This window comes from Balaenoptera borealis, assembly GCF_965194805.1.
Source record: "Balaenoptera borealis genome assembly, chromosome: 2".
In the NCBI taxonomy this organism is placed as follows: Eukaryota; Metazoa; Chordata; class Mammalia; order Artiodactyla; family Balaenopteridae; genus Balaenoptera; species Balaenoptera borealis.
Window position 1 is genome coordinate 102,320,442 of NC_138867.1, and position 72,089 is coordinate 102,392,530.

General features: G+C 37.3%; 1 protein-coding gene and 1 long non-coding RNA gene across 3 annotated transcripts; both read right to left on the bottom strand.

Moving 5' to 3' along the window:
- Positions 1–1,558: 1,558 nt before the first annotated feature.
- Positions 1,559–17,247, bottom strand: LOC309623453. Its single transcript, XR_014241393.1, has 2 exons — positions 5,438–17,247; positions 1,559–5,390 (listed from the first exon to the last, which is right to left on the bottom strand). It is a non-coding gene; the product is annotated as an uncharacterized lncRNA (long non-coding RNA).
- A 1,818-nt stretch (positions 17,248–19,065) lies between these two features.
- Positions 19,066–37,559, bottom strand: LOX (lysyl oxidase; the record flags this gene model as incomplete). 2 transcript variants are annotated; one of them, XM_082380393.1, is made up of 7 exons in its annotated part: positions 36,533–37,556; positions 36,072–36,180; positions 34,776–34,913; positions 32,963–33,119; positions 29,482–29,577; positions 29,008–29,123; positions 19,066–25,852 (listed from the first exon to the last, which is right to left on the bottom strand). In XM_082380393.1, exons 1-7 carry the CDS (start codon positions 37,152–37,154, stop codon positions 25,846–25,848), a joined length of 1,245 nt encoding a protein of 414 aa, XP_082236519.1. In that variant the 5' UTR covers positions 37,155–37,556. The 2 variants fall into 2 exon arrangements, with proteins under 2 accessions (XP_082236519.1, XP_082236520.1); XM_082380394.1 differs by lacking the exon at positions 19,066–25,852 and having other exon boundaries at positions 29,004–29,123; positions 36,533–37,559.
- Positions 37,560–72,089: the final 34,530 nt, after the last annotated feature.

A 72,089-nucleotide genomic window follows, 5' to 3' on the forward strand; every position in this document is an offset into this window, starting at 1 on the left:
AGTTAAAAATTGCCAGATTTTTTTTCCATGAGGGTTGTAACAATTTGTATTTTCACCAGCAGCATATAAGACAGACTTGTTTCCAACACCTCTCCAGTAGAGTATGGTGTTTTACATTTTTAATTTTGCTAATTGGATAGGTGAGAAATGTCACTTCAGTGTAGTTTTCCTATACATTTCTCTGATTATGGGCATAGTTGAGTACTTTTTTAAATTTTGGGGGACAATTTTATATGAATTTTTGTGAATATTTTCTGTCTTGCCCATTTTCCCATTGGTGAGGAGTTGGTTTTTCTTTTTGTCCTTTTCCCCAAATTTTTAAGATTTATTTATGTTTTAGGGATATTAGCCCTTTATCTGTTATATGTATTGCAAATATTTTTTCCTGTTTTGTCAATTGTCTTTTTATTTGCTTATAAGCTATTTTTGTTTTGTCTGCCTTTTTCTAATTGATTTTTTTAATTTTTATTTTATATTGGAGTATAGTTGATTTACAATGTTGTGTTAGTTTCAGGTGTACAGCTAAGTGATTCAGCTATACATATACATATATCTCTTCTTTTTCAAATTCCTTTCCCATTTAGGTTATTACAGAATATTGAGTAGAGTTCCCTGTGCTAAAACAGTAGGTCCTTGTTGGTTATCTATTTTATATATAGAAGTTTGTATCTGCTAATTGCAAACTTTTAATTTATCCCTCTCTCACCCCTTTTCTCCTTTGGTAGCCATAAGTTTGTTTCCAAAGTCTGTGAGTTTGTTTCTGTTTTGTAAATAAATTCATTTGTATCATTTTTTTAGATTCCACATATAAGTGATATCATATGATATTTGTCTTTTTCTCTCTGATTTACTTCACTTCGTATGATAATCTCTAGGTCCATCCATTGTCAGTTGTCTTTTGATTTTATTTATGTCATTTACATTTCTATCATGTTGTTTGTCTGCCACTTATATGTAATCAGATGTACTGGTTTCTCTTTTTATTTCCTATTATTTCATTTTTGCATATAGATTTGGGATCATAGTTAGAAAATCTTACCCTACTATTTGTTTTCTACTTGGATACAAATATTGCTGTCCCTGCTTTCTTTGTGTTTCCATTTGTCCGGAATACCTTTGACTATCCTTTCATTTTTAGTCTTTCTGAATCATTCTGTTTCAGATGTGTCTCTTGAATAGAGCATTTTGTTGGGTCTTTATGAGCCAGGTTGAAAATCTTTCCATATAATAAACCTTTTCACATTTGTTGATAAGATGATTATGATTGCTTTCAATTCTGTCAGATTATCTTATACTGTAATTATTATATTTATTTTGTTCCTCTTCATAATGTTTGCTGCGTTCTCTTTTTAAAAAAGAAATTCCTAAATTTGGCACTTAGGAAGGTTAGTATTTCTGGTGGTTATCTTTGTGCTTATACCTTTATTTAATGGCTTTAGTCCCTTATTCTTTTATTGACAATCTGTATTGTCCATTTTTAATGACATCCCTTAAGTATCACTTGTTGCCTAAATCACAGCTAATGGGTTTATTCTACTTTCCTTCTTCCATCTGCATTCCCTTCCAATTTTTAATTGCATTAATATAATGTCATTGGAACATACAACACATAACATTGAACATTATTATATAACATATTATTCTGCCCTTATCCCCACCTTAGTTTTAGCCTTAGATTTGCAGTTAAGTATATTAAAGCTAAATTGCTGAAGTTTTCCCAGTTATGTTTTGTTTGGATGAAGTTCATTTTCTAGTACATTCCTCAAAAAAGGACTCATGGAAGGAATTATTTGAGCTCTTGATATTTAAATATTTTTTCTGTAGTTTTCATACTTTAAAAATTTTTCTGTGGTTTTCATTATTAAACATTATGACTGGATCTTGGTATTGTGGCTTTCTGAACAAAGATCCTGCCCCTCTTCCTTGTGGCAGCTACACTTTCATTGCATCCGTGGTGAATCTTGTTTGGAAGAGTTTCTTGCTCCTTCCCAAGTTAGGAGATCTGGATGAAGGATGGCTTCGTGACCTTTCCCAGGGATACAGAGTTGTTTTTGTTTTTTGTTTTCCCTTGTACACTTCCAAACCACAGTGAGTCTTTGTACCTGTGTCCTGGCTAATTGTTTGATGACCTTACCGTGGCTTAAGGCTTTTTTCTTAGTAGGGAAGAAGGATCCTGGTGGGTATTTGTGTCCTTCCTGTAACAGTAACCTCTCCTCTTTCAGGTCTGCACCATCAAGGAAAGTTTTCTCTTATCTTTGCTCTGTCCCCCATCTTTCTCCTGAGTGCCCAGTGAAGGCCCATGGAACTCCCATACCCTTTTGAGTACTTGACAGCCCTAAATAATTCTACTATATTTTCCTCTAGTACTTGTATAGGTTTATGTTTACCTTTAGGCCTTAATCTTTCTGGAATTTACCCCAATTGGCAAACTGCTTAAACCAATTAGTTACAATGAATCTGCATTTCTCAGCCTCTCCTGAAGTTAGGTTGGTGTCATGTGACAAGAATTACTTATTGGAATATGGGTGAAAAGTATGTAAACCACTTCCAGGTCTGGCCCATGAAATCCTCTTCTCTCCTCCACCCTTCTTTTGTCCCTCAGCTGGGTGTCAGTTCCCAGGGAGACAGTAGAGGACCCCGTTTTTAAGATGAAGAAAGAACCATCAATGTGGGAACGTCAATCACTGTGAAAACCATAGTTATCCACCTTTTCCTCCACTTAAGCCAACTGGACTTAAGTTATCATCAAACAAGCATCTATTGTGTAAAACCACTGAGAATTTGGGCTTTTTGTTTGTTTGTTTGTTTTTTGATAGTACAAGGTATTACTCTGATGCAGAAATTGTTGCTAGAAGAAGGATGCTACTGTAACAAAAATCCAAAATTCTTGGCATTGGTCCACCATACAGTCAAGATGGAAACTAATATCCAGGGCTATAAAACTGGAGATTTCTGCATGCAGTAACAAAACAATATTTTAAATGGTCATTTACAATTACTTGGAAGGTGGACCACATGCTTACTGACATCATAGTACGGAGAGAGGCTGGAGAATGGAATGTTGGTAGTGAATGTTGATTGTTACTACCTGCATTTATCAAAGTGATACAAAAAACAAGAAGTGGGATGTAGCAAAAACTTGTTAGTTTGAAAGCAGAAAAAAAGAAAAAAAAGTAAAAGGATGAGAAAGCCATGGCTTCTAGCCCCAAATAATAAGAGATTATGGACAAATGCCCACTAAGACTTCTGGCTCCACACAGTTCTAAGTAAGGGTGTGGCATTTCCTCCTAAACATGATGACTTTAAGCCATGTTGGCAAATGAGGGAAAAAATAAGGCAGGCTTGAGAATTATATTTAGGAAAGACCTTTGGGGGTGCTATCAGCATATGTGACTGAATAGATACCTTTCCCTCAAAAACAGTAATCTGCTTTTTTTGTAATACCAAAGAAATTGCAAGACTGGATTTCAATAGCCTTCAAATGTTCTATCATTACTAGTATTTTGGGGCTCCCAAACTTGCTCAGGAAAGAAATGGGTTGCAAAAACTGTAAAGGCCCCCAGTGAGGGCAAGATCCCCATCATTTGTATCAAATGTAATAATGGACCAAAAAACCTCCAAAAAGGTAGATCCAGAGCTTTGAAGAACATTGAATAAGTAGTTTCTTCCAGATAGAAAAACTGAAATCAGGAAAATGTCCCACTGCCAGATAAGAGGGACCTCAAAACACCTGCCAGAAGGATGTCATAACTACTATAGACCATCGCCTTCTGTGTGTCTCCCATGTTCCCTTTACCAGATGGCAGTTTTTATTACAACTGTCCTGTCCTTGCTTCACCACGATAAATTGGGCCTGCTGGCAGTAGAGAGATTTCTATAACATCTGTTGCTGGTGCAAGTGTCACTGGAACCTCAAGTGGCCATATCCGGAACTGGTGGAAAGAACCATGCATTATTCAGAGATCCTGGGCATTGAGCTGGTTGCAATAACTGGATGGAATTTTGGCTTGTCTCACTTAGGGAAGGAGGGAATGTGCTCTATGTGGTAGGGCACCTGGTAACCAGAAGGACATACTATGTTAGAAATTGGCTATAAGGTGTTCACTTAATCTATTTCTTCTTTTACTTAGGTAACCAAATATGGCTAAAAGTGATTACATGATTTTCACATGCCCCACAGAACTTTCCAGGCAATCTCCACGTTTCTTTCTTTGTTTCCCAGCTAGATGTTGACATCTTGGGCAACCTTGCAAGATAGATTTTGAAGATGGTGAAATTTCTATCAGCCAGGGTTCCTGCATGGTGGCATGGAACAGATCCCCACAACCCTACCCAGCCACCTGTTGAACTTCACATGAGTAAGAAATAAGTATTTGGTTATGTCACTGAGATTTAGAGTGTTATCTGTTACTGCAGCTAATAAGTATATGATATGTTGTTGGGATCTAACTATTCTAGTTTTTCTGAAATTAATATGGTTTTAGTGCTATTTTTGAGTAGTTGGGTCATCCCTTCTCTACTGATTTGAAATGTCACCATATAAGCACAGCATTGTTCCTAGGCTCTCTCTCTTTTCTGCTTATCTGTTTCTCTGATCAGATATTACATTTTAAATTATTATAGCTTTGTATTTTCCTTAGATACCCAGTAGCCCTGTTTACGCATAATTTTTTTTCTCAGAATTTTCTTGGCAAGTCTTTTGTCTTTTCTTTAGAAACAAATTTTAAAATCAGCTTCTAAGTTTTATTTTAAAAAATTGTCTTGGGATATTAATTCTGATTATTCTTAGAATTTTTTTGTAACCTGGGAGGTATTTGTGTTTCAAACATGTTCTTATTGTTGTTCTCTAGTTGTATAAAATGATGGGTCTGCTTCCATGGATGGGCCTAAAATATAGAACTGTAGAAGAAATGATATGAACAGGAGCAAGTTCAGTAGTCTAAGTATGACATCATCATGCAGAAATTAAGTAGCCTTAAGTTGAATACTGGAATGTTGTTTGTACTTTGAACATGTGTTTCTCCTCAAGGGAAAACTTGTTTTGAAAGAAAGTCATTCTCCATGCTGTCTTCAGGATATAATTGAAAGGATGTTTTTCAGTAAAGACAGCCAAAACTTAGAGAGTCAATGAATGGCGGAGGATTATTTGTGTTTATTTTTAAACTAAACATGGTATGAATATTCAGTGTTTAACGTAGCTCTCTCTGTAATGGACGGGAGTTCGTAGTCTTCACATATACCAACAACAACCAGTTTAACTTAGGTCTAAAATAGGTGTGAACTAGTTCTGATTTTGTTTTTGGTTTTTTTTGAATCATAGGTACCACCTGTGATAAAGGAGAGGTTTGCAAGCCCTATCAAATTTTTAAGGCCTGTAATGCTATAATTGCCTTATCAATGCTTAGAATTTTTTTACTTTAGTGAGTTCTATAATTACATTACTAATGCTTAGAATTTTCTTACTTTAGTGCTTGAATTTATATTCTCCGCTTTGATATCTGCAAGGCTCCCTCCCTCAGTTTTGCAGGTCTCTGTTCAAATGTCAGCTTATTAGGGAGAGCTTCTCTGATTTCCCTTAGAAACCAACGATTATTCCTTCCTCTTTGCTTGGTTTTTCTTCTGTGACATTCATAGAAGTGCATGGTAGTGCTCAGTTAAATATTTGCTTTTAAAATACATATTCTATAAATATTTGAATAAATATTATTATTGAATAACTAATCATGGATATATACAAGTTTTTTCAGCATATCAATGACTCATATAGTTGAATACCTGAAGCTGCTAGTTAGGAGGCTATTAGAATAATCCAGGTAAGAGATAGAATGGCTTGGGCTTGGATGGTAGCAGTGGAGATGAGAATGGGAGAGAAGGTAATGTTTGATTATAGAGGAGAAAGTATGAATTAATGCTGGAGAAAAAGTATGAAAATAATTGAAATAAGAAACAGTATGATTACTAGGCAGCATTAGAAGCCCATTTGAAGTTTACTGTAATTAATTTAAAATGAAAACAATTAGCACAGCCATTTGTATTTTCATTTTCTATGACCTATTTTTTGACCATATTTATTTGGGGTTCTTAGTCTTTTTGCTACTGGTTTGTAGGAGTTCTTCGTATGTTAGTGAAATAAGCCCTGTGCCTACCATGATTTGCAAAGAATTTCCATTTTGTCATTTGTCTTTTGACTTTGATTTTTTTTTCCAAATAAGGTATTTGATTTTGTTCATGTGATAAATGATATCTAATTTTTAACCTCCTAACTGGTTATTGTTGGTATATATGAAGGCTAAAACTTTCTCAGCTACCTTACAAAACTCTCACTGTTTTTTTAATAGTTACTCCACTGTTTCTCCTCCATCTTCCCAGGTTCAGAATTATACCTTCTTCAGATAATGATCATTTTACTTGCTCCTAATTTTTGTAACTCTATTTCTCTTACCTAAGTAGAATGGCTAGTACCTCCAATACAACATAAAATAATAACACTGAAAGTGGACCTCTTTGTCTATTCCTGACATTAATGGAAATGCTTTTAGTGCTTTCACTTAAGCATGAAGTTGACTTTTAGATTTAGAAAGATATGTTTTATGAAGTTATGATCTATTCCTCTTATTAAAACATATTTTTTTTTAAATCAAGAATGGATGTTGAGTTTTAACACATGCCTTTTAAGCATTTTTGAAAGTTACTATGTGATTTTTCTCTTTTGTTCTTTAAAGATTTAGTGGAATAATTCTAAAAAAACCATTTCTGCCTGGTGTATTTCTCTATTTTTTCTATATTAATTTATCTATTTAGATTTTCACCTGAACTCAATTTTATATTTTTCTTAAAAAGTAACCTTTTCAGGAATTACCTGGCGGTCCAGTGGTTAGGACTCAGTGCTGTCACTGCAGGGCCCTGGCTTCCATCTCTGGCTGGGGAACTAAGATCTGCAAGCCACACAGTGTGGCACCCACAAAAAAAAAAAAGTAACCATTTCATCCATGATATATATTTTATTTGCAGAGCTAAACAATGTAATCTCTTGATTTTTAAAATTACCTCTACAAATTTGGGTGAGTTCAGTCTTTTATTTTGTGTATTTATGTTTTATACTTTTTTCTAGATTAGTTAATGGTTTACCTAAGTAAGGTATTCAGTTTTTTCTTTGTGTGGTCTTTTAGCCGTATACCAAAGATTCTGATACATTGTGATTTCTAGGCTACTTGTTTTCTCTTTTCCTACCTTTTTCCAATTGCATTTCAGATGTTTTTCCTATTTTCCTTCTCTGCTATTTTGGAATTTCTTTTGGTAATTACCCTTTAAAATTTAAAGTGAATATTTTTAAAAATTAAAATTAACCTCAGTAACTCTACCAGCCTACTAAACAATACATAAGCTTCCTAACTCTTCGATCACTTTTTTATCTTGCATGCATTTGTGTCAAAAATTTCAGTTCTGCCTTTTAACTTTATCTCCAAATTAGATATTATCATTATTGTTTTATACAGTTAATGTTTATATAGATTTACTCACATGTTTACCAATTTCTTTGTTGACCAATTTTTTTTTTTTTGTCTTTGACCTTCTTTCTGGTATCATTTTCCTGCTTTCCTAGGTACACGTTTTTCAACATTGTATAGTGAAGATCGGTTAGTGGTAAGCCCTCTTAGTTTTTGTCTATTAGAATAATGTCTTTATTTCAGTCTCATTCTCAACTGACATTCTAGCAGGGTAACTAATCTTGGTTAATAATTATTTTCTTCATTAGTATGAAAATATCTCATTGTTTTCTGACTTTGTTTCTATTGAGAAGTCAGCTGTCAGTTACATTGTCATTCTTTCTAGGCAACTTTCGTGTGTGTCAATGATTCTTGTATAATATGAAATATTTGAATTTTTTTAATAGAGGCTATCTTTATCATTGTAATCGTATATATACACAGACATACTTAATACTCTATTGCTTTAGAACATGGGTCATTAAACACTTTCTGTAACAAGTGAGAGAGTAAATATTCTAGGCCTTGCAGCCCATAAAGTCTCTGGTGGCCACTTGACTCTGGTGTTGTAGCACAAAAGCAGCCATAGATAATATGTGAACAAGTGGGTGTGGCTGTATTTCACTAAACTGTATCTACAAAAACAGGTGGTGTATTTGATTTAGCCAATTGTCCATATTTGTTGACTTGCTTTAGACAGTATATTCTGAATAATGATTAAATTAAATTGTTCTTCTTCCTTTCAGCATTCTTTCCTCCATTACTGACTATTAGTCAGTGATATTATCTTTCTTAGGGTTTATCTTTATACTAATAAATCTAAGAATAGGCAGATGGATATATTTATCTGATTTCAATTACATATTTTGACCCAGCTATAAAAATATGAAAAACTAGCAAATTTTTCTTTGCTTTTTCTTCCCTTCTCACTGTTTGTTATTTATACCATTTCTACCTTATGAAGGTTTATAGAATTTACATTCTGTTCTATCACCCTAATCTTTGTTGGTTACTTGACTTGTTGAAGGTCACACAGCCAGTAAGTGGTGAAGCTAAGATGTGAACTGAATAGCCTGTGTTGTTAACGACTACATCATGCTGCCATATTTTTTGGAAGATTGGATAATCTTGGTAATAAAATTAACAAAGATTATATTATGGGGAGTGGGAGGAGCTGAATCATCTATAAATGTGAATGGGAAAATGTCAAATAATACTACAAACCAACTTCTCTATATTTTTTAGTGTTGTTCAGTATTACCATGGTTAATTAAATGATAGGAACTGAATTTGACTAAATGCATCATTCCAGTAAGACCAATAAAAAATCTTTTTTCATCCCATGAAAACCCCAAGAGATTCATTAATCTGTCCATTTCTAAACAAAGCACTTAAAAAATCTAGAAATAGAAGTTTAATTTCTTAATGTGAAAATGGGTATCTTAGACTAATAGCCAATATTACATTTAATGGAGAAATATTGGAAGTTAGAAACGTAACAAGGATGGCTGTCATAATACTATTATTACATTTTCACTTCACATTGTTTTAGAAAGTTGAAGCCAGTGTAGTTAGAAATAAAAGAAATACAATAGGTATAGCTAACAGGAAAGGAAGAAATAAAATTAACATTGTTTCTGCCTCTGCCTCATTTATAGTGGAATTTCCCATTCATTTTATTCCAATTTTATTGTGGTTACAGTAAGGGTGTTTTTTGTTTGTTTTTTCTCCTCATCTTCATGTAAGGTATCCAAGGTCCCTCACCCCTTTCTCCAGGAGGACCCACAAGTATTCAGGACTGTTGAATGACAGGTTACCTGTAGGTAAAAAATCAGAGAAACTTTCATTCTGCTCCCCGAAACTCTGAAAGTTCTAATCCTTCCTCTTTCTAACCATCTTCCTCATCAGGTTGAATTCCCACTCTACCTTTCTTTTTCTTTTTCCAGTTCCAGTTTTATTTGTTCTTTTGAAGCCAGAGAAAACAGTCCTACAAGTACGCCTATAAGAACGATCTGGAGATTGGTTCAAGATGGAGTAGAAGGACATGCGCTCACTCCCTCTTGCGAGAACACTGGAATCAGAACTAACTGCTGAACAATCATTGACAGGAAGACACTGGAACTCACCAAAAAAGATACCCCACATCCAAAGACAAAGGAAAAGCCACGATGAGCTGGTAGGTGGGGTGCAATCACAATAAAATTAAATCCCATAATCGCTGGGTGGGTGACTCACAAACAGGAGAACAGTTATACCACAGAAGTCCACCAACTGGAGTGAAGGTTCTGAGCCCCACCTCAGGCTTCCCAACCTGGGAGTCCAGCAACAGGAGGAGGAATTCCCAGAGAATCAGACTTTGAAGGCTAGTGGGAATTGACTGCAGGACTTTGACAGGACTGGGGGAAACAGAGACTCCACTCTTGGAGGGCACACACAAAGTAGTGTGCGCGTCAGGACCCAGGGGGAAGGAGCAGTGACCCCATAGGAGACTGAACCAGACCTACCTGCTAGTGTTGGAGGGTCTCCTGCAGAGACGGGGGGTGTCTTTGGCTCACTGCGGGGACAAAGACACTGGCAGCGGAAGTTCTGGGAAGTACTCCTTGGTGTGAGCCCTCCCAAAGACCACCATTAGCCCCACCAAAGAGCTGGGTAGTCTCCATTGCTGGGTCGCCTCAGGCCACACAACCAACAAGGAGGGAACTCAGCCCCAACCATCAGCAGATAAGTGGATTAAAGTCTGACTGAACTCTGCCCACCAGAGCAACACCCAGCTCTACCTACCACCAGTCCCTCCCATCAGGAAGCTCGCACAAGCCTCTTAGATAGCCTCATCCACCAGAGGGCAGACAGCAGAAGAAAGAAGAATGACAATCCTGCAGCCTATGGAACAAAAACCACATTCACAGAAAGATAGACAAAATAAAAAGACAGAGAACTATGTACCAGATGAAGGAACAAGATAAAACCCCAGAAAAACAACTAAATGAAGTGGAAATAGGCAACCTCTAGAAAAAGAATTCAGAATAATAGTGAAGATGATCCAGGACCTCGGAAAAAGAATGGAGCCAAAGATCGAGATGATGCAAGAAATGTTTAACAAAGATCTAGAAGAATTAAAGAACAAACGCCTAGAAATAAAGAACAAACAAACAGAGATGAGCAATACAATAACTGAAATGAAAAATACACTAGAAGGAATCAATAGCAGAATATATGAGGCAGAAGAATGGATAAGTGACCTGGAAGACAGAATGGTGGAATTCACTGCCATGGAACAGAATAAAGAAAAAAGAATAAAAAGAAACGAAGACAGCCTAAGAGATCTCTGAGACAACATTAAACGCACCAACATTCGCATTATAGGGGTCCCAGAAGGAGAAGAGAGAAAGAAAAGATGTGAGAAAATATTTGAAGAGATTATAGTCAAAAACTTCCCTAACATGGGAAAGGAAATAGCCACCCAAGTCCAGGAAGTTCAGATAGTCCCAGGCAGGACAAACCCAAGGAGAAACATGCCAAGACACATAGTAATCAAATTGACAAAAATTAAAGACAAAGAAAAATTATTAAAAGCAACAAAGGAAAAATGACAAATAACATACAACGGAATTCCCATAAGGTTAACAGCTGATTTCTCAGCAGAAACTCTGCAAGCCAGAAGGGAGTGGCACGATATATTTAAAGTGATGAAAGGGAAGAAACTACAGCCAAGATTACTCTACCCAGTAAGGATCTCATTCAGATTCGACAGAGAAATCAAAAGCTTTACAGAGAAGCAAAAGCTAAGAGAATTCAGCACCACCAAATCAGCTCCACAACAAATGCTAAACGAACTTCTCTAAGTGGGAAACACAAGAGAAGAAAAGGACCTACAAAAACAAACCCAAAACAATTAAGAAAATGGTAATACGAACATACATATTGATAATTACCTTAAATGTGAATGGATTAAATGCTCCAACCAAAAGACACAGGCTTGCTGAATGGATACAAAAACAATATCCACATATATGCTGTCTACAAGAGAACCACTTCAGACCTAGGGACACATACAGACTGAAAATGAGGGGATGGAAAAAGATATTCCATGCAAATGGAAATCAAAAGAAAGCTGGAGTAGCAATACTCATATCAGATAAAATAGACTTTAAAATAAAGAATGCTATAAGAGACAAAGAAGGACACTACATAATGATCAAGGGATCAATTCAAGAAGAAGATATAACAATTATAAACATACATGCACCCAACATAGGAGCACCTCAATACATAAGGCAACTGCTAACAGCTAGAAAAGAGGAAATCAACAGTACCACAGTAATAGTGGGGGACTTTAACACCTCACTTACACCAATGGATAGATCATCCAGATAGAAAATTAATAAGGAAACACAAGCTTTAAATGACACAATAGACCAGATAGATTTAATTGATATTTATGGGACATTCCATCTGCAAACAGCAGATTACACTTTCTTCTCAAGTGCACACAGAACATTCTGCAAGATAGATCACATCTTGGGTCACAAATCAAGCCCCGGTAAATTTAAGAAAATTGAAATTGTATCAAGCATCTTTTCTGACCACAACGCTGTGAGATGAGAAATCAATTGCAGGAAAAAAAATAGTAAAAAACACAAACACATGGAGGCTAAACAATATGCTACAAAATAACCAAGAGATCACTGAAGAAATCAAAGAGGAAATCAAAAAATACATAGAGACAAATAACAAAGAAAACACAGCAAACCAAAACCTATGGGATGTAGCAAAAGCAGTTCTAAGAGGGAAGTTTATAGCAGTACAGTCCTACCTCAAGAAACAAGAAAAATCTCAAGTAAACAATCTAACCTTACAGCTAAAGGAACTAGAGAAAGAAGAACAAAGAAAACCCAAAGTTAGTAGCAGGAAAGAAATCATACAGATCAGAGCAGAAATAAATGAAATACAAACAAAGAAAATAATAGTAAAGATCAATAAAACTAAAAGCTGGCTCTTTAAGAAGGTAAACAAAATTGGTAAACCTTAAGCCAGATTCATCAAGAAAAAGAGGGAGAGGACTCAAATCAATAAAATTAGAAACGAAAAAGGAGAAGTTACAATGGCAACTGCAGAAATACAAAGCATCATAAGAGACTACTACGAGCAACTCTATGCCAATAAAATGGACAACCTGGAAGAAATGGACAAATTCTTAGACAGGTATAACCTTCCAAGACTGAACCAGGAAGAAATAGAAAATATGAACAGACCACTCACAGGCACTGAAATTGAAACTGTGATTAAAAATCTTCCAACAAACAAAAGTCCAGGACCAGATGGTTTCACAGGTGAATTCTATCAAACATTTAGAGAAGAGCTAACACCTATCCTTCTCAAACTCTTCCAAAAAATTGCAGAGGAAGGAACACTCCCAAACTCGTTCTATGAGGCCACCATCACCCTGATACCAAAACCAGACAGAGATGCTACTAAAAAAGAAAATTACAGACCAATATCACTGATGAATATAGATGCAAAAATCCTCAACAAAATACTAGCAAACAGAATCCAACGAAACATTAAAAGGATCATACACTATAATAAAGTGGGATTTATCCCAGTGATGTAAGAATTCTTCAGTATATGTAAATCAATCAATGTGGTACATCATATTAGCAAATTGAAGAATAAAAACCATATGATCATCTCAATAGATGCAGAAAAAGCTTTTGACAAAATTCAACATCCATTTATGATAAAAACTCTCCAGAAAGTGGGTATAGAGGGAATCTACCTCAATATAATAAAGGCCATATATGGCAAACCCACAGCAAACATAATTCTCAATGGTGGAAAACTGAAACCATTTCCTCTAAGATCAGGAACAAGAAAAGGTTGCCCAATCTCACCACTATTATTCAACATAGCTTTGGAAGTCCTAGCCATGGCAATCAGAGAAGAAAAAGAAATAAAAGGAATACAAACTGGAAAAGAAGAAGTAAAACTGTCACTGTTTGCAGATGATATGATACTATACGTAGAGAATCCTAAAGATGCTACCAGAAGACTACTAGAGCTAATCAATGAATTTGGTAAAGTTGCAGGATACAAAATTAATGCACAGAAATCTCTTGCATTCCTATACACTAACAACAACAGATCAGAAAGAGAAATTAAGGAAACAATCCCATTCACCACTGCAACAAAAAGAATAAAATACCTAGGAATAAACCTACCTAAGGAGGTACCTGTACTCAGAAAACTATGAGACACTGATGAAAGAAATCAAAGATGACACAAACAGATGGAGAGATATACTATGTTTTTGGCTTGGAAGAATCAATATTGTGAAAATGACTATACTACCCAAAGCAATCTACAGATTCAATGCAATCCCTCTCAAATTACCAATGGCATTTTTTACAGAACCAGAACAAAAAATCTTAAAATTTGTATGGAGACACAAAAGACCCCAAATAGCCAAAGCAATCTTGAGGGAAAAAAATAGAGCTGGAAGAATCAGACTCCCTGACTTTAGACTATACTACAAAGCTACAGTAAACAAGACAATATGGTACTGGCACAGAAACAGAAATATAGATCAATGGAACAGGATAGAAAACCCAGAGATAAACTCATGCACCTATGGTCAACTAATCTATGACAAAGCAGACAAGGATATACAATCCAGAAGACAGTCTCTTCAATAAGCAATGCTGGGAAAACTGGACAGCTATATGTAAAAGAATGAAATTAGAACACTCCCTAACACCATACACAAAAATAAACTCAAAATGGATTAAAGACCTAAATGTAAGGCCAGACGCTGTTAAACTCTTAGAGGGAAACATAGGAAGAACACTCTTTGATGTAAATCACAGCAAGATCTTTTTTGACCCATCTCCTACAGTAATAGAAATAAAAACAAAAATAAACAAATGGGACCTAATGAAATTTAAAAGCTTTTGCACAGCAAAGGAAACTATAAAGACGAAAAGACAACTCTCAGAATGGGAGAAAATATTTGCAAATGAATCAACAGACAAAGGATTAATCTCCAAATTATATAAACAGCTCATGCAGCTCAATATTAAAAAAGCAAACAACCTAATCAAAAAATGGGCAGAATATCTAAATAGACATTTCTCCAAGGAAGACATACAGATGGCCAAGAGGCACATGAAGAGCTGCTCAATGAGCAGCTAATTATTAGAGAAATGCAAATCAAAACTACAATGAGGTATCACCTCACACCAGTTAGAATGGGCATCATTAGAAAATCTACAAACAACAAATGCTGGAGAGGGTGTGTAGAAAAGGGAACCCTCTTGCACTGTTGGTGGGAATGTAAATTGATACAGCCACTATGGAGAACAGTATGGAGGTTCCTTAAAAAACTAAAAATAGAATTACCATATGACCTAGCAATCCCACTACTGGGCATATACCCAGAGAAAACCTTAATTCAAAAAGACACTTGCACCCCACTGTTCATTGCAGCACTATTTACAATAGCCAGGTCATGGAAGCAGCCTAAATGCCCATCAACAAACGAATGGATAAAGAAGAAGTGATACATATATGCAATGGAATATTACTCAGCCGTTAAAATGAACGAAATTGGGTCATTTGTAGAGACATGGATGGACCTAGAGACTGTCATGCAGAGTGAAGTAAGTCAGAAAGAGAAAAACAAATATCATATATTAGCGCATATATGTGGAATCTAGAAAAATGGTACTGATGAACTGGTTTGCAAGGCAGAAATAGAGACACAGATGTAGAGAACAAACGTATAGGCACCATGGGGGGAAAACAGGGGGAGGTGGGTGGTGTGATGAACTGGGAGATTGGGATTGACATATATACACTAATATGTATAAAATAGATAATCAGAACCTGCTGTATAAAAAAATAAATAAAATTCAGAAAAAGAAAAACCTTTGAGTGACTGATTGTTTGCTGATTTTCAGAAGTGTTTTGTGTGTGTTTTATGGGGGAAAGAGAAGGAACTCTTACATAAATCTCTGTAATTCATTAAAAAAAAATAAAAAAGAAAGAAAAGAAAAGAACTCATCTGGCACTTCAGGGGTAAGTTTTTTTGGAATCTTTGTTCCTGAGTGAATATGAACTGGGAGTAGAGAAATGACAAATTGAGGATAAGTGAGAAAGAAAAGAGAGTAAGAAATACCCTGAAAACAACAAAATAAACACTAAGACCTAGCCCTGCTATATTTGCAAATAGGAGTCTATACATAGTATATAGGGTTCTTTGGCAAGCACTCAGTAAATAATAGCTATTAGTTCTTGAGAAACTCATCTGGCTGCCAGTTAATCCTTTATAACCATTATCAGTCTTTTAGTCACTTTGCTGATAATTAAAATTTTAGGGAGAAAGTCTCCTTTAATTCATCGAGCTTGGGACCTGGAGCTGTGTCCTGCTTGGTGTAGGATACCGTCATTAACAATGCAGTATGGGAGAAGTATTCCCCCAAAAGGAAATCAGGGTGCTAATTTCTTTTAAATAGTAGGAAGACATGGTGTTAGCCAAGAAAGAGTAGCTGTCCACTACAAGTCTAGTAAGAGAGCAAGAATATATGTGAATCTATAAAAAAAAACAAACACCTTAATAGAGAAGTGAAGTCCCTGTGTGTACCCCAGGAAGTACTTAACTCCTGGAGAGACAAGAGGGGTAAGGAGAATAGTCAATTGTCTAGTTTGGCCAGAGAAGACAATGCACAAAAGTAGTAGATATGAAACCAATAAAGTGGAGAATTAGGGTGAGATAAAGGTAGGCCTTGAATGTCATTTAAAGTTCTTGAAATTTAGTTTACAGGAAATTGAGAAACCAAATTTAAAATTGAAAAATTTGAGGAAGGAGAAAGCTATGTACTTGTGTAGAGATTTGAAGCAAGTAATATAACCTCCTTGCCAAGTGTCCTTAGCTTTTCTGTATTTCCAGTAACTATCCTCTTTGAAAATGTTCTAAGTCAAAGTTTTCCCATGATATTTCAAGTCAACAGATCACTTGTGTAAGGTTAAAATTACCTTTGACATTAAGGGGAGAAAAATATACACGCACATGAGAAAAACAGCTCCAAAAACAACATTTTGGCCTTTCTTGTGAAAGAGCACAGCACCTTGAATGTCTTTTATAAGGTTCCAAAACTATCTCAAATTACTAAAAGAAAAAGAAAAAAAAGATCAGTTATCAAGTTTCATGTTAAATGTTATTTAATAAAGTGCATTAATGAAAGAAACAAACAGTTCAATTCAAATGAAAAAGCAGGGCTTCCTTGGTGGCGCAGTGGTTGAGAATCTGCCTGCCAATGCAGGGTACATGGGTTCGAGCCCTGGTCTGGGAAGATGCCGCATGCCGTGGAGCGACTGGGCCCGTGAGCCACAATTACTGAGCCTGCGCGTCTGGAGCCTGTGCTCCGCAACAAGAGAGGCCGCGATAATGAGAGGCCCGCGCACCGCGATGAAGAGTGGCCCCCACTTGCCGCAGCTAGAGAGAGGCCTCGCACAGGGGCGAAGACCCAACACAGCCGTGGATAAATAAATAAATTAATTAAAAAAAAAAAAAGCATATATACCATTATGGAATACTCACTGTTCTTTTTTTAAGAAAATCACTTATTTTGACCTAAATGAGAAGGAAATCCAAAAAAGAGGGGATATATGTGTGTGTGTATATATATATATATATATATATATATATATATATATATATATATATATATATATATATATATTTTATATATATATATAATATATATATATACATACATATATATATATATATAGCTCATTCACTTTGCTGTACAGTATAAACTAACACAATATTGTAAAGCAACTGTACTCCAATAAAATTTTTTTAAAAAGAAGGAATAAGTAAAAAAAAAAGTTTAAAAAAAATTTAAAAATCACCTATTTTGAAAATTTGATAATGGATCTAGCAGTGATCAATAATGGCTGCTAAAATGAGTAGGTGAAAATCTGATGGGAACTTCTATATTGGATGGATCAGACTGACAACACTGAACCCACTAGTCATTCTTAACATCACCAAAAGATAGATGGTAGAGACATCCTGGGCTTCCTCATATGATGCAGTTATGAAGGACACACCACCATGTATCATGTCTTCTTGCTCCCCCAATTCAAACCTAACCTACATCTGGTCAAGCCTCTAGATTTGACTTTTCATAGGAAATACAAGGAACAGAAGAATGTATTAAGTGACACCACCAGGATACAGTCTGCAAAATCTAGAATGTGGAAAATTCTATGAGACAGTAGGTATTCTATAAAAATACCTATTTTTTCACACACATTAAGAGCAAGATAAAGAATGATAAAAGGGAAATATATATATTTTAAAGAGACTTAAAACACGTAATAACCAAGCCAATGTGTGGTTCTTGTTTGCTCCTGAATCAAATAAAAGAAAAGTAAAAAAATTATGAGATGGTGAAATTTGAATGCTAACTAGATATCTGATGATATTAAGGAACTGTTACCTTAGTAATTACTGCAGGGAAATGAAAATTATTTATTGATGACAACTAACTTAAAGGATTTCAGTGGAACCAGGATGGAAGTATTGATTTTGAGTGAAGATCTAAAATACTCTGATAGGGCAAAGTCTAACTCTTAGATTTTTTTCTAAGTACATTCAAGTGAGACCAATGTTTGAGGTTAAAGCACTGTTATTGGCCTCTTGTTGATCATTAAGAGAGGACCCCCTGTTGCTAAATTGTGAAATCCTGTACATGATGAGAGAGAAGAGGAGAATGTCATTTTTTTCCATATCTCTAATACTCAAAAGTATTCCTTTTAGAAAATTGGGGAGAAGGGGGCAGGAAATAAGGTTATGTGTGCCTAGCTCCTGATAAACCTTCTCAAACTCTGAAAGAGTAACAGAATAACTCCCTGCGGATGAAAAGGCAACTCTGGTCAGCCTAGGCCTTGGAGAATATCTTGACTTTGTAGGTCACTTTCCAGAGAGCTAGTTGCCTAAATTAGTGAAGAGGTTGCACCATGTATGTTTTCCATCCCATTCCTCTGACCTCATCCTCATCTGCAAAGCAAATTTAACCCAGTTGCTGATGCTCTTGGACTCAGGTTCAGAAATATCTGGGATGAGTTGTCATACCTGTGCACCACTCCTGCCTCACCCCAGCATCAACCCCATGTAAATTTTTCTACACTGTGGATTAAAAAGAACGGTGAAAACACTAAGATAATATTGGGAGAGGGATGGGTATAGCTGACTACTTATTACTGTCACCCAAGCCTCTCATTACAGCTGCAGTTCTTCCAGAACACTAATATTTTGCTGTGCTTTTCTCTGAGGTTTTCATTCCCCACTTTCCCTGCCATTGAATTATACCTACTCTACAGGGACTGTAAATGTGTTAGAAGCATAATGCAACTAACAGAAATAAAGAAGGAAATGTTCCCTCTCTAAGATATCCCTTCCAGATGGAGTCTCTCACTGATGGTCAAAGACAAACAACAGGGAAGAGGGATAGTAGACGGGTCAGTGAGAATGGGTAGCATTTGGAGGAGCAAAATCTTAAAACAATGGCTCTTTTTCTTATTTGTTTTCCTCTTTGGATGGATTTTTTTTTTCTTTCTTTTTTTTTTTTGCAACTTCAAGGTGACTGGTTGAATAAAAAGGAACTAGGATCTTCTCGCACTTGTAAAGATGAGCTTCCCTCCTGAAATGCCCTACTAAAGACTTCATGAAATGGAAGGCAGGGTGAGAGTGATCATGCTCTTCAGACTTGCCAATAGGGGAGGTGAATAATCTTGAAAGGGAGAGCAAGATGGCATTACTTCTTTCTGGGTGAATAGTCAGCCCTTAGATACAGAGAATATTGGGTTCTCTTAACAGAAATTAGGTGGGTGAGTATTTTGGAAGGAAACGTTATGAGTTGAATTTTATAGATACTGATTTTATTAGTCTTTTTGCTGGACATAAATTGAGTGACTTGCTGGCTCCCAGTAATCTTTTCATTGACAATACCCATCATAACTCACCCTCTTCCTCTGGAGTTATCATTGTCCATGCCCCACCTTCCCCTTATACCCACACATGAAGCCAAAAATGCAGTCACGTGCTTTGGATGGGAGCAGCCATCCTCTTACTTGACTCTGTCTCCTTGACTTTGGTGACTTAATAGGGTAAAGAACTTGACTCAATTGGACCTGTCATAGTATCCACAATGACTGGAACTGACATTGGCACATGACCCGGACTGAGCCTATGAAATGCCTTCCCTTAGAATTTTCACACTTGAGTAACAGGCTAATGCCATTTTCTTTCTGATCAACAAGCTATGTTGGTGTGTACCCAGATCTGCAGGCAATAAGGTTTCCATCCTTATTGAGAAACTAAACTAAGAGAATGAAGTTGACACACAAACAGAGAAAAGGTAGCAATAATGTGGTCTTGATAGTATTTGATTTCCTGGTTCCATCTCTGCTCCTGAGGCAAACCCTAACTTGCCCCTCTTCTGTTTGGTTACATAAGCCTAAAAATTCCTCTTTGGAGTAATCAAGTTTAAAATATATTCCTGTTACCAGAAACCAAAGAGCCCTAAAACAAAAGTGAAGTGATCACAACTATCAGATTGTTTATATATCCATGAATCTTAGCCCCAGCATCAACCCAACTATAGATTGTTATAAAAGTTTTTTTCCTAAAACCATCTCACTGAAAAACTCATAATAATTGAAAATGGTTGATTCTAATGGTTTGCTATATGACAATGGTATAATTCACTAGTTTGCAAAAGACTGATTGGCAATATTGGCTCCAAATTTTTCAAGCTCCAAATGTATGCATTAGTTCAGTAAAGATACATGAATAAACATCTAGCATTATTGATTCATTTTTAAGAGGAGTTATCTCTTAATAGTTTCTATCATTGCATTTGTCCTTAGTCCCTGTTATATACAGTTGTGTCATGAACTCTGGCTTGACTTGGTATTTAAAGGAATTAGGAACTGGAAATATTGTATTTCTAACATTGGCAAAGACATGTTCTTGGTCATTGTATTGATGGTTCACCTTGTGGTTTGTGGCTATTTTTTCTCTCTCCAAAGCTGGTGCCTCTTATCAACAGTTTAAACAGCAAATTATTGGGAGCAAATTCTAAATACATGCATATATCCTTCCAAGTCATTCATTACCAGTTTTGTTTTTCCCTGCCCACTGTTGAGTACTAAGATTTAATTGAAATTTACTTAAGCTATGCTATTATGTATAACATAATAATTTCAATTATACAAAATGAATGAACCATGAAGAAAATGACTGGTTCATCCTGAATGTTATAAACAACTAATATGTAGGAGAGGAGAGATTTTAATTAGGGGTATATAAAGCTTTCAAGTTACTTAACAAATAAGAAAGATCTCTGTTTCCTTCTGAAAGAGAACATGATTTAGAAGCTGAAATAATCGTTTCCTTTGAAAGGACCCTATTTAACCATGCAGTTTTTTGGAAGCAAGGCAGGCAGTAAATTGGTGGGTTTCAGGTATTCCTGTGTCCTGCAGCACAAATGCTACCACTATCATACTTTAAGTAATTTGTAAATGATCTTATTTTTATGAATTGATAATTACTTAATATGTCATATTCCAGAGTTTTCCAAGAAGAAAAAAAAGCTTAACAGGATAACAAGTGCTATTTAAAATTAAAAAAAAAAAAAGACTTTTGTGGCAAAATAAATTTGAGAAACACTGGCTAACAAACTGGTTTCCTTCCTGCAGGACTTCTCAGAATCTTTAACATGGTAATATGTATTGTGAATCGCCACCATAAAGATAACATTTCCCATAGTTATTTTACTGTGGGGTTCTTTTTGAGTAGAGTATTTGTGAAACTAGAATTCCTTAATACATGCTTTAAGTGATTTATTCAACCTGTGTGTTAATTCCCTACTAATATCTGTGGCAAGGATTAGAAATATTAATAAATGAGTAACTTAAGGCAGTCAAAGTTTCTGACAGAAGGAAAAACCTGCCTTCTCCTATCTTTGGTTAATGAGCTAATAACAATGAACAGTGTCTGAAACTCAACACTGATGAAAGGTAAACATCTTTTACACTAATAACATATTTTGCCTTGAGCAGGTGAGGAAAGCAGGAAATTGGTGGTTTCCAGTGTCACTAATGTCCTGCTAATGTCAAATCTGAAAATTGCCAGACACAAGCCTACGTCTACTTTACCTGCAAGAGCTCCTTAAAGGTGAATTGTTCGTGGGTTAATTTTTCCAATTGTCCTCCCAAAACACTTGCCCACAGTTTGAGGCCTGTTCGTCCTCTCAGGTTACCAGCTTCCAGGCTAATCTGGTACACGTTTAAATAAGGATTACTATGATAGCAATGTTTTTCTTCATATAAATAATTTGTATCTAGAGCTGGATGTGTCCCCTGGGTGTATATATGCTCTTGTATATTTCTAAGAAATGCTAATCAAAATAGAGAGCTGTTATTCTTACAATGCTTACCCTGCATCCTTGGAAGTGGTTGGTAATGATGACAAAAGTTAGAATCTGTTCATGTATGATAGTTTCTTTTCAAAACATCAGCTAGATTTTTATCCATCACAGACAAGTTTCAAGTCATGTGAGCTCGTTAAACAATTTGTTAATACAAAAGGCAATTAAGCAAAACCACCAACCATACACATGGCTTTAAGATCCTAATCTAAAGTGAAATTCATATCATTTATTTATATGTAACAATAAATGACCACTCTAGACACTTGAAATCATTTATTCAAGGCATTTTTACATAATCTTGCAATCATAGTGTAGGCATATAATAAAAGAATGTGAGAGTGTAAAGAAGAATATAAAGCCAGTGTCTGGGCATTTAAAATAAGAGCTCTTCAAAAAAGTTAAAAATGCTTTACAACTAGAATTCCTGAAAAATTTGGGAGAAACTAAAACTTCATTAAAAACATTACAATACCAAATCACATGTTACTCAGTTCATAGCAAGCAGTTATATATTAAATGTTTATATCCTGTGAGCTAAGACAACACATTTTACATTCAAGTTGAAATAATTCAGCACCATTTTGGCTAGAAGGATAAATGAAATGCTTTAAGTGTTCAAAAGTGGCCCAGGACTTTTGGTAGCTGGGAATGAAATGTGGCTATTGATTGAACATATTGATTGCGAATATGAATTCTAAACATAAAAAATACAGAAAAGGGTAATTTTTACTTATCAGTTATACTGTTACTATCAAAACAAGCTATTTTTAAAACAAAATATCTTCTGACCAGAAATTCAATATTTTAACAAATTTGGTAAAGATAAATTCTTAGTACCATGATAATTTTAGTGAACTGCATTTCCTCTACAATCTAAGTATTGGGAACGTTTATGAGTGTGATTATCTCCTATGAGGTCAAGGAGAAAAAAAAAAATTGTTCATTATTAAAAATAATGCCTAGTGAATAATTAGATGATAGCAATTGTGAATAAAGTCATTATGTAAAAATATAAAGATTTCCTGGAAATAGGCAAGTTATGTGTTTGTATGTTATGGTTACTGTTGTGAGACTGAATCCTAGCCTCAAAGGTCAAGACATCTTTAATACAGACTGTGGTCTGAGTAATTATGAGGCCACTAATATGGCATGTGGAAGACTCACTAAGTTATCTTCCCATTTAGCCGACTTTTTCACAGTTCTTATTAGTTTAAAAACCAGTCTCTTTTCAGTACTCAACATTATTTGTATCATTTCTACTTCCTGTTTAAAAGATTTTTTATTTAGAATTTGTTAAGACTGGATTATATTTTTTATTTTATTAATGGATAAATTTTACCAGGTAATCATTATCTGTGGGTCTTGGTGGTTATTCAGAGAAGAGATTCCTTGAGGTTCAAAAATATTGAGTGTTAAATCAATACTTGTGAGTTATTTGGGAGTGTTTAGGGGTGGGGAGGAATATTTATATAAGGAATAAGCGAGAATCTTTAGCCTCTTAATTGAAACTTTTTTTTCTAAAATCAATGAAATAGTACGTGTTATATTTAAAAGGCAGACACTTCAGGGATTGGAAACATAGTTTTAACTATTAGTAACACATACATGCATATATCTATTCATTTTTAACTTTTTTTAAATAAAATATGGTCATGAAAAACAATAGTGCTTAAAACAGAAATTTTTTTAGACATGTACTTATGATGTTAAAAATGAAATAAGCTGAACCTCACGGGTAATAATGACATTTCAAATACTTATTGAGGTTAGGGACAATCATTTTCATATCCCAATGCCTAGCATGTGAGTGCCTAGTGTATATTAGGCCTTTAAATGATGATAGATGTACAGATAGATGGAAGGCCCATGGAATGATAGTAAATACATCTTCTCATATGTATCCAAAGGCCATGATATTAGCTAGTTTTTAGTATAGGGGTAAGAATCTTAATGAAATGATAGGTCTTAAATCTGTAGATGCCAGTCTGGCTCAGTATTAATACTGACAGTAGTTTTTGTTTTTAAAAAAGCAAGTATATTAAAATATCTCTGTTAGAAAAGATTACAATTTAAAAGGATCATTCTACAATCTTAAAACTAAAAGCAATTTAAGGCAAAGAGGTACATCAAAGAAGCTATTCCATAGCTCAGATACTAGCTCAGTGGAAGTTCTGGGTCTCTATCAAGCTGTCTGTATTGTCTCTTGGTAAGTGTGTGCCCTGGCAGATGAGGATCATGTGGCCCACTCTATCTGCCCTTGATTACTGTCCATCTCTAGCCCCTCTTGCCTTGCTAGGCACTCGTTGAGTGCAGAATGGTTATTTGTAGCTGGTGTTGACATTACAACTCTATGACATATAATACAGGGATGCCAACTCACTTTTAAATTCTACCTAATGTGTCCTGGCACTGGAAATACTTTGCTTGAGATTTTAATACTGGTTAAAGGAGGAAAACTTCTGCTTAAGCACCACTAACTTAAAAGTGTAATTTGAGTTCTTTCTGTACCTTTTGAATCTCGGAAAAATAGAAATTCTCCAAATTCTTTTGTGGCACATGGTTTCACAGTTTAAAATAAAATCACAGCTGTCTCATGCAACACAGTCCTTGGTTTTGCAGAAAGTTGTGTTTTTTTTCCTTATTCACCAACATCTCAAGTATATAATGCTATGCGCTTCACTAATTTGTATTATATTTCAGACACACACAAAAAAAACATGTATGACTGATTCCTGGATGACCTAGGATACTGTTCTTGTATCCATATACATTGTCATTTATTCTGGATAATTTAAAAATTTTCAGTCTTATCCTTTTTAAAGCTGATCATTTAAAAAATGTAGAAAAGTTGAAAATCCTAAGGTGTTTTTCATTAATATTTCTAAGTATTTTAGAGACAGTTGTGGTTTGGGGGACTTGTTTGAATGATTTTCATGTAAGCAAGGACACTTTTTTGGCTAATAGTTTAATATACTTAAATGCATACTATCTCTGGATGTATTACATCTATCATCAGAATGACTTCCCATTGACATAGCTGTCCTATGTATAGCAGTCCCCAGAACAGTAATTTTAAGAATGCCAATTAAAAGGTCTCTGCCCGTAGGAAAACTAAAGCATAGAGGGGAGCATCAACAAAGGTCAGACAGGAGTTGGGCAGCTCAATTACTTAATTCATTCCAAAACAAAAGCTGACTTAAGTCAGAATGAAATTTTACACTTGACAGAAAGAAAGGAGTTTATCTACTAATTTTAAAATGTAAACATAAATTTTATATAGGGTGTAACTATCTGAATACATATATTGCCATTTCTCTGCTATATAGTAATATTTCTTGACACCAATGGTAACGTGTTTGTTCCTTCCTCAGCACCAAATGTGTCCATATCTATTTAAACAGTAGGAGCCTCATTTCTAAAGTAATCTATGCTACGACATATATAAAGCCAGTTATTATTATGGTTCACTAAAGTTTCAGAACTTTAGAAAATTCTCAGTTTAAAATAATTTGGACTCATTCATTGAAATATTTTTTTTCCTTTTGCACTATAAATTCAGAAGGAGCATAAGAAATTTGGATTTCTTTGAAAGAGCCAAGTGTGCAATTACAGACTTGAAACACTGCATTAATTCACAAAGTAATGTGAGTGATAATATTAAAAATTTCCCAAATAATGCCGATTTAAATGTTCAAAATCCAGTTATGTGCTTTGTTACAAAACAGTCCAAACAAAAATTCCTTTGTTGTTTTCTGTTCTCTCTTTCAAAATACATGAATCCTACTGAAGTTAATCTATTTTTTCCCACTTCAGAACACCAGGTACTGATTTATCCATTGGAAGTTTTGGCTTGCTTTCTAATACCTAGATTAAGAAAACAAAATAAGACAAGTTATTAACCTGATAATACTCTGAATGAGTATAGTAGAGAAGTTTAAAGTCACCTTTTTAAAATATGTGTGTGTATGTATACAGATAGATGGATAGATAGCAATTTCCCTCCACCAAAGTGATAGTCACCTTCTGAAATTATCCATTAATACATTATTTTAATACTGATTTGAAGAAAGTGACTACGTCAGTAGCAGAAATTGTATGCCTGATACCTACAAACTTGATGTTTAGAGTTAAAAGAAACATCCTCTGAAACAATCAAGGCTAAAGCAGGATTTATAGGAACAGCAGCCCTGGCTAGGTGAGTTCACTCCATGCAGCAAGTGTGGCATGTCCACTAAGAAGCAGGTTCATGACCTCTGCACTGTCCTGCATTAGTCCTTTCCCAGCATGGTTCTGGATGTAGAATGTTACATTAACAGGCCAAGACTGGGTCAAAGCCAATAAATCTAATATTGTATTTATGTTGTGATCATAGATCCCCACGTAAATGAAATAAGAATCACTTAGTCCAAATCATAAACCATCAGTTTCCAAATAGTCATTTCTATGAAAAAAGAACTTAATCATGGTATCTTAGAATTGAACTGGGCCACAGAGTCACCTGGTTCATACGTTGGGTTTACAGTGAGGAAAATGAGGGAGATAGGACACATCAAAGGCACACACTTTCTTACTGGGTGGTTTTTACACACCAATAGAATGCTCTCAAATATTTGATTAGCATGAAAAACGATCAGTGAACTAAGAGATGATGTGTCTTTAAGAGTTAAAAAAAAATTACAATAACGTTACCAAGGGAATCACACACACACTTGCTTACAGAGCCATGGACTGACCACATGGCTTTAGGCAAGATACACACCTTGCTCAAGAAACTTCAAAGACTCCCCGTGGCCACCAGGATGAAGTTCAAACTTTTTAGCTTGCTCTTCAGTGCTCGCTTTGATCTGGTCCCAAATTTTCCATTCTTTTTGCCCATGAAACTTATGCCTTAGCCAGACTAGAAGACTTGCTTTTCCAAACATGCCCTGCAATTTCTTCTTGCCATGGAGTTGCAGGTGATGTTGACTCCTCCCAGCATGCCCTTCCTTCCTTAACTCTCTCCAGTGCAGTCCTCCTCAGCCCTCAAGGCCCAATTCAAATGCTGTCCTAAAGCCACTCCTGAATCTCAGCCAGAGAAAATTTCGCCTTCCTCTGAACTCTGATCCCTACCAAGGGAGGCGAAAGTGAAAGTCAAAATATAAGAGGTGAGCATCATTCTAAAGGTGAGGGTTTCTTTTGCAAGTCAAGGTTTCTGTACTTCTCCCATGATTTTCCACTCGTAGAGAAGTATGAGCTCGTTATTTTATTATAAATCACTACCTATGGGTCCTTTCATTTTTTCATATTTTCATCTGATCAATATTGCTCATTAAAATTTTACATCAACCACTCTTGCAATTTATAGTCAGTGACAAGTGGCTAAAAAAAGAGAAAGAAACTATGCTGGAACAAAATAATTTTTATTTGTTCTAAATATCTAGCAATATCCAATTCAATGGATTCTACTGATGACAAGCAAGACACCTTCTATACAACAACAGAATCACCTCACCAGACCTTTTCCTCACGGGAGGGCAGCAGTTGTACCTGAGAGTCACTTAGCTTATTGTAGCAGAGGTCATCCTGTTTTGACTGCATTTTATTTTACCCCCCACCATGGAATTTTCATATTGTATCAAAAATGAAAGTGCCAATGAATACATAATGAGTGAATAAATTAAGGAATTATAAAAATTAAGAGAAATTAATCCACTTATTTTAAATTATTTTACTTTAAGTTACTTCTCTTCTGGGGATTTTCAGTTATACAGTGATCAGCTCCACACAATATGGGCCACAAACAGCCAGGTTTTCTGTATTTTAGGCATGTTCAGAATATATTTGATAATCTTCTTTCAGTGCTACACCTTTGCTGTCATAGACTACATCTGTCTCTAATGCTATGATGACACTTAAAAAGCACAGGCTTTGCTCCTCTATGGAAATAAGGAAAAGGCTCCCCTCCAAGGTGAATGTAGCCCAATCCACTTTAAGCTCCACCTTCCTTCTGGCTAGGATCCCCAGTAGTGGGCAAAATATGCACAACCAGATAGGTTTATCTGTACTTTGGAAAGCCCACAAACTACAGGTTCATCTGCAGCAACCACTGTCCTGGTTTGTGTAGCAGGGAGAAATTTCTATAAATTTTAAGTTTCTAGTGTAGCTCTGTTATGACACCTTTCTGCATGATCCATGGGCACTGACTGGTGCCTCTCACATCACAGCAAAGCTGACATGTGTTCAGTATCACTCTAATGATATTCTTCTGTTGGGAAGGTATCACTCACAGGTGGCATATGTAGTTAGAATCTATAACCCAGCATCACTAGAGCAGGCAGTGCTTAAGGGGTCAGGGTGGGACAGAGAGACAAGAACGCAAAACTACCCTTTAATTCCTCTCATCAAAGCACCACACCTGCAATATTTATGTGCTGGGATTCCTTCTAAGATTTCATTCAAAGAAGGGTTTCAGGACTAGGAAAATTATGAAGGCACTTCCATACAACCCACCTTTTGCAGGGTATTTCCCTATTACTTGTGTTTGTAGAACTCAAATATGTGAAATCTTGATTTCTACAGAACAGGTGGTCTGACCTCTTCAGCTGCATACTTTAAGACAGTCACTTTCAAAGTGTACTTTGAAGAACTCTAGGAATTTCTTCAGGGCTCCTTCATGGACTATGGGGAAGAGGCAGGAAAGCCAACTCTCTGGGCTCCCACAAGGTTATCCACCCTGCATATTGCATATTTTACAGACTCAGCTGCCACAGGCTTTGAGGGTAAACAGTGTGTTCTGTGTCTTGTCTTAAAAGCTAAGTTTCAGGGTGATAAAAACCTGAGTACATCCCCTCCTCCATTCTCTAGCATTATCAAAAAAAGATCAGCTCTAATTATGTCATAGTACAGACTCTACCGTTTTCTACCTTTGGTCTATTTTACAAGGAAGCTGCAGTAGTAGTGAAAACAGACGTGTATAATGCCTATCAATGAACTAAAGCTCATTGTCAGGAGAATTACTTAGCTAGGCAAATAGGACTCACGGTGAAATTGTGCAGCCCGAGGCATACGCATGATGTCCTGTGTAGCGAATCTCACAGCGGACGACATTGTTGGTATAGTCTGACTCAGGCACCAGGTAGCTGGGGTTCACACTGACCTAGGCAACACAAGCATCATCTGTGTTTCAGATTTGATCAACAGTGTTTACTGGTTAATTTCTTCCTATTTTCACAGGGCTAGAACGGAGGCAATGTGCTCCAACTAAATCAAGCAGGGAGGGGGTCTAAGTTAGGCACGTGGTTCAACTCTGGAGAAGTTATCGAAGGAGGCTGTATATTTTTCCCTGAAGTTCTTTCAAATAAGAATTTTTAAAATATAGCTAGCTTGGTTTAGAAGTACTTCTGGAAGATGTATAATTGCTTGAAGGACCATGATTATTTAACATTGGAATCCAGAGAAGAGGCCCGTGAGTTGCAACTGAAATAAATTATGGGTACATATTCAAAGGTCTCTACCTTTAGAATATAGTTTCCGGGTTTTACATCTGTAATATCAATCCACTGGCAGTCTATGTCTGCATTATAGGTATCATAGCAGCCAGGACTCAGCCCCTGAAACAAATAAAATGCAAAAATTAAAAAGATGGTATATGGCTAGAATGTGCTAAAGAATATGCTTATTATTTGCAAATTAAATTTTAAGTTAGTACTTACAAGAGTTTGACATAAAACTATACTTATATTGCATCTCCTTTGAGAAGTATATATTACTCAGCCTTATAGCACCTCCAGCTAAAAAAAATACAGGACTAATATAAGTAGTAGTACATCTCGCTTCTTAAAATTGTCATAAATCACTAGTGATAAATACAATCTTAGTGACAAAATAGGCCTCTACCAAAATTCTTGAATATTACCAGTTTAGGAATAAAGGCCATGTAATAATCAACTTGACTCAAATATCTTGTTATCAGTGGAACTCTCTCCAATTTCTCTTCTTGGAAATTACCTTCCTATACTCTGAATACCCAAGATACTCTGTGTATAGATTTTATGGTATTTATCCTTCTCTCCTCTATATTAAAATCATACTATATAAGAATATATCTAACTAGAGATTGTAAGCTCCACAAGGACAGAGTCTATATTGCATTTTTGAATAGTTAACACTTATGAAGTATGTATTATATGCCAGGATCAATTAAACATGTTAAATATATAAATTTAATTCTCACAACTACACGAGGCAGGAGGTAGTATTAACCCATTTTACAAATAAAGGAACTGAGGCACTATAAGGTCAAATAGCTCACCCAAGAATATACAGCTAGTTAATGGCTGAGCTGGTTTTGAGTATAAGCATTTGGGGTCCAGGGTCCCTGATTGTAACCACCACACTATGTTCTTTTTCACATCATCATTGAATATTTTGTTGTATTAAAGGGATGATTGCCACATCAACTCTACTTGCAAAGATATTCACTTCCATAAGTAAATGAGTGCCTTCTACAGGCTGAGAAGAGAAAAACACCACTAAGATATGGTCCTTGCTCTCCAGAAAGTTATAGCCTGGTGAAATTTGCTCAAATTGGAGTCCATAGGTATATTCTTGATTCCACTGGTTCTTCATCAGACGTTTTAACTGTCGTATTTGCAGCCTAATAGTAGTCAAAATGAATTAAAAAGTATAGGCTAGAATCATTTAAACTCAATACCACGATTTAATTTCAGCACCCAAAATTGTTTGGTGCTTAAGATCACCTTGGTCACCAGAGAGATGGTAGAATCATCTAAAGCGTGTTCTACCAGTGCTGGTTTGCCTGTGGTTTGATTTGGGAAGAATGGGGGAGAATTGTGCTCTCATACAGCACACAATAGTACAGATAGGCCAAACTCAAAAAGTACCTTTGCCACAGCAGTGAGAACCATTTTCCCACTTTGGTCCATACCAACTTGTGATCATTCGTTAACCTTATGTTGAGTAGTAAATATATTATGAAGAATTTTCCGTTTCTGATTTCCAGCACATAATTCTGATTCTGGCACATAATATATATTCAGTAAGTGTTAGCTATCATTGTTGCTACTACTACTACTACTACTACTACCACCACCACCTTCATGGCACTGTAAGGGATTCACTGGATTAGATGCCCATTTAAGACTCGTTTAAATAATGCTACAATGCTTATCTTACCTTCAAGTGAACAAAAGAGCTTTAAAGAATGCTGAAATTGCCACTTTACCTTACTCAAGTGGCAGAATTTAAGTATAAGCTTTGATTATTGGAACTGGCAAACAAAAGAGTTTTTCAGGGCAGTAAGCAAACAGGCATTTCCTGTATTCAAACTTTTAAAACTTTTAAAAAAATGTAGAACCTTAGCCAAGGCTGTAGAGATTAACTATTTGGTTTTAGCAAAACATAACTGTTTGTTACATAAATTAATGAGGTTAATGTAACTTTCCAGTTTCATATATATTTAATATGTAAATTTGTTATCTAATAACTTATATGAAAGTATAAATGTAAAGAAGTCACATCTAGTATTACTTTTGGATACATTTAAAAACTTTATAATACAACTAATCTAAGTCAGTACTGGGACTTTGTGAGAATTTTTTTTCCCTTTAAATGAAGCCCATGTTCAAGAAACACCAGTCTAGTGGAAAACACAAATACATTAGTCATTTGTAGTGTAAGACCTAGTGAATAATGGTTAAATAGGACACAAACGGAGGATAATTAACAAGAAAGCTACCTAGCTGATTCACTTCCTTATAAACAGAAACTAACACACCATTGTAAAGCAATTATACTCCAATAAAGATGTTAAAAAAAAAAAGAAAGCTACCACATAAAAAGAAGTAGGGTCACCCCCCACGGAGCTGGGGGACTCATATGCTATAAACACCTATAATCTTAGATTCAAATATTTCAGCAGTGAGCTGTCCAGAGTGCCTCTTTTTCTAAAGGAAGAGAATAAACTCCAGGTCCGCTGCACAGGCCGGGCGCTGGGGGACTTGGAGATCACTGAGTGAAAAGGGGACCTCTATATACACATATGTGTAATGTGTGGGTAGGTTACATCTCTTTTGCTTAAAGACTAAGTGCTACCCCAGGGCGGGAGGAATTGAACCCTTACCCCTCCAATTGCTATGATGTTCTAAGCTGAGACAAAGAAGCAACGATAACATTTAGGTCACCAGAAAGCTTCCTGCCACAGCCCTGGAATTTGCTTCCCAAGATGCCAGCTGCTGATCCTTTTGTGCCCTGAGTTATGTACATTCACTACTCCCTGCCAAGATTTCCGCTGGAGTAAAATTATAATGTCCTTTTACAAATTAGGGTTTCTTATGGAAATACTGGCACAGCTTTTAAATGACACACATTTTCCCATTATAAGACATACAAACTGCTTAGGACAGCACTCTTTTTAAAAATCCATCCAAAGGACATCTGACATCAATTATACTGTAGGTTTAAATATATATGCATGGAGAAAGAAACTGTGTTCTTCTGCTCTTCTTCAGATGATTAAAAGAGACATTTTTAGAAGTACTTTTTAAGAAACTTATTTTCTGGCCTTTTGCTAATCCCAATCACCATTCTATTTTTAGTTTAATAGGTAGAGGGAGGAATAGTTTTGCAGGTGACAAAACAGAGATAGCTTTTCTACAATTGCTTACCAATCAAGTTAAAGAATACAGAATGAGTGCAGAAACTGGAAACCATTAGGATTTTTTCAGATAATAAACTACTGCTTTTCACTGTAGAACATAACAGGTAGGCACACTGACTTTCTGTGATGATGAAATACTTTAAAAGTAATTTTGGATCATCAAGCCATCTCTTTCCTTTTCCCAATAATTTACCATATGGACTAGATGACCCCCTAAATAAAATAGTTTTTTTACAAAGACAGGCTGCAGGAAAGAAAATAGAAGACTGTTTTCTCTCTCAAGCCTGTGGGTTCTTGATTCCAGGTTACCATCCTACCTGTGTGTGTGCAGTACATGCAAATCGCCTATGGTAGCCGTAGTCACAGGACGTGTCCTCAAGACAGAAACTTGCTTTGTGGCCTTCAGCCACTCTCCTCTGGGTGCTGGCATCAAGCAGGTCATAGTGGCTGAATTCATCCATGCTGTGGTAATGTCTAATGTCCCACACAACACAGAGACAGTGGTCAGTAACATACAGAGAAAGCAATGAGGATTCTAGATGACATCCCCACTGCTTCCCGCACTTGTTTTCACATCAGAATTGAGATCAAGTTGATCTTCTTAAAGGTAGATTCATGCTAGATTTTTTTTCCAGGACAAAAAGTCTATCAAAATTGTAAGGCTTTAACTCTGCTACTAGGAAAAAAAGATCTACTTTTAGTATTTTGCTTTTCTATTTCACCCTGTTTTATCTTTGAATATTAAATAGAGATAGATAGTAAATTATCTTTGTTTAAGTGAAACTTGCCATATGTCCTCTAGTATATCTCCTTTGGCTGCCACTACCGATGCTTCATTCCAAAAAAGAAGAGCACTTGTCTCTTGGGAGGTTTCTGTGAAATTTTAAAAAACTGTGTTCTCACACGTTTAAAATCCTTACTAAAATGCAAAGGAGAAATAAAGGCATGTTTTATCCACCATTATTATTTAACTAGTATAAACTTTTATTTAGAAATAATTCTATTTTATCAGCAAATTAGGTGCTCATATCTATTCTCCTCCTTTCATTAAAGTGAAGGTGCAGAGCTGTTCATCTTCTCACATAAGGAAAGAACAAGAAGAAATGGCTTGAACTATAGAAAGTTTAAGGGCACAAAACAGGATTTCCTGGCAATAAACACCTAGGCAAGTTACCAAGTCAAACTATAGAATTACCTTATGTGAAAATATTTAAATTTAGGATAAAACAAGCAACTACCTTGGGGTTGATACAGGCCTTTTAAAAGATTGAGGCAGGCCCTTCTCAGTTCATGGAGTAAATCATCTCCATCTTTCTTTGAGAACGGTATCGGAATCCTTTTCATAATGTGTGATCTTTATTAAATGCTATGAAATGCTACCTAACTGTAGATGATCTTGACTGTAATAGGCTTTTTTAGAACTCTTACCTGTAGTGTATTGGGATAAAATTCTAGTGAAGCTAATTGCTGCATCCTATCAACAGTTTTAATAAGCTGGGCTTAGAGTTTCCAGTTTAAAAGATAACAGGATATAGTAGTTGATGTACTATCTTAAAGATAGATTTCCTTGATTATGTCAAATTACATAGAGAGAAATTCTAAATGTAAATAACAGCAATTTTCTCCCTTTGTGTAAGAATTTGTCATATCAAGAATCACCTGTAGGGCTTCCCTGGTGGCGCAGTGGTTGAGAATCTGCCTGCCAATGCAGGGGACACGGGTTCGAGCCCTGGTCTGGGAAGATCCCACATGCCGCGGAGCAACTAGGCCCGTGAGCCACAACTACTGAGCCTGCGCATCTGGAGCCTGTGCTCCACAACAAGAGAGGCCGCGATAGTGAGAGGCCTGTGCACCGCGATGAAGAGTGGCCCCCGCTCTCCGCAACTGGAGAAAGCCCTTGCACAGAAACGAAGACCCAACACAGCCAAAAATAAATAAATAAATAAATAATTTAAAAAAAAACAAAAACCCATATGGACCCCGCCCGTGTGGAGTTACAGTCCAGTGGGAGACAATTAATTAAACAACTAAATATATAATTAGAATTCACCCTTATTTAAAAAAAAAAAAAAGAATCACCTGTAAAATGAAAAAGCAACTCAAAAGTACCCAAGAGGCCCATCCACTTACTGGTGACAACTGTGCCATTCCCAGGAATATCTCGGTCGGCTTGGTAAGAAATCTGATGTCCCTTGGTTTTTCACTCTTTGGGGAAATCTTAGCAGCACCCTGTGATCATAATCTCTGACATCTGCCCTGTATGCTGAGCTGTGATTTTGAAAAAAGAAACATTATTATTTTCACAGAATATTAACTAAAGACAAAATTACAAGCAAAACCTTTCCATTCTATAATGGTCACTACCCCCTTCCCCCAACTAGGCCATCAGTTCCAAGAGACCAGGGCATTTTGCATACATTTTTTTCTTAAACAGTTAAATAAGATGTAAAGTGGGGAAGTAACTCTAATAAAAGAGTATTCCCAGATTAGATAAATAATTTAGTAACTATCTTTGAAACAACAGCATTACTGTAGTAATATCATAGGGAATGCAATGGTGTGTGGTGCAAGACTCAAGAATGAAGATGATGAGCTTGGATTTCTTCTCTTCTTTTAGCTGGACAGTTATAAAGGAAGTGGAAGAAATTTACAAAATAATTTTTTTCTTATTTATTTTGTGTGAATATATATATTTAAATACTATTGATGACCTTATTTTACATTAAAAAATATTTTTATGCGTCTTATCAAATCATCTTTTGCTCCCTCTGCTGGTTTCCCAGCAGCAAACTCAGGGAATTCCATTCCCCAAATTGCTAAGATTTTATTTTAGGACTAATGCAAAAACAAAGCTCTTGCTCATGCTCTTATTCTGGCTGAAGTAATACCAAAATAACTAAGTTAATTGTGGCTTCAAATAAAAGAAGAAAACTACGACGCCCAATAAGGGGCGCCGTACTGGCAAAGTGGCTCCCAATCTTTTAAAGGGGTATTGACAAGCTCTTCCATTACAGTATTTTTTCCACGTTATAGTAGTTTAATAAAACCTTATTGGAAACAGTTGGCTCCAGAGTTTAAGGATCTTGGAAAAAGAATAGGAGACATCCCCCCACACCACCCCCGCTCCACACACACACACACACACACACACACACACACACACACACACACACACACACACACACACACACACTCTCTCTTCAGGATAAGGGTTTGTTTCATCTCCCTGACTTGTGCCACAGTTTGAAAGTCAGAACCCACAGAAATCTTCACAATTAACTCTCCATCCAGGTCAGCATGCCCAGGAGAACACATTCCACTTCCCAGCTCTTGTCTGCACGGAACAAGAGCGGTCAGAGCCAGGCACTTGAGCAGCACCCCCCGAACCAAGACGGAGGAGCTGGGCAGAGGAGATACAGCGGGTACCTGGCCAAGCAGTTTTCCTCCGCAGCGCATCTCAGGTTGTACATGGCCGTCTTTTGCACGTACGTGGACGCCTGGATGTAGTAGGGGTCGGGCACCAGGTCCGGAAGACCTAAACGTCAGCCAGGCGATAGGCAAAACAGTGAGACAACTCAGCGGCCCTCACCCTGGCTCCGGGTCCCTCCAGGTCCCTTACTCCTCACCCTTCACCCAGCCGGACTGCGGTTGTAGGGCTGCGGCTAGCAGAAGAATGGGGACGCCCAGGGCTGCAAAGCAATGTGGAAAGAAAGCAGGAGGGGCCAGGCGCGCGGTTTGCACCAGATTCCAGGGCTGCCTCTGCAGGAGCAGGGGGAGGGATGGGATCTGCATGGACTGAGGCCTGCCGCGCCCAGCCAGCCACGTCGGGGAGCCACAGAGTTGGGGAAAGGGTGCGCGGGTGTTTCCGGCGACTTGGGGGTGCTTACCATACTGGAAGTAGCCGGTGCCATATCCGGGCCGGTACCTGCTCCCAGGCCTGGGCCTTTCGTACGTGTCGTAGTAGTTGTAATAGGGGTTGTCGTCGGTGTACTTGTAGGGATTGTACGGGTCGTCGCCCACCATGCCGTCCACGTCCACGCGGTTGGGCGGCCGCAGGTTACTGAGCGCCGGGAGCTCTCCTGGCGCCGTCTGGTTACCGGTGCGCTGGGCCCCAGACATCGAGTAGCCAGCTTGGAACCAGTGGCGGGCGGCGGGCCTGGGGCGGCCAGCTGCGGCTCCGGACGAGCCGGCCGTCCGCGCCCGCGCCGCCACGGTGCGGTTGTTGCGGAGCAGCAAGATCGGCGTGCGCAGCTGCGGGGCGGTGGCGTTGGCGGCGCCCGGGGCGGTGGCGCCCGGGTCCCGTCGGCGCTGTGGCTGGTACTGCGCGCCCAGGCTCAGCAAGCTGAACACCTGCCCGTTGTTCTCCCATTGGATCTTCTGGCGCCAGGCGCCCGGAGCCGGCGGCTGCTCGCGCGGGGGCTGCTGGTGGCCGGCGGACGGCGGGGCGCAGCGCACGAGTGCGCAGAGCTGCAGCGGCCCGAGCAGGAGTGCGGTCCAGGCGTAGCGCATCGCTCCCTTTGCTGGATTGTCCCCGCTCCGGGAGGACGTAGCTCGGAGAAAAAAAAAAAAAAGACGGGGCTCAAATCACGCGAGGGAGGGAGAAATCTTCAACTAGGGAGGCGGACTGGGCTCGCGTGTATCTCAGTCCCCACCAAGCAGTGCCAAGGGTGGGCTACAGACCCTCTCCAGTAAAGGCGGCTGCTGGGACGTGGCACTCGCCTCTCTCCTCTTTCTCAGTCCTTCTGGAAGGCGACGGGGAGCGGCGTGGCGGCCCCGGCGAACGGGCAGTGTCTGGAGTGAAGGAAGGAGGAGAGATTTTAAACTTTCTGGCACATTTGCAAAGTTACACAAGCCGTTCTGGCCCGGCCGCCCCTCCGCTATTTGTTCACGTAATGTGATTGGAAACGTGCAAGGCGGACAGCTCCTCGCCTCTGCCCCTCCCTCCCCTCCCCGTCTTGTCCTCCTCCCCCCAGACACGTTGCACAGGGAGCGTTAAGGGGAAAGAACAAAACGGAACACACATCCTGAGACACACTCGGCTTAATCTGGGGCGAACATGCAGGAATTTCAAAAGACTCAGACAGGCAAAGCCAGCCAGGCCATGGGGCGACGCCAAAATATGCACGAAGAAAAATGCTATTAGGTCACCAGCCCTGCAGAGGCGGGAAGTCGGGAGGTGGGGAGGGTGCTGGGGGCGAGAGTCGGGGATGGGGGAAGGGGGGAGGGGTGGGCGGAGGAATGATTGTGACTAACTTATCCATAAGGAGTTAACCACACAAATTTACCAATGCACACGCGTCGCTTTTATGGGAAGCGCCTTCAGCAAATAAACCCCAAGATATCAAATTTTGTTTTTCTGTGTGTAGGTAATATGAGAAATGGGTTACAAATTTATTTCCTCCAGTGAATATTTTAATAACCAAAAGTAAAATTTTACAGGGAACAAAGCCAGCTAACGCTGAAGTGATGAATAAACCTGTCTCTTTCAAAATGCCGGCCTGAATTGTGCTTTAAGTGGAAGTGAAGAACCATCTTTCATTTCCACAGTGTCTCTCAGGAAGTTTCAGTAAAGGGGGCTAGAGCAAGTCTGCCTTAGCACTCAGAAGGCAGTTTCAAATATGCATTTCATCTGATTTTTTTCTCTTTATATGTTTAATAAGGAGGTTTGACTTTGGATTAAAAAAAAAAAATAACCATTTGTTAAATGTTGAAAAGTCAGTAAAGAATCCTTTGGTGTTTGATTGATCTTCCAAGCTAAACAAAGAGGTTGATGAAGAAACCGCATAGCACAGGGAGATCAGCTCTGTGCTTTGTGACCACCTAGAGGGATGGGATAGGGAGGGTGGGAGGGAGGGAGATGCAAGAGGGAAGAGATATGGGAACATATGTATATGTATAACTGATTCACTTTGTTATAAAGCAGAAACTAACACACCATTGTAAAGCAATTATACTCCAATAAAGATGTTAAAAAAAAAAAAAGAAACAGCCTTGGGTTTCAGATTTTGGTAAAGAGAAGGGAATGGGAGTGGCCAGAGGAGAATGTGTAGGAGGATGTGGGTAGGAGGTAGGTAATTCTGACTGGAAAGGGATGCTTAATGGACGAGTTGTTCACATGCCACTCAGGGTTTGGGCAGTGCTGGAAGCATTTCAAAGAAAAATATTTAACGGCTTGATTTAAAACTACAGTCGGAACCAGGTTTTATTAACCTTTTAATTGGACTCATCATTGATTGGGCCGTTGTCTAGATACACTTCAATATTCACCTATCACTGTTGGTCTCTGTCTCTTGATGATTAACCACCACATTTGGGTTGTGTTGTGGACCTCTGCTGATTTGACTGCCCAACACACATTTCACTTGTTTTCTGGTCAGAACGACTGTATTTTCCTTTTGGAAACTTCCCCTACCCAGTTGCATGGTGGGACTGACTGAGCATTCATGAGACTTCCCCCACTTCAAGCGGTGGTCATTAGACTCAAGCATGGCTAATCAAGCCATCTCCCTAGAATTCAAATCTTGAGCAGAAGTACACAAAGGTCAGAAATGTGGGAGCCCGCTCTTCCCGCTAGTAAAGAAAGTTTCTGTGAGTTGTTGCTACACAGATCCCCCTTAAGGTGTCTTAGGCCAGTACCTTGGTTCTTCAGCTTTTCCTTCCATTTTCCCACTGCATTCCTTTGTGGCTTAATGTGGTCAGAATCAATTTCTGTTGTTTACCACTCAAGAACCCTGACTGACACTAAGGTGAGGGTTGGCTGGTTCTCTCAGGTAATCAGATCTCATGATTTTGAACCCAAGGTGATGCGTTTTGCTTTTACTGAGTCAAGTTAGATTTGATCTGCCATGTCCACACACCATCCTTGATCACAAACGGGTGTCAGGTGGAAGCTTGCCTATGGATTGCCAGATCTCTTACTTAAATGTTGAAGATAAAAATTCAAGTGCAAATCCCATGGATGATGGCAGGTCAGCAGTGCTATCCCTCTGTATGAAGTTCAGAGACATCTCTAGCTATCATGTTATAGACTTGCGGCAGAACTTAAACTACTCAATTCCCCAAACGCACTAAGAGAAGGAGTAAAAAGAAGAAGCAGGTGTATATAATTTGGATGGATGGGCCAAATTATAGGAGAATCAGGAAGGGAGAGAGTGTAATTATCTCTCATCAGAAAAATGTTCTGTGTTCACCCATGAAGAGCTCATTCGCCAGGAAAGAGAAGCCCACAACTGCTAGGGCTTGACCACACATTGCTGAGGGAAGACCTCTGTTATGGAGTTCAGACTGTCAGAGTGGCAGACCAGAGTGTCCCTTAATGGGAGGGTAGAAAATTTTTCCTGGATCTTGGATAAAATACTCTTGCTTCCAATCCTGGTGTTTACATAAAAAAGCTGTGTATCTTTGGACAGCTGACTTACTTTCCCTGGCTCTTAGTTTTATGTAGGATTCAAGGATTAACTCAAATCCTTTCTAAAGTATTTTCCCTGTTTTAAAATCACTGATTTTTGTGAATAGCCAAGTAACTCCAGTTACTTTCAATTCATTCACTATAATGTTTCATTATGATTATTAATGTTTAATTGAATAACTCCTTTAGCTGGACTTTAAAGCTTTGGATGTATTTTATGTGTGAGAGTGTGCAGACTGCCATTTTCCCTTTTTACATATTTCCCATCAGAAATTCAGTGTACATTTGTTTTACAAATATTTCTTGAATACAGTTATACTGTGAAGTGTAGTATACCGTAATGGTGATTTGCACACCTGGGCACTCAATGAACGTCAATTGATTAACTCATTATCAAAATTTATGGCTGAATGAAGTTCATCATTTTTTTCAAATTTGCTCCAACAGACTTAAAAATTTCTTGTCAGAATAAAATAACTAGAATAGTAATGTGTGCACTATATATTTTCTTTTAAACACACAACACTACTTTAGGGGGGAAAACACATTACCCTTTGTTTTACTTCCTAATGAGATGTTTAGTTGCTTTTCTTTCTCTTGCCCTTTCTCTAAACTCTCTCTGCCTTACGACTCAGCCAGCTGAAAACAACATGTGGCTAGCACATTGGGGACAAATAAAAGTGTTTGCAACCCCTACAAGAGACAGTCTAGCCACACATTGTGCCTTCTGTTCAATGACAAAGCTATTATTCACAAAACTGGAGAAACTACAGTTCCTTCTACTCAACACTGAAATAATCATGAATAATGACAAGAATAACTGCAGCTACATCAAGACACCTTTGCTTTTAGCTTTAGTAAGATCCATAGCTGATTCCACTTTGACTCTGAGATCTTCTTTTGTTGACAGTTCTACAGTATATAGCATAACAGGAAAAGAGATGGAATGACGCTATTTTTTTCAAGGTTCTAGAATATTGATATCAAGAATTTAAACTGCAGTGTCTGTCACATTGCTTAAGAAGTGAAAGTTGTTGGGACTTCCCTGGTGGTGCAGTGCTTAAGAATCCGCCTGCCAACACAGAGGACACGGGTTCAAGCCCTGGTCCAGGAAGATCCCACATGCCACGAAACAACTAAGCCCATGCGCCACCGCTGAGCCTGCACGCTAGAGCCCGCGAGCCACAACTACTGAGCCCACATGCCACAACTACTGAAGCCCGTGTGCCTAGAGCCCGTGCTTTGCAACAAGAGAAGTCACCGCAATGAGAAGCCCACGCACCGCAACGAAGAGTAGCCCCGCTCGCCACAACTAGAGAAAGCCCGCGGACAGCAACGAAGACCCAACGCAGCCAAGAATAAATAAATAAATATTTTAAAAAATTTTTTTAAAAAGTGAAAGTTGCTATAAGACTGTTCTGATATTTGTAAACTGTATTCATATATGTGGGATAATTCATATAAGTGGAAAGTAGAGTTACACAGAAAGCCAGAACACTAATGCCTTGGTGGAAGGACTCTGGGTTGAGCACAGATTCTTTAGTTTGGGGTTCAGGAAGCTCATACAAATGTCGTTCATTGGTAGACTAATGTTCATATGTGCTTTGGTGCCATGCAGTTTGAAAACATCACAGAGAATAAAATCAACAAAGAAAGTGGGAAGTTGGAGATGTGTAAGTGAGAAATGATTGAGAAAAAAGGTAGGCATGATATCCAACACAAGGGAGATGAATTGAGAGGTGAATGAAGACACTAAGCACTTTTTTGAAGGTAATTTAGAAAGGAGTACAGCGTGAACCAGAAGTCTTTGAACCAGAAATCATCTTACTTAGGGTAAAATGGAGGAGAAGAGCAAGTTAGTTTTGAAGTTAACAATGTGCTTGTGTTCCCTTCACCTCGTTCTTTTTTTTTTTTTTTATTTTTTATTTATTTTTAGCTGTGTTGGGTCTTCGTTTCTGTGCGAGGGCTTTCTCTAGTTGCAGCGAGCAAGGTCCACTCTTCATTGCAGTGCGTGGGTCTCTCACTATCGCAGCCTCTCTTGTTGCAGAACACAGGCTCCAGACGCGCAGGCTCAGTAGTTATGGCTCACGGGCCCAGTTGCTCCGCGGCATGTGGGATCTTCCCAGACCAGGGCTCGAACCCATGTCCCCTGCATTGGCAGGCAGATTCTCAACCACTGCACCACTAGGGAAGCCCTCACCTGGTTCTTATCTTCTGCCACATACCACTTCCAGGTACTCACTCAAATATAAAAAGTGGACTGTTGGTACACACTTGTCTCTGTGTCAAGGCTGAAATGAAAAAAAAACTGTAAACAGACCGGATAGAAGAATTCCAGAAATAATGAATTTTAAATATATCTTGTTTGGTTACTTATCCCCTTGGGCCACCTAGGGAATGGAAAAGTGGAGCTTAACCCTAGGGAATGGAAAAGTATTTTTTTCTAGTGTCTTTAATGCATATTCATATGTGATTAAGTGAATAATGTTAGTCACTATAACAAAATGGGAAGATGAGAAGGGGTGAAGTTATGATAAGAGAATGAGTCTTTGAAATTCAGTTAATCAGAATTCAAAGTAATTTTGTTACAATGACCACAAAAATATGGGATCAGCCTTATTTTTGGCAAAACTGCCTACAAATGAAGTCCAAGTGATTCGATTGGACGTGATGGACTGTCCATGACAAAGAATCCACTGTTCTTCATGCCATGAGTTGTACTAGGGTCATTCTTGTTTTTAATTGATATAATGAAGTGTGTCCTTTGGTTCATGTCCTGCCTTATTTGCTGCTTCTCAGCTCTCCCTGGATTCAGCTTCACTGTCTCAGAACCCTAAAAGTTATTTAATACAACCTGGATATGATCCTCTGAGATGGTGGGATAGAGGTCAGGAGAACATTTATGCTTAACTAAGGTGTCCCCATCTACTTGTCACATGCTATGACTGCAGTCCACCATCAGATTGTCTTCCCTCTGCTTTAACTTAACCCAAAGTGCCCTGCCTTCATTTAGTGTCCAGGAGGACTAAGACCACAGATTACTAACAACCTATTGCAAATTATATGGAGTTGTATTTTTTTCTCTCTCTCCTGTAAGACAGTAGTTCTCAGAACATTTGAGGGTGTTATGGATGTTTGGAGTAGAGGCGGAGTGAAGAAGGATTTTGATGGGACTCTAGAGGTGAAAACCTGTTTACTAATTGTTGCTCGAGATGAGCTTTGAGAATCATTGTTCTTTCTCTTTCTGTTATTATTAGAAAATTGCTTATTTCACCATCTCACTTCTTCTTGATTATATAGCACCTTAAGCAAAGAATCAAAGACGTTTATATCATGGCTCTTAAAGCTATGAGAGTCTTTTAAAGCAGGTCCAGTTAGTTATATAGTTAGTACATTGTTGTAAACATGGGTTTCTTTGGCTTCTATGTATTTTCTTTTCCTACTTTTCAGCTATTTCATGGATCACAGCCATCCCTTCCAGAAAGGGGCAGATAAAAAGAGAAAAATTGAAGCTCATAAAGTCTGTGGGAACTCTGTCTCCTATAGATCACATAATGGCACTGAACAGTTTGGCCACTATTCTGGGCTACTTATGGGAACAAGACAGGCTTTTCTGCCAGTGACACATCTCTTATACTTTATTCTCAACAGTCTATATAAGTTTTTGCAAATAATTAATACAAGAGCCTATGATACAATGGCATATTTGAAAACATTAAATTAATTGATTAAATGAAAATATTAAATGAATATTAAGTGAAACTTGTAAATCAATGTATACAACCTCAAAATGATCCGTGACGAAGGAATCTCTCATGACCAAATAATGAGTTGAATACACAGGGCCTTTTCAAACTTGCTAAATGGATTCTCAGTAGAAGAAGGAAATAATAAGGAAATGAATAGTAATAAAAATAAGCAACTTAATCACTCTCTTTAAAGGACACTACCGGTCCTCTCATTAACAATAAGCATTTCTATTTCTTGTCATTTGCAATGCTTCTGGCACAGTGTAAAGTGCTTAAATGTATTACCTCATTTTATTCTCACAACAACCCTGTGAGCTGGTTATTAATACTTCCATTTTATGAATAGAAAACAGAAGCTTAGATAGATTAAGCAACAAGCTCAGTTAAAAATGGACAAAACTAGATCTTGAACCTCAGGTTTTATCCTGTTATAAACACTATATTACTCTTGCCAAGTGAAGTAGAATAAAGGTAAGTAATAGTCTCTTTCATTTTCTTTCTTTGTTTTAATTATTGGAAAATTAGGCTTAGTGACTCACTGAAGGAGATTGTGGTCAGGTCAATTAAATGACTAGCAATGACTATTTACCTAGTGCCTAAGGGTAAATGGCTTTGGGATAACTGGTTGATGGAGACAGACAGTCCTTGGATAACTATTACCTCTACTATTTACTAACAGGGAGTTCTTGGACGAATTAACTATTCTGAGACTCAGGTTTCTCAACCAAAAATAAAGATAATAAGACTTATCTTGCAGGAATTGTTGTGAGGATGAAATATTTGTAAGTATATGGCAGAGAATCTAGCTTACATTAGGCAGTAAGTAGGTGATAACTGTTGTTAATGCTTGGTGCTTGGACATTACAATTTAAAAGTCAGCAAGACTATTTGTATATAAACAATTATGCAGAAAGAAGTTTTCTCTAAACATGGAAAAAGAGACATTATTTAATTTTTAAAGTGCCTGTTTTGTTACTTTGAGGCAAGAAGACTCTTTAAAAAATAAGTCAGCTTTATTTAACTATAATTTACATAAAATAAGATGTATAACTTGCAAGTACACAGTTTGATGAGTTTTAACAAATGCATATGTCTTTGTAATCAGCACCACAATCAGGATATAGACTATTTCCATCATTCCATGAAGTCCCCATGAGCCCGCCCCACCCCTGCCCCAGGAAACCACAGATCTGATTTTTTTTCACCTAGATTAGTTTTATCTGCTCTAGGACTTCATGTAAGTAGGAATTATAGAGCAGATATCCTTTTGTGTCTGTTCTTTTGCTCAGTATGTCTAAGATTCATCCATGTTGTCGCTCAATCTGCAGTTCATTTATCTTTCATAAGAGTAGTGTTTCATGCTATGAACATACCATAATTTGTTTATTTGCTTGTTTGTTTTCCAGACTGGAGCTATTATGAATAAAGCTGCTATGAGTATTCATCTACAAGTTATTCAGTGGATGTATTATTTATTTATTTTTGGTAAATACTTAGGGGTGGAATTGCTGCATCTTTAGAGTTAGGTATGTGTCTACTTTTATAAGAAACTATCAAATCTTTTTATAAGTAGTTGTATTATTTTACATTCACACCAACCGCATACAGAGATTCCGTTGTTCCACATCCTTGCCAACCCCTGATATTTCAGTCTTTTTCCATTTTAGCCATTGGGTGTGATGTGGTATTTGATTGTTATTTTAATTTGCATTTCCTTAATGATTTATGATTTTAAGCATTACTTTCATGTGATACTTTTTTGTGTGCTATACATCTGTGAAATATATATTCAATTTTTTGCCCAATTTTTTTCTTATATTCTTATTAAGGTGTAAGAATTTTTTATACATTCTGGAAACAAAACTTATGTGAGACATATGTATTACAAATATTTTCTCCATCCATGGGCTTACCTTTTCATTTTCTTAATGTCTTTTGAAGAACAGGAGTTTGTAGTTTTGATAAAATCCAGATGATCGATTTATTTTCCTTTTGTATCCTAAGAAATCTTTTTCTAACCCAAATTGACAAGATTTTCTTCCAGAAGTTTTATAATTTTACCTTTATGTTTAGGCCTATGATCCATTTTAAAATACTTTTGAGTATAGTATGAGGCAGGCGTTGAGGTTTTCTTCATATGGATATCCAGTTGATTCAGCAAAATTTGTTGAAAAGACTATTTCTCCAAGACACCCCTTTGCACCTTTGTCAAAAATCAGTTTGCCTCTATGTGCAGATCTATTTCTGGACTTCCTATTCTTTTTTACTAACATGTTTATTCTCATGTCATTACCACATTGTCATGATTATTATAGCTTTATACTAAGTCTTGCAATCAGATAGTGAAAGTCCTCCAAAAATATTTTGACTGTTTTTGGTTCTTTGCATTTCCATATACATTTTAGAAACAGCCTGACAATTTCTGCCCAAAAAACTGCTGGAATTCTGATTGAAGCTTCACTGAATCTATATATCAGTTTGGGGACAATTTATACTTTAACAATATGAGTCTTCCAGTCCATGAACATGGTATACACTCCACTTATTCAGGTCTTTAATTTCTTTCAGCAGTGTTTTGTAATTTTCAGTGTAGAAACTTTGCATCTCTTTTGTTAAATTTATAAGTATTTTATGTGTTTTGCGATTATTATAATGAAAATATTTAAACTTAATTTTCTTATTGTTTGTTGCTAGTTTATAGAAACACAGTAGATTTTATAAATTGACTTTATATCCTCTTTAAAACTTTGTTTTAGTTAAGATTTAAGGAGGAGAATAATAAGAGACTGTGAAAGAAACCTGATGGATGTAAATAAGAGAACAACAAAGAATGATTCTATATGATCACAAGGAATGATTGTATATGAACAATTTTAGAGGGTAGGTAATGAAAACATAGTACCATATCTGCTAACTATTGCTATGTAACAAATCATCTCAAAACCTGGTGCCTTAAAATAATACACATAGTATTATTTCACAACCCTTTGGGTCAGCTGAGTGGTTATTCTGTTTTCAGCTGGACTCACTCATACAGATACATTCAACTGTACCTTTGTCTCAGAAACATATCTGGTACATACTTTATTCTATCTGTGAATGAATCAATTTATTGGGGAAAACAATTTTGTCCATAAAAAATCTATTGAAAAGAACATGAATAATTCATTTCACATACCCACAATATTGGAAATAATAAGATACCAAAAATATTCACCTATTAATTAATATAAAATATTAATACTTCTAAACTAATTATGGTGATTCATAAAAAATCATAATAAAAAATCAAAAAGAAAGTATAAAGTATTTTATTTACTTATTAAATAAATTTAGCCCATCACAGAATCAATAAAAGAGTTGCATAAGAGGAATCAGGAGTAGTATTTGTATATATGAAAGTTTGTTTAATCATGGATAGAAAGGAAATGATTTTTAAATTAATGTTAATAATGCATTAATATACATATATGTCTAGTCCAATACTTTTAATATATAATATAACATGTCCCAAACTGATTATTTTTCTGCAGCAAATTTTTTCTTTATTCTCCTCTATCTTAGTAACCATAACCCCAGATGGCTAGTCCAGAAACCTGGGAGTCATCCCTCAGGTCACCCTGTCCTTTACCCCAACATCCAATCCATTTTAGAATATGGTCCATTGGACCTCTTTTAACATTTCTGCTTTTCCCCATCTCCATTTCAAACACCCCTAACAAAGTCACCAATTATCTCTCTCTTAGTCAATAACTTCCTAGCCAATTTCCCCACATTCATTGACCCATGCCCACCCTCACATAGTCCATACTGTAGCTAGGGTGATTATTTTTACAAACACACATATGACGATGTCATTCCTGTCATCAAAACAATTTAGGAGAAGCTCACTTCCCTTAGAGTGAAGTAGAAAATTCCTCCTATGGCCTAATGGACTCTGCTCTTGCCAATTTATGTAGGTTCAATGCCACCACCACCCCCACATCCCCACAGCCCCACCTCCTCTACACTGCTACTGTTCATTGCAGTTTCCAGACCAAACTGTCATACGCTCTCCCATCAGAGTCTTTTTTGCATGAATCACTATTTCTTCTACTCTTTAGCTAGCCAACTTTATCGCATTCTTCAAGTCTCAGCACAAATGTCATTTCTTTCTGGAGACTTTCCTTTCACCCCAAAACAAGGTCAACTCCTTCTTTTTTGCACATACATAGTGTACTGCACTTGTTTGTAAAACTAGCCTCACCTGTAATTATGTGCTCAATGCCCGTCTTCTCAATTGAACTACAGTTTCCATAAGGATATAAATTTCATCCATATATATTCATCCAAGTTGTTTATTTCCATCTGTAGGAATGAGGACTTCCTTTATGCATTGTATGTGGACCAAGTACAATATCTATTCTCAATACATGTTAATAAGTAGTAATAATAAAAATACTTTGCCCAAACTTAGCATGGATTCAACAAATATGTATTGCACTCCCAGAATCAGTGTGCCAAGTGAAAAGTCACTTCAGCTGTCTCAGCATGGGAACTTAAGTATTTACTCACTTGGGAGAGAAACGGGCTTAATTTAACCAGAGTAGCAGAGCGTCTGCTCCAGAGAGGTCTTGGGCTGAAGCAATTGGAACCTTAATCTCACCAAAATGACAAGGTTTTGGTGGAGGTGAATGGGGAATCTTGCCCAATACTTGACCACACCAAACTGGCTTTAGTCAGGCCCTCACATTTCATGTACCAAAATCTACTTGTTTATTAATTTAAAAAGGATAAAGGTAACTTAATTGTAAACAATGCAGTTTTATAGTAGACTAAATAGTTTTAGAGTTATCCCATTTAAATTTTCATTTGTAAATTGAATAATTCATTTAACTGAGTATTCACATTTTCTTAGGACTCTGGTTATTTTATGAGCTGCCCTTTGTTGAGAATGGTGTTTGGGCATCTCAACAATGACTGCATGGTGAATTGTGAATGAGATGAGGAGAAGAAATAATTTAAGGTGATCTAACACTAAATTGCAAGGTTTATGAGGCAGAAAGCATGCATGAGCATTGAAACGGGGCTCTTAAAAATGCCGTGACTTGTTCTTGGAAGTAACAGGACCCCAGCTAAGAGCAGCTCCAGCTGCAATCCAAATGGTGATATTTTCATATGAGAAGTGCTAAATGATCATTTCGTGATCTTTCAAGCAAACCACAGAGGAAATTCACAAATTACTACAGCAGACTTTGCTTGTGTTGACACTTATGTACACAATCAAAGAGGCTTTTCTCTAAGTGTCTCCATTAAAGGCTTGCTTTCACAAAAGAAAAATATCCCTTACAACTAGCTATAGGAACAAAGAATAAAGAAACAGAAGTTAGTGTTTTATTTATCAATACATTTTTACTGTGCTATAACTCTGTACTAATAATCAGCTATATAAACAAGTGATTTGTAAGAAAACTTGACACAGTTTACCCATTTCCTTATGAATAAATGGATATTATCAAGTTGATTATTTCTGGAAGTAAATAATACATTTTTTGTATGTGATACTAAGGGACCACTAAATAAACTACTGCTATATCTGCTACAGTATATTTAATCATCTTTCACAAAAAGATATGTCGGGGCTTCCCTGGTGGCGCAGTGGTTGAGAATCTGCCTGCCAATGCAGGGGACACAGGTTCGAGCCCTGGTCTGGGAAGATCCCACATGCCGCGGAGCAACTAGGCCCGTGAGCCACAATTACTGAGCCTGCGTGTCTGGAGCCTGTGCTCCGCAACAAGAGAGGCCGCGACAGTGAGAGGCCCACGCACCGCGATGAAGAGTGGTCCCCACTTGCCACAACTAGAGAAAGCCCTTGCACAGAAACGAAGACCCAACACAGCCATAAATAAAATAAATAAATAAATAAATATTAAAAAAAAAAAAAAAGATACGTCTTTCATGATGGTACTCCAACTTAATTTCTGAGCAGCTCTGCCATAACACTTTTGTAAGAGAATGGAGATATATCTTAAATATTCAATGTTTATTTCATGTTGACTAGATATTGAGACTAAATGTGATGTCTGAAGAAAATTTTTTTTAAAGAAAACTGGCTGTCGTAAGTATGTGCTCTCTGTTTTGGCATTTTCCTTGGAGACTGAGTAAAGTTTCTAATTGCTTAATTACCTGTTAGGATGACTGGCCATTGTTTATTGAATTGACATCCTGCTGGGCTGGTATGGAGCCCAAGTTCTATTTGAGTTACAAGTTAGGGACTATTTTTTCATGATTTTGAGCCTAGTGCATAATAATTGCTAGAACTAAACACTTACCCTATGTCTGCCAAACTATTAACAGAATAGATATAAAGGAGGAAATGGTCTGAGAACAAGTGCCAATGGGTTTTAGAATAATACTGAAAGCCAATGAAATGCTGTGGAGATGTACTGAAGCAAAATGTCAATTTTGGGAACTGGATGCTCGAAAAATAGGACTAGATTTATGCAGCATTGTATTGGGGGTTATCTATGAGCTTGATTTATAATCTTTTCTCAACAGACTCTCAATTTCTTGGAATTTTTCTCAATTTTTGGTAATAGTTCCTGAAAGGAAAAAAAAAAAAAGATTATAGCAGACATGTGCTTATAATGTCTCTAGTCCTCTTCCAAATACTTCATGTCCTCAGAACATGGCTTCCGCTGAGAGATTTGAAATCAGTTTCTGGATTTACTGATACAGGCTACTTGCTACTAGGAATTTGAGAAATTCATGGGAGGTGTCTCACCAGGAACCCAAGAAATGGAATTTTAAGTGTGGCTAGCAAATGACTTAAAACTGCTTTAGTAGACTTCCCTGGAGACAGAAAAACACTGTCTATAGGTCTAGTGGACTCAAAGCCACACAGTTTTTTCCTTTCTGTAGTGGACTTCCTCACTGCTCTAGAATGAGTGTATGGCAGGATGGAGTTTTTTGGAATTCGTATGTCAAGTTCATAGCTATGAGTGGGTATAAACTCTGCTTTTGCATTCCTACAGAAAACCACTAAAATGAGTCATCCTCTAGGGGGCAATAGAGCATGGTACAGGCTCAGAATTCTCTGGATCAAGTTCCTGAGGGAATGATTGATCATGAAGAACGATTAGTCATAGACTTGAGAAAACCTTAAATAGGCTTTACCTTTATTATAGTGCCCCAGAATCCCCTCAAATTTTTGTGGCTAGTGAAGCTAAACAGTGCTGAGGTAGACCAATTGATGAATGCAGCTGCCCTGAAGGAGAATCACAGATGAATGAACCTAAACCCCAGATGTGCAGAAGACTTGAAGAGGAAGGGACAGGGCAAGACTGACTGAGCCTCTTGAAGTGCGATGCTCTACAGTGAGACTTCTGACCCTGAGGAGCCCCTGTCTTGCCAAAGGAGTTCCAGTTTGGGGAGTGTCCCTCCTTATTAAACTCCAGTATGATTTTTCAGCTATCTAACTCCCTTCATTTTATAGTATCCAGGATGGGAAGAAATTTTTTCTAGACGACTTCTGATTTCTCAAAACTTTGATTATTCAGCTTGGTCCCATACTGCCTCAGTTATGTTGCTACAGTTCATCTAATAGTCAATTGCCCGTGTAATAGAAAGAATTCTGTGAAATTACCTTCATCCTCATGTTATGAAAACAAGGACCCCAGGAGGGTGGGTAGGCATTAAAATCCTAATGCTGATGCATTTCCTTTCCAATTTTCTAGGAGAAACTTAGACAGACACAGGTATGGTACACTTTCCAGAGTGCCTGATGGGAAGCCTGTCTGACCCAAGTGAAGAAGGAGAAAAGCATGTTGGAGTGTGATGAGTGGTGGTGGTGAGTTGTACAAACACATATGGCATTCTCCTCTTGATCGTGGGTGCATAAATATCTGATGGGAGAAAGGGTAACAGAGAAATAGAATTACTTTGAAAGTATCCATAGCCTCCCTCACCACTTTGTTTTCTTCCAAGAAGAAAAAAGTATTACTGATTGGATCTCATTTTCTATGCAGAATTTTAGTGATGGGATAATTCTTATGAGAAAAGCAATCAAAGCACAGGGTGAGAATAAGTTTGACAGAGGGCTGCATGCAGCAGGGAAAGTCTCTGTGGGCAGCTAGAGCTATTGGTAAGGGACTGAAAGGAGGGTCCCTCCTCTGGAAGGAGGAAAATGAGAGAGAAAGGGTGGCAGTGGGAGAACCATGTTAAGTGACTGAGTTGAATATTGAAAAGTGATGAGGAACAAGAAAACTATCCAAAAAAATAAAAAAGTTAAGTCATGTGGCTTGTATTAAAAACACGCCATCCGTTTTCAGGCATTTTTCCCCCACCAAGAGACTTCGCAAAGATTCCAATTGCTTTTATTTACTATTTGAGAATAGGCCATTTGGGGACAGGGATTCAATTATATTTAGGTTACATTAAAAAGTATATTGACTTGGAATATTATTATATATTTATTAGCCTAAGTTACTTCTTTTAGCTCTTTCTTCACTTTATATTTTGATGATACACTTTCTTAAGTAGCAATAAATCTGAAAAATATTTTTTAAATCAACAACAACAAAAAAGTTCTAGCTGGGTATTACCAGGCTTCCTGCCAAGTACAGTAATTGTTACTTGTGGAATTTTCTTAGAATGGCCAAGGCATTTGACTCAATAACTATAACTCTGGAATGAGTAGCTGGGTGGAGACATTAGTCTGTTGGAATGTTGGTGGGTTAGTTCAAGCACATATGCTGGAAGAAGAGATTTATCGATGGATTCACGCAGGAAATCCAAGAAATACATGGTCTATGTTTTCTTCAAATCAAACACTGAATTTCATTAACCTATGCTGTTGGTTCCCCTTTTCTCTTAACAGATTGTTTGTTTCTTTTTTTCCTACTCTTCTTGCCTTTTGTGTTTTTTATACCATACTAATAATCCATTTATTAAATGATACTCTTTTTTGGATATATAAGTACAAAGGCCACAGTTAGGTCATGTTAAGAAGGGTGGGTTCAATTATTTAAGAGCACACATTGACTGGAAATAACCACAAGGTATGAGGAACTAGGGCAAAATAGGAACCAGAGGACAACTATACCACTTCTCAGCCAAGCAACACAGAACGCTCCGTTCCCAGCCACGATGTCCAGATCTGGATTTTGACATCCTTCTTTCACTGAATTTGAGTTGAAACTGAATTTCCTTGTCGTTCTATCCAAGTTGGCAATGTGTGGAGCAAATTTATAGAAACTTAGGATATAAATGTAAGCAAATAAATTGCAAATGGTACACCCTAAGTGCAACAGTTAATTCAAAAACATTCATCTGTGAATGGGCTGGTTTATCTGCAAAGTATTAGTTAGGATGTGCCCAGTGCAGAGAACAATTAAGGAACAGTTTTGAATTTTGAATGGTTTTTTTCATCGCTGCACATTTATTAGGTCCTGAAAGTGATTACACTGCCTTTAGTTTCCTCCCCCTTTCTATTTCAGTTTGTTGAACATATCTGTACACAATTCATTTTTGCTTTTAAACTTCCAGCCATTAACATAAACAATTAAATAGTATAAAGTTGTTCTCCTCTTTGATTTGTCCATATGTTAAAAACACTAAACCATGAGATGTGGTTGTACAGATCTCATCTGAGAATTTGCAAATATGTGGCTCCATTTGCAATGGGTCTGCTGCTGTATAGGGATGTCGATGTGCCTCAGGGCTCTCATCCATTGTTTTTCCCTTGCACATGTCACTTTAATATTCATTATTTTAGGAAATTACTGTACCTAATCAGCATATAATTTGCCTTTCTTGTCAATTAATGTAAATAAAAAGATCATTGTATTTTCTAAGAAACAGATAAAAAAAGCTACTCAAGGAGATAATATTCCTCTGTTATACCTATATAACAGGAAATGTTTCCCTACCCCTTGCACTGAGACATATGAAACTTTACCCCAGAACTTCTTTAAATAAATTTAAACATTGTTTAAAGGGATGTTTATAGAACCTTTCAGTTCACAAATCCCTAGAAGTTAATTTGCTTTGCTTAGAATTCAGCCCTTGACCACATAGAGAAGGAAGTTCGAGAAGTAGTACAGTCCCAACTCACTGGAAGTCAGCGGAGAAAAACATTGTGCTTAAGCTGATTTTAGACTCAGAATGTAGCTCATTAACATTTTGTAAATATGACACTTCCAAGAACCACATTTATTACAAATCCAAGAATAAGTGAGGTCATCTGTTTCAAGCTTGTTAGAATTTTGCTTTGGGACTTTATGGGGGATGTGGCCCCTCTTGTGTGACTTCCTGAACTGCAGGAGTGAGAAAGCTAAAATCTACACCTCTCAGAGTCTGCTGAAGCTAGGGCTGAAGGATAAGTTTCTGCAGTCAGATGGGATGCCCAAAATTTGAAACTTACTTAAGGCATAAGTTTCCCTTCTTCAGTTTCTGCTGATTTTGCTGGTAAGCATGATTGCGCAGGAATTAGGATTCCCTGCTTCAGATGAAGGCCCCAGGTCTATTCAGTAGCTTTGCAGGGCCAGGTTATAGTACAGAGCCTAGGAGGTGCAGAATGGTTCTAGAGCTAACAGCTACACCTTCCAGATCCCTGGATTGCACAGTTAAGGTAAGTGTTCCCAGAGGAAAAGTTCCAGGGACAGCTTCCAGATTTCCAGCTTCCCTAAATGTGGTCAAGGTAGCAGCTGCCTTAGTGGGCCAGAATCATTCTGAAACTATTTCTAGAGTCCAATTCTCCGCCTCTGTAAATGATTTTATAAGTATCTAATTCCCTGATTTAAATTACTTCCGGCTTGAAATAGAGTGTTTTCTGTTATCTGTGACTGAATTCTGATTGATAATAGTGTTTGAGGTAGTAGGTTAGGTATCTAACCTACTTGGGTTTGAAGGAAGTGAGGATTGACCTACCATTAAACAATGGAACAATAATAATCTGTGGAAGCTAGTGGTGAAATAGGTAAATTATCACCTGTATTCACCTGGCTTGAGGTGTCTAGAGGAAACATGACTTTGATAACTGAGTGATAAGGTGGCACAGTATGAAGACATGATGGGTAGGGGTAAACTGGCTGCTGCATACTGCGTTAGAGAGATTAAAAAGAGAAATGAAAAACTCAGGGCTTTAAATTATCCACTCAATGTGGTTAGAGAACTAGGAAATTTTTAGCTTTAAAAAAATCTTCTTTCTTGTGGCTGCTGGTTGCCGGAAACCAGAGTCTGACCCTACGGCTTGTTAAATTACAACATGGCTTGAATTCAAAGACTTGCCAGGTTTCGTATGTGAAAATGCATATCTTGGGAAAAAGTAAGATTCTGGAATTTGGAGAGGTGATCCTTGGAAGAATTTGGAAAATTCTGTTTACCCCAAAACTAAACCCATTGACCTTCCAATGACAGCAAATGTAGCCCCTTCTATCCTGCGTTCTAGTCTTTCCTTGCTTTAAAAAGCTGTGGTGACTTTTGTTGAAGTTGTCACCTAACCAGGGGATACTAATTTGCCTCATGTTCCATTCTACTTAAAGCAGTCCTTCTGGACCTATAAGTAGAATCTGATCCCACAGGGACCCAATTTCAAAGCCACACATGAAAGGAAAATACGTTGCACTTCAAAACACTGCAAAATTTTGCCAAAAGAAGTAAAGAAATGTGCTGATTCTCACAAGATTTATAGATCTTACTGTGTAGCTCATTGCACAGAAGCAGCCGGCCTCATACAAGAATGAAATGGCTTATTGAAGACAACAATTACGATGGTAGGTAGAAGTCGGGTCCTTGTGAATTGGGGTCCACAGAGAACATGAAATCTTGTCTCAACCAGTGACCAATGTATATATGGGTCTGGGAAGAAAGAGGTGCAATTGGGAATATCACTGTTCACGGTATGCTGATGACAGTCTTCCCAAATTGTTGCTTCTACCTTACTATGACTAGGAATGCAAAGCTCTCATTGGCCAGGTCTAAGTTCCATGTCAACCCTCAGTATCAAGCATCGGGTCCACTCAAAACAAATGGTTTGAGAAGTGGGCAGATGGTAGTTCTCCAAACGAATAATATGATTGCCAGAAGAAGGGAAGGGAATTCTGGGTAGCAAAACAACTGTCATGCCACCTAGGTAGCCATTGCCCCATGTATCCCTTATACCATCATAATGACTGAAAATCTACTACAAGCAAATAATTACTGTTGTTTAAAATTTTCCCTTTTAAAAATGGCAGGGACTTCCCTGGTGGCACAGTGGTTAAGAATCTGCCTGCCAATGCAGGGGACACGGGTTCGGTCCCTGGTCCGGGAAGATCCCACATGCTGCGGAGCAACTAAGCCCGCATGCCACAACTACTGAGCCTGCGCTCTAGAGCCCACGAGCCACAACTACTGAGCCTGCGTGCCACAACTACTGAAGCCCGTGTGCCTAGAGCCCGAGCTCCACAACAAGAGAAGCCACTGCGATGAGAAGCCCGTGCAGCGCAACGAAAAGTAGCCCCTGCTCGCCGCAGCTAGAGAAAGCCCGCACGCAGCGGCGAAGACCGAACACAGCCAAAATAATTAATTAATTAATTTTAGAAAAAGACAAAAAAAAAAAAAAAAAAACCGGCAAACACTTTCTACTTAGTGGATTATCCTCATTGTAAAGATGAGAGATTAAGTAATCTGCCTAGAGTGGTAGAAATGGGACTTCATACAAAGCTGTTTGACCACAAAGCCCCTACTCTTAAAGAAAACAAAGTAAGCAAATCACACATATGCTATAAAATTTAAAAAGTGCAGTTAAGGAATATATAGTAAAAAATAAATTGCCCCTTCACCCCTGCCCCTCAGATACCAGTTTACCTGGAGTGTCTGTCACCAATTTCTTATTTAATCCCCTATGTATATGTACATACATATACAAGCATACACAAATATTTATCCTAAAAACACAAAAAGATAGCACCATAAGATTATTTTATGCTTTTTAAAAAATATATCCATCTGACTGTCTTGGTGACAACTACATATTAGTAAAGCAGTATGGCCTTGTTGATTTTGCTAATATCTACACAGTGTTTATTGTCTATATAGAGCTTTATTTGTGTAACTAGCCTTACTTATACATCTTTAAGTTCTTTCCAAGCTTTTGCTATTATTAAAAAATGCTGCAATGAATATCTTTGTACAGATAGCTTTTTTCTCATATTTAAATATATTTGCAGGATATAGTCCTAAAAAGAGACTTTTTGAATAAAAGGGTATGTGTGTTTTTAATTTGTTAGTCACTGCCAAATTGCCTTCCAAAAGGATGATTTCAGTTTTTACTCCCATCAGCAGTATTTGAAAGCACCTATTTTCTTGTACTATCCTGCTCAACTCAGGGTACTATCAAACATTTTGATCTTTATCAATCTGATAAAGGGTAATGGTTATTTTTCTTATAGGTTTAATTTGCTTTTCTTTTACTATGGGTGATTTTGAACATCTTTTCTTAAGTCTAAAAGTAATTTGTATTTCCAGTCATGTTAAGCGTTCATATCCTTTATCTCCTGGGTTGTTAGTCCTTTCACTTTGATTTATGATAGTTAACTGTAGATTAATGAAATAAACTTTATTTTGCTCTGTTACCAATATTACCCTCATTTGTTCACAGTACTGTTATTCTAGGTAGAATCTTATTTTCACTTCACTTATGGTTTCTATTGCTGTATTTTAAAATATGGTAGTCTTTTTGGTGTAAAGAGTGAGATTGGGATCCCATTTTCCTTTCCTTTCTAGATAAAAAAACCTTCCCATTTCTGCAACTTATGCAATGTTGCTTTCTTGAGACGATAACAACTTAACAGTTCTGTCTGCCTTGTGTCCCTCGCGGTCCAGTAATTTATCAGTGCCTTTCAAGCTGCTTCCTCAGAGTTGAGCTTTATTTTCTTTTATTATTAATTTATTATTTCTATTGAGACATAAATGTTGATTTGATATGTTGTATAAGTTAAACTTCCACAATGTCACGTGTCATTTGTATCCTGCAGAAAGTGTGAAGCTCAGCCAAGAGGCGAAGTCATTTCCAATGTCACACAGGCAGTAAGTACAGAAGCTGGGGTTGGATCAGCTCTACCGTGCTGACTACAGAAAGGGTGAAGACTGGAGGTAGTGGTTGGAGCTGCCGAAATCACAGGCCTCAGAGGTGAGCAGGCGGGGCTGGAAGGAGCAAGTGAGGACAGAGGGAGCGCTGCCGCTCAGGTGCCTGGGAGCCTGGGCTGGGTCCTCGGAGGGCACAGCTCCCCACAGCCACCCCCTGGGCAACCCCCGTATAGAGGACAGAGCTGGGGTGGGTCCAGCAGACAAAGTGTGGTGGATTCCTTCCCTTAAGGCACTGGGGTAGTCATCTGAAGAGAACAAGTGGGCTGACTGGTCAGAGGGAATGCAAGTTCCCGCCATGCCCCCCAGCTAGGCAGCCCCTGGGCCAGCTCCCCGCTGAAAGACCAGGACTTGATCCAGGTCCACAAGGAGGGAGGGAGACGTTTAGGGAAGGCTGGCCCTTGCCTCTGCTCAACAGACTAGCGCTCTGACCGCACAGCAGCCCCATACACAGTCTTCAACACATGCATCAGGCTGGGGTCTTTGGCTACAACCCACGGGAGAGGGACAGAACCAGAGGCAGGGGTTAGTCTGAGATGGCTTGGAGCTCCCAGAAATCTATCTTCTGGGTATTTTCCCAAAGGCTCAGCTGGTCTTGAGCACACCTGCCAAGGAATGGCTCAGGCAACCAGGGACCACGTGGAAAACCTTGCCTGTTGTTTTCATACTGATGGTTCTCAGGAAGATGGCAGCTATTCAAAAGGATTGTACACACCTCTGAGATTTTATGTGCCTGACCTTTTAAAAATAAGCCCTAGATTTTCTAAAGCCTGTTATATCACCTAGCTTGAACTTGGTAAAGTGTGTGAAACAGATTTAAAAAAATTGTGTGGGCCTCTGGGAGTAAGCACATGAATAGATTTCTGAGGGAATCTACTTAAACCTTCTGAAATCCGTATTTTTTCAGATAACTGTATATTGTTGTTTCAAGAACTTGACTATTAGATTATTAAGTATTGTATCCAACAGCAAGATTTTTACCTTGGTTTAAAATGAAATAAATAAGTAGACAAAGTGCCTTAATATTGATTGAAAACAAGATCTCTTAGAAAATGTATGTAGTACTGTGTACTCGGCCTAGTCATATAGGTATACTTTTTATAGTAAGAATTCATAGTACTTTCTGGATTCTTACCAGATGCAATAAAAAATTAATTCACTTTGTAATGCCTTTCTGCCCAAAATTGAAAAATAGAAAGTCAAGAAAGTAGTTACTGTTGCTATTAACAGAAAGTGACATTTGTGTTTCAATTTGGTAAAATAATTTATGCAATTAAGAAGAAGTGAGGCATGGTGGAGACAGCACGGGTTAGGAGTCAGATACAGCTGGTACCAATTCTGCCTCTGCCACTAATGGCTCTGTATTCAGGGACAGTTACTTAACATCTCTGAGCTCCCTTAGTTTTTTCTTTTGTAAATGGGGATAATAAAAACTATCTTAGAAGATAGTTGAGAGGATGATGGCACAAAACAGTCGCTCAGTAATGTTATTGTTAATTATTATTAGTGACATGGAAAGTGAATTGTCAACCAAGAGCAAAATGTACTTCCTTTGAATCAGAAAGAATTAGGTTCCCAAACTAAAGCTGGTTATAGTAACTAAATGTAAATTAAACCATAATCTCTTTGGATTATTGACATTTCTTTATATCTAATAGGACAGAAACAGTTTGGAATTTGTAGGTGACTTCATAGCAAAAAATCAATGCTTCGCAGGTGGAAATATTACTCCCAAATTTGGAAACATTAGGTGTCCACAAGCAAGTCTCTCAGCTACTCTCTGCCACAGTGTTATTATTTCTAAAATACTTACGATGAGGAGCCACTTTCAGGTTAAAATTAAAAGACAAAATGGCTTTGTTTTGGAAAAACCGATTCATCGATATTTTTTTTCCCATTGCTATAAAAAGTATTTGAAAATGAATCAAAACAAAGTAGTAAAAAATCTTGGTATGTATTTTTTCCTTGGATACTGAGGTACTCATTCAAGTCCTCTTGGAAAAAATTATTTTGTGCTCTGGTCAAGGTGGCCTACTTTCTTCTTGTGTTTAAGGACTTTGAAATTAGAAGTTATCTGTATTTTCCCAGGGAGTGTTCACTTTGGGAAGAAAGAAAATTATATGCCTGAAGAACATGGTTGGCCAATTTATTGTTGTTTGTCTATGGTAGGCCTAAAAGGAAATACATAGAATTCAAGGGTTTTTTTTTTCCCTAGGAAATGCAGTGTCTCATTTTGTTTTATGCTAGAATAGTATTCTTTCCCTTGTTTTAGTGTGTTCAAAGGTGAATTCTTTGAGCTCACAATCTGAACCAAACCACGTATATATATATAAGAAATGGAGGAAAGAGAGCATATCAGAAGTCTTTCCTTACAGGAAGGTTTCAGTAAGTGTGTTTTCCCTCTTCTGAAAGATTGCTCAAACACATTTTAATTCCTCTAAAGTGCTCATTTTGAGAAATTGTCTACCAAAATAAATTCTTCCCTCTGAAATTTTTTCATATTCATATGGACTTGTTCCTGTGCTCTCTATGGAAAAATGAGTATCTCAGCCACCTGGGATATTATATAGTTGAGGACAGTCATCAAGAAGAATGTGTAATTGCAATTATCCTTAGCTCCAAAGGAGTTTGCAATGGACACATAAAATAAATTGATTTGTACAAATGGTAGAGCCAAAGAGGAAGCTTTAGAACCAGGTGTTGGCAGAATTATTTCATTCATTTGTGCTAAGTGCCCTCTCCTGGTCACTGTGAGTAACGTGCAGGAGCTTATTCTTTTTCTAGATCTGCTTTGCTATGAAACATGGTATGCACAACTATACATGTACTCCATGCTGGGCTTCTTATATGAGGAAAGAAATCTGGAGAAAAGTGACTCTCAACCTTACAAAAGTTAGCGTCTTATTTCCCTCCCTCACCCTAGTACCTTTGACCATCAAGCGATATTTAATTAGCCTTGTATGGGAGGGTAATACTTTTGTTTGTTACCTAGTGTGCTCTTCTCTTTTTCTCATGACTTCACCATCAATCCAAGGGAATTCTGCATATGACCTGTTTGTACATGACAAGAGTGATGTGTGGAACAGGAAGGCAGCCTAGAACTTGAGCAGGTGAGGAAATGAACATCCTCCCCTTCTCCCATGCTCACTCATACAACAGCAGCATTTGTGTAAGCCCTAGGAGCAACAGAACTCAGGGAAAGGGAGCAGCCCAATGTGACTGAGTGTTAAACCTAAATATCTGTGAAATCACTGAATTTTACTTTAAGTTTTTGGCATCAGGCAGAATGGGGGGTGGTTGCAGAATGAGAAATTATGTGAAATTTATTACTGAAAAATTTTATCTTCTATACCGTTTAAAAATTGTGATGGAACGAGGGACTCTTCTGCCTAATGACTTCAACAGAAAAACACAATTTTTGATCAGAGAGATTAGCATATCAGAGTTGGGAGTGACTGCATATGTCACCTAACCTAGGTTCTAGTCTAAGATATAATTAGACTTTCGATCTGAGGTAAGTGTATTTCCCCAGACAAAGAATAGGCTTGCTCACTGTTTGTTAAAAAAGCAGTAGATTCCTCAAGGTCAGTGTACTTTAGCTGTGATGCAAACCCACTGTGTGCATCAAATCCAAATCGACCTGAGCATATTGGTTCATGTTGATGGGACTTGGGGGCAGGAGAACCCGTGTAAATATGCAGATACTCATACTCTTTGCTGTGCCATGAGTAATGGAGTTCTGTGTTCCTAATCAAAGTCTGGTGTCTTCAGCCAGCACCCATGAAACAGTAACAGGCTAACATCTTACTCTGTAAGTAGAGCAAAATCAAATCCCAGACCTGACAGTAGCCTCCCACCCAGCTGAAAATATTTTTTCGCTGTAGCATTCTATAATTAATATTCTTACCTTCTTTATATGTTAGAAATGAGAGCAGTTCCAAAAGCTAATTCATTTATCTTATTCATCTATCCCACTGTGATAATAAACTATTTATAGAAATCAAATTTTAAAACACTCAGAATATGTTATTGGCAGAAAAGCAGACACATAAATCAATGGAACAGAACAGAGAGCCCAGAAATAAACCTACAAACTTAAGATGAATTTATCTACAACAAAGGAGGTAAGAATATACAATGGCGAAAAGACAGTCTTTTCAATACGTGCTGCTGGGAAAACTGGACAGCTACATGTAAAAGAATGAAATTAGAACATTTTCTCACACCATATACGGAAATAAATTCAAAATGGATTAAAGATATAAATGTAAGACCAGAAACCATAAAACTCCTAGAAGAGAAAATAGGCAGAACACTCTTCGACATAAATCATAGCAATATTTTTTTGAATCGGTCTCCTAAGGAAAAAGAAACAAAAGCAAAAATAAATAAATGGGACCTAATTAAACTTAAAATCTTTCCCACAGCAAAGGAAATCATTGATAAAATAAACAGACAACCTACTGAATGGGAGAAAATATTTGCCAATGATATGACTGATAACAGGTTAATATCCAAAATATATAAACAATTTATACAACTCGATATCAAAAAATGAATAACTCGATTAAAAATGGGCAGAAAACCTGGATAGACATTTTTCCAAAGAAAATATAAGATGGCTAACAGGCACATGAAAAGATGCTCAACATCAGTAATCATCAGAGAAATGCAGATCAAAACCACAGTGAGATATCACCTCACACCTGTAAGAATGGTCATCATCAAAAAGGCTACAAATGACTTAAGTGTTGGCAAGGATGTGGAGGAAAGGGAACCCTTGGTGCAGCCACTATGGACAACAATATAGAGGTTCCTCAAGAAACTAAAAATAGAACTACCATATGATTCGGTAATTCATTTCTTGGTATATATCCAAAGAAAGTGAAAACACTAATTCAAAAAGATACATGTACCCCAATGTTCATAGCAGCCTTATTTACAATTGCCAAGATATGGAAGCAACCTAATTATATATCAACAGATGAATGGATAAAGAGGTGAGATATATATATATATATATATATATATATATATACACACACACACATATACATACACAATGGAGTATTACTCAGCCATAAAAAGAATGAAATTCTGCCATTTGCAACAACATAGATGGACCTAAAGAGTGTTATACTCAATGAAATAAGTCAGACAAAGAAAGACAAATACTGTATGTTATCACTTATATGTGGAATCTGAAAAAAATTAATATAACAAAACAGAAACATTGTTTTGTTAACAATGTTTACAAAACAAACAAACTAGTGGGTACCAGTGGGGAGAGGAGAGGGTAAAGGGGCAAAATAGGGGTAGGGAATTAAGAGATACAAACTACTATGTATAAAATAAATAAGCAACAAGGATGTATTGTACAGCACAGGGAAATATAGCCATTATTTTGTAATAATTTTAAATAGAGTATAATCTATAAATATACTGTATCACTATGTTGTATACTTGAAACTAATATAATATTGTAAATCAACTATACTTCAATATGAAAGATAAAATAAATAAAATTAAAATAATCAGAATGTAAAAATATGTTACTCTTATAAATAGTATATTTCTTCTTAGAAAGCAAAACTTTAGCAAAATTTTAATGAGACATACTGTACACCTGGCTCCCCTAAACAGGAAAATAGCTAAAATCCAGCACAGATTTGATAATTCTCTGTTTCCCTCACCAAAATTTTAAAGAGGGAATACACACATTCAGTCACCACAGATAACCCTAGAGCCTACCACACTGTTCCTGGTACATAGAAGGTGTTCAATTAACATTTTTAAATGAATAAATAGCAATACTCTAAATTTTGTTAACTCTGTAATGATGAGCCCAAGATAATGTCTCTAATTACCATAAAAATGACCATCATGAGTAAGTTACAAACGATGGCTGGAATGGTTATGGTAAAGGACTCATTCCTTTAAGATTGATTTTATATTAATTGGATACATACTCTTCCAATGATCTTTCTTTTCCATTTTAAAAAGTGAATTAGAAACATAAGTATAATAATGCCTAAAGTAATAAACAGAAAATGGAAGAGAAAAAAGCTTTCTATTATGGAAAATTTCAAACATATATAAAAGTAGAGAGAATAGTATAATGAGCCTCCAGGTACCCACCAACCAGTTTCAACAATTATCAAACATGGTCAATCTCATTTCATCTATAACCCCTATTCCTCCACTCCTCCACTGAATTCTTTTGAAACAAATCATAAGAGCATGAGAGTTTATCTATAAATGCTTGAAAACAAACACATTTTTAAGTGAAAAGAATAAAAATTTCCAGAAATGAGAGAAGACTGTCATGAACTTAATATTTCTAGTCAAGTGAAACATGACCAGAAGTGGTGTTTCACACTTTTTAGTACTTTTTAGTACTTTTATTTCTTTGGTATGGTCAGCTCTAATATCTGCTCAAGCAGAGAGATATATTAAAGCTCTCCTTGTTTTTTTTTTTGTTTTTTTTTTTTGGCCACACCGCATGGCTTGAGAGATCTTAGTTCCCCAACCAGGGATTGAACCCAGACCCTGGCAGTGAAAGTGCCTGAGTCCCAACTACGGGACAACCAGGGAATTCCCTAATTATTATCACTGAATTTAGAATGTATTGATTTAACTAGATCAATATTAATGGAAACAAAATAAAACCATTTCAATCCTAAATAAAGTTTTCCATCAGAAAAAAGAATATTTTCCAGTTACCACCATTTTCAGGGTAGAATTGTTAATACTTGACTTCTATGATAGGAGGTCGAAAAATAATTACTTTTCTCTATTAAAATGGCCATATTGATTTTTATCAAAACTCCTCATATTATAATTTGGCAATAGAAACATTTTTAAAAACATCTTTATTGGAGTGTAATTGCTTTACAATGTGTTAGTTGCTGCTGTATAACAAAGTGAATCAGCTATATGTATACATATATCCCCATATCTCCTCCCTCTTGCGTCTCCCTCCTACCCTCCCTATCCCACCCCTCTAGGTGGTCACAAAGCACCAAGCTGATCTCCCTGTGCTATGTGGCTGCTTCCTGCTAGCTGTCTATTTTACATTTAGTATTGTATATATGTCTATGCCACTCTCTCACTTCATCCCAACTTACCCTTCCCCCTCCCCATGTCCTCAAGTCCATTCTCTACATCTGCATCTTTATTCCTGTCCTGCCCCTAGGTTCTTCAGAACCATTATTTTTTTTTCTTTAGATTCCATATATATGTGTTAGCATACTGTATTTGTTTTTCTCTTTCTGACTTACTTCACTCTGTATGACAGTCTCTAGGTCCATCCACCTCACTACAAAAAACTCAATTTCGTTTCTTTTTATGGCTGACTAATATCCCATTGTATATATGTGCCACATCTTCTTTATTGATACATCTGTCAATGGACGCTTAGGTTGCTTCCATGTCCTGGCTATTGTAATAGAGCTGCAATGAACATTGTGGTACATGACTCTTTTTGAATTATGGTTTTCTCAGGGTATATGCACAGTAGTGGGATTGCTAGGTCGTATGGTAGTTCTATTTTTAGTGTTTTAAGGAACCTCCATACTGTTCTCCATAGTGGCTGTATCAATTTGCATTCCCACCAACAGTGCAAGAGGGTTCCCTTTTCTCCACACCCTCTCCAGCATTTATTGTTTCTAGATTTTTGATGATGGCCATTCTGACTGGTGTGAGGTAATACCTCATTGTAGTTTTGATTTGCATTTCTCTAATCATTAGTGATGTTGAGCATCCTTTCATGTGTTTTTTGGCAATCTGTATATCTTCTTTGGAGAAATGTCTATTTAGTTCTTCTGCCCATTTGTGGATTGGGTTGTTTGTTTTTTTGATATTGAGCTGCATGAGCTGCTTGTAAATTTTGGAGATTAATCCTTTGTCAGTTGCTTCATTTGCAAATATTTTCTCCCATTCTGAGGGTTGTCTTTTCGTCTTGTTTATGGTTTCCTTTGCTGTGCAAATGCTTTTAAGTTTCATTAGGTCTCATTTGTTTATTTTCTGTTTTTATTTCCATTTCTTTGGGGGTGGGTCAAAAAGGATCTTGCTGTGATTTATGTCATAGAGTGTTCTGCCTATGTTTTCCTCTAAGAGTTTATAGTGTCTGGCCTTACATTTAGGTCTTTAATCCATTTTGAGTTTATTTGTGTGTATGGTGTTAGGGAGTGTTCTAATTTCATTCTTTTACATGAAGCTGTCCAGTTGGCAGTAGAAACATTTTTTGAGAGTTATATTAGTGTGCCTATGTATCAATATTTTTGTGTTTGCATAAACACACAGTGAAAATGCCTTAGAGTTGTGAGAAAATTCTGTAGTTTGTTGGCTTATATACAGTAAACACACACAGGTTTAGCTGTACTTGCTAAAATAATAAAATAACAATACTTCTAGGTAAATAGCTGCTGTTCTAAACCTCCTGACTGTGTTTCTGCTGAATAGGCCACCTGGATCTCCCCATGATCCAGCATCTAAAAGGTTAAAATTTAGCCCAGCCGAGAACCTGGATGACCCTGTCCTAGCAATAAGCAGCCCTCAATCTGATAGATAGGTGCCCCTGCCTTACTGATTGTTAAACATTTTGAAAAACTGATCAAGTTTAGAAGATGGTATAGTACTGATCCAGGGAGTAGATGAAAGGTGGGATAAACAGTGACAGGAAAATAAGGAATAGTCCCAGAAAAACAAGCTGGAGATAACTAAAAAACTTGGCTAAAAGTTCCCTATGTACATAAAAGGAACAGAACTTAGTATTTCAAAGCTAGAGTAAGGCTAAATAAAAAATAAAGACAGCAATAAAAAATCACAATAGGATTGTATATACTGTGCCTGAACTGAACACTACAAAGCAAGTAAATGAAAACAGAGTTGACTTTGTTGATAAAGGATGCTGCTGGTGGGCACCGTAAAAAAAAAAATGCTCCTATGATACAATGAATTTGCTGTGAATGATTTTGTAAGAAGCTCTATTAACTTATGACTATTTGATCAAACTTGCCATACTAGCCAATCTTTTCCACTCCTCTCCATAAAGCACAGATTGGTGCCCACAGTTAGCCAAAGGTGGACAATCATCAGGCTTTTCTCCAGTCGGGCGAGCTCCTACCAGTTGAGGTATGTTTACCCATATAAGAGTCAGTTGCTGACAGTGCAGAAATACAAAGGTTCATGAGAGATTACTACAAGCAACTCTATGCCAATAAAATGGACAACCTGGAAGAAATGGACAAATTCTTAGGAAAGCACAACTTTCTGAGACTGAACCAGGAAGAAGGAGAAAATATAAACAGACCAATCACAAGTACTGAAATTGAGACTGTGATTAAAAATCTTCCAAAAGACAAAAGCCCAGGACCAGATGGCTTCACAGGCGAATTCTATCAAACATTCAGAGAAGAGCTAACACCTCAAACTCTTCCAAAACATAGCAGAGGGAGGAACACTCCCAAACTCATTCTACGAGGCCACCATCACCCTGATACCAAAACCAGACAAAGATGTCACAAAGAAAGAAAACTACAGGCCAATATCACGGATGAACATAGATGCAAAAATCCTCAACAAAATACTAGCAAACAGAATCTAACAGCACATTAAAAGGATCATACACCATGATCAAGTGGGGTTTATCCCAGGAATGCAAAGATTCTTCAATATACGCAAATCAATTAATGTGATACCCCATATTAACAAATTGAAGGGGAAAAACCATATGATCATCTCAATATATGCAGAAAAAGCTTTTGACAAAATTCAACACCCATTTATGATAAAAACCCTCCAGAAAACAAGCATAGAGGGAACTTACCTCAACATAATAAAGGCCATATATGACAAACCCACAGCCAACAACGTTCTCAATGGTGAAAAACTGAAGCCATTTCCTCTAAGATCACAAACAAGACAAGGTTGTCCACTCTCACCAGTAGTATTCAACATAGTTTTGGAAGTTTTAGCCACAGCAATCAGAGAAGAAAAAGAAATAAAAGGAATCCAAATCAGAAAAGAAGAAGTAAAGCTGTCATTGTTTGCAGATGACATGATACTATACATAGAGAATCCTAAAGATGCTACCAGAAAACTACTAGAGCTAATCAATGAATTTGGTAAAGTAGCAAGATACAAAATTAATGCCCAGAAATCTCTTGCATTCCTATACACTAAAGATGAAAAATCTGAAAGAGAAATTAAGGAATCACTCTCATTTACCATTGCAGCAAAAAGAATAAAATATCTAGGAATAAACCTACCTAAGGAGACAAAAGATCTGTATGCAGAAAACTATAAGACACTGATGAAAGAAATTAAAGATGATACAAACAGATGGAGAGATATACCATGTTCTTGGATTGGAATAATCAACATTGTGAAAATGACTCTACTACCCAAAGCAATCTACAGATTCAGTGCAATCCCTATCAAACTACCAATGGCATTTTTTACAGAACTAGAACAAAAAAATCTCACAATTTGTATGGAAACACAAAAGACCCTGAATAGCCAAAGCAATAGTGAGAAAGAAAAACGGAACTGAAGGAATCAATCCCACTACTGATCCCTATACTATATTACAAAGCTACAGTAATCATGACAGTATGATACTGACACAAAAACAGAAATATAGATCAATGGAACAGGATAGAAAGCCCAGAGATAAACCCATGCACATTTGGTCACCTTATTTTTGATAAGGGAGGCAAAAATATACAATGGAGAAAAGACAGCCTCTTCAGTAAGTGGTGCTGAGAAAACTGGACAGCTACATGTAAAAGAATGAAATTAGAACACTCCCTAACACCATACAGAAAAATAAACTCAAAATGGATTAAAGACCTAAATGTAAGGCCAGACACTATAAAACTCTTAGAGGAAAACATAGGCAGAACACTCTATGACATAAATCACAGCAAGATCCTTTTTGACCCACCCCCAAAGAAATGGAAATAAAAACAGAAAATAAACAAATGAGACCTAATGAAACTTAAAAGCATTTGCACAGCAAAGGAAACCATAAACAAGACGAAAAGACAACCCTCAGAATGGGAGAAAATATTTGCAAGTGAAGCAACTGACAAAGGATTAATCTCCAAAATTTACAAGCAGCTCATGCAGCTCAATATCAAAAAAACAAACAACCCAATCCACAAATGGGCAGAAGAACTAAATAGACATTTCTCCAAAGAAGATATACAGATTGCCATAAAACACATGAAAGGATGCTCAACATCACTAATGATTAGAGAAATGCAAATCAAAACTACAATGAGGTATTACCTCACACCAGTCAGAATGGCCATCATCAAAAATCTAGAAACAATAAATGCTGGAGAGGGTGTGGAGAAAAGGGAACCCTCTTGCACTGTTGGTGGGAATGTAAATTGATACAACCACTATGGAGAACAGTATGGAGGTTCCTTAAAAAACTAAAACAAGAACTACCATGCGACCCAGCAATCCCACTACTGTGCATATACCCTGAGAATACCATAATTCAAAAAGAGTCATGTACCACAATGTTCATTGCAGCCCTATTTACAATAGCCAGGACATGGAAGCAACCTAACTGTCCATCAGCAGATGAATGGATAAAGAAGATGTGGCACATATACATAATGGAATATTACTCAGCCATAAAAGAAATGAAGTTGAGTTTTTTGTAGTGAGGTGGATGGACCTAGAGACTGTCATACAGAGTGAAGTAAGTCAGAAAGAGAAAAACAAATACCGTATGCTAACACATATATATGGAATCTAAAAATAAAAAAAGAAAATGGTTCTGAAGAACCTAGGGGCAAGACAGGTATAAAGACGCAGACGTAGAGAATGGACTTGAGGACATGGGGAAGGGGAAGGGTAAGCTGGGATGAAGTGAGAGAGTGGCATGGACATATATACACTACCAAATGTAAAATAGATAGCTAGTGGGAAGCAGCTGCATAGCACAGGGAGATCAGCTCGGTGCTTTGTGACCACCTAGAGGTGTGGGATAAGGACGGTGGGAGGGAGACACAAGACGGAGTAGATGTGGGGATATATGTATACGTATAGTTGATTCACTTTATTATAAAGCAGAAAGCAACACACAATTGTAAAGGAATTATACTCCAATAAAGATGTTAAATAAATAAATAAATAAATAAATAAATCACACACACACACACACACACACACACACACACACACACAAATAATAGTCAGTTGTGTTTGTTCCTAAATATGTTTATGTCAGTTGTACTTATAACTTTGAATGGACATATTATTACATAAATTAATAAAATATGAGTGAAAGGGGGGAATGTACTTGTTTCTATGAAAATTAAGTTGAAGCTTTTAAAAGATTTGAGAGATGAGTCACAAAAAATTGCTGTTGAATTACATGTGGATAATTAGTGTAAAAAACAGGGAGAGGGGAGATTCATTTTACTCTAGAAGGATTTTATGCTCAGATTGCTTTACAAGTATCTTCAAAATCTCAATCTACCTTAAGGAAATAAAAATTAGAAATTAGAGATAATGCATGATGAAGTGGTTTATTTCTTTGAAAAACAGCATGTATTTAATCATTTGACCTATTGGCTGTACATAAAAAGAGTGTGACTAAATGTGCATTCTTTTGCACAATGGTGAATAAATGTATATTTTTAGGTTGAAATAAAAAGTTAAAGGTATGTATAATTTTTTATGAGTAAGCATTTTAATGGATGTTTTGATTAATGACCAACTATTGACCCAGATTGCAACAGGATTTCTACTGTATGTGACTATTAGAACCAATTAAAAGTTTAAAATTAAGTACAAATTCTGTTATTTCAATAAATATTCTACATAGAATTATTTATAGGACTAACAGTGGTATAAAAGTTTTGTATAAACTTTCTTAGGGTCTCTCTTTCATGTATACTTTTCATGTTTGAAGAAGAGTCAGAACAAGGATCTAATTCTCTTGCCTTTCCCCTATGTGAGAAAAAGTTTGAGAAAAGGGTGAACTGATTCAACAAAGCATCACTATCTGTGTTTAATAGTTCCAGTAGATTCTTGTTGTGTACAAGGCAGCATCATCAGTTGCTCAGAGAGGGGAGTAACCCTGGTGCTCCAGGCTCTGACCCTGGGAAACTGGAGGCATCTGCATCACCATGAGGCTCTCTCCCTGCAGAATTCTGCCTTAAAGGTGACTGCTAACACTTAGGAATGTGTAGTGCAGTGAGGGGAGAGGTTGAAAAACATACACCAAGATTCAAGTCTGCAACAAAATGTGGTTTCTTTATTTTCTAAAATTGATCTCATCCTGCCTTGGAAATCCTTTTCCTGCTGATGGCAGAAAAATAATTGCACTTGTCAATTAAAGGCAAATTATTCTCTTAAAATTCAAATTTATTATGAAGGTTAATTCTTACTTTCAAGATTTTTACTCCCTTTCTTTCTGCTCAGACTGGCATCTGGGTATAAGGGGAAGCTGAGGCAGCCTTAGAGCTTTGGAGGAGGGCAGTCTGTTTCTCACTAGCCTTTGATGAGATGCTCTCATTTTGCCTTGTTCCTGGGAGGCTGTGCACTGGTGTCTGCTCATTTGTGGCTGGTCTTATCTGGACTGGTGACATAGTGTTGTGCAGGCATTCACAGGTCAATGATCATAGGTTTAGCCATTGCCTTTACGTACAGTGACCCTGTACCACAGGCCTCCTTGGTCTACTGGTCCTGTACATGAGTGCTCCACTGGGAAGCTCCAGAACCTTTGCCTGCTTTCTCCACACCTCGCTGAAGGATACAGGATTCTGTGAGAAAGCTCAAGACCCCTCACTCAGCCATTGCTATTCTGCTCATATGAGCCCTGTTGCTTCAACACCAAACTGGATATGGGGCTTTGTTAAGGAATATAGTTTCCCTGTTTGGTTTTATGAACATAGACCACTAGCTCCTATGCTTTTGAAGTATCCCTCAACCTGTTTGATATCTGCCCTCTTCTTACTCCAGGGACATTGAACGTGAGAGAGGAGCTAGAATACTTGCATACGACCACTTGCCCAACTCTAATCCTTCTTGTCTCTGCTCCACAAAAATTAGAAGAATCTTTCCTTATTTCTGTTGGATGGAATCTTCCTTTACAACTATCTTCATTCTTCTCTTTACTGTGGTTTACACTAAATATTCTCAGACCCTCCTGTT